Source organism: Saccoglossus kowalevskii, chromosome 2 (assembly GCF_978046115.1).
Source record: "Saccoglossus kowalevskii chromosome 2, keSacKowa6.1, whole genome shotgun sequence".
In the NCBI taxonomy this organism is placed as follows: domain Eukaryota; kingdom Metazoa; phylum Hemichordata; class Enteropneusta; family Harrimaniidae; genus Saccoglossus; species Saccoglossus kowalevskii.
The window spans coordinates 5,227,037-5,299,125 of NC_140642.1; the positions used below are offsets into that span (position 1 = coordinate 5,227,037).

Consider the following 72,089-nt stretch of genomic DNA (forward strand, 5'->3'; position numbering starts at 1 on the left):
GCCAGGGAGAAAGGAGATATTGCCCTGCTCAGTTATCTTAAAACTTGTTATTACATGAACAGTTTCTAGTACCAAAAGATTCAGGTGAGCTAAGACCAGTAGTTGGTTTGTCACCCTTAAACTCATCTTTCGATCTAAAGTCTACTGCAAGAGCTATTATGGAGAAAAAATATAACTTTCAAAAAGTTATGAAAAATTCAAAGAATCTTATAATTTTGAAAAATACTTGGATGTGTTGAATTTGAAACAAAGAATTGCAATGACTTTAAAAGATGATGTAATAATAAAAAAGATTGGCAACTATATTTATAACCCATTTCTGAATCAAGAAATGAAAATGCCATTTAATATGTAACACTTGCTTTTTCCCATTAACAACTAACTTTCTTTTTATAGTAGTAGTTGTCAAACTAATCTTTATTGCTATTAACTGATAGAAACAATGTATTTCTAAGGATGCAATAAAGTTATTATTACTGGTATTTTTAGTAGTGTCAAGGACACATACTAATGCAGCCAGCAAACCAACCTCTGTTGAGGTTTGTGGTAGAAGGAACAGCGTGGTACGCTGAGTAATCTGTTCGCCCTCTGCTCGGCAGCACGAATGTTTACAAGGAGGTGCAAGGTAATGGTAATTTTAACTTCGCACACCGGGCATCTTTGTATACCTGTACATAATTGACTGATTTCTCCACCATCAACTAAGGGAGACGAACTCTAGATGGACACTTACAGTGCACTATAGCATTCCCCTTGTTTCAATACTAGCGACAGTTTGGCTCTACCAAACAACACACAAATGACACTCATCTGGTGTCTACTAATATACCAGCCAAGGCAACGGCAAACACATCATTCATATCCCTCTATGCTTCAGCTGGTAGACTTTCTTTACCATGCTGCAAATATGGAAAAGATGTCGTATCTAAAGTGGGAAACATCAAGTCTGCAATCAACATTGCTTGTCAGCAAGTGCCAGCGCCCTCAATTAGCCAACAAAACATTATACTCTTTTTAACGATTATTATTTTTGCATGTATACCGATCATAAAAAATAATAATGTAAACTTGTCACATGAACCCGAAACCAATTAATCAACAAATGTTACAAATAAAATTTGTTATACAGTAAAAATCACAAATTAGAAAGAATGATTCAGGACATTTGACAATTTTAAAAAAGATTACACTGCTATGAACCGAACTTTATTAGTACCTGTGTACCTGTATACTATATATATTAATATATAACATAGAATTAGTATGGCCAAACCTAGGACTAGCAATCATTGTATATTCAAAGAGGCAGATATACATTTGTTCACATCCCAAAACACCAATCATGAACAGGATTTGTAAACAGTGTGATAGTAACCTTGTGAAAGATGAAATACATTTTCTGAGGGAATGTTCTAAATACAACATTTTTCGTCAAGACATACTTTCCAAAATTAACTAAGTTCCCATCACATTTGATTAAAAATGCTGACAAATTAATATACCTGACTCTACTGCGCATGCTAGTGTAATTAGCGCATTTGCATAAAATGGTACACACTGATAGAAACATGTATTATAAAATTCATGAAAACTTAATTTATAATCACAGCTATGGTGAGGACCCCTTGTCTGGTGATTCTAATAATGAATCATCAGACACTGGAAATGAAAATTTCCAGCCAAGTTACTGGAACAGAAATTTTCTTGGCGATTAGCAAATCACCACTGGAGAAAGAAATATTTATGTAGGAGTACTGCTGGATTAAAACACACAGATTTATTGTAGTGTGATGTTAATATATAATATTGTGTTTACAATACCAATAGCCTCTGTTTGTTTACATGTATTTTAACAGACTGTAATTAATATGCAAATGTAACTTACAAATTGAATCTTTAAAATGTAATTATCTTAAACCACGATTATCCAGTGTAAGAGAAATTAAGGCCGCCAGTACTAGTTAATAATAATATTTGATTCGGCAGTGGTGTGGCTAGCACCTTTCTACTATTACTATAAAGGTACTACCAGTTACTTATGGTTCTCCTTTCTCATTTCCCTTACGGTTACTCTTTTTTAGTAACCGTGTTTCACTCAATGTTTGGCTACAAAGCAGACCTTTCTTCCCCACTCAACCTCCCCTTCACAGTATTTTTCGCTTTATTTGTTATAATTTCTGTTTTTAGTGTAGGTTTTATAGTAAGATTGTAGAATTTTTTCACAGAGTTGTATTTACCCCAAGCTAGCGGAAACTTTTGTTGGTATGGTGGCTGTGCTGACATGAAACCACAAACCTACCTATTTAAGGTAGCGAGACTATTATTTGTGTTGAAAATTACGATTTTCACATTTATTTATCAATTGACGAAATGCACTATAAACTTTCATATGATAAAGTCAACATAACATAGAATGTCATGTAAGTTGGTTAAAATGTATATTTTCTGAAGGGAAGCAAGGCAGCCTCAGTAGTGTTTTCCAAAATCAACAATACAGGTTTAATCTGTGTGCCTATAAGTTTCAAAGATAAACTCAAGACAAAGCAATGTTAAGATGTGTTATCAGTAGCTATCTGACACACAATGAATGTTTCCAAACATTTGAGTGGTTTGTCTCCGCCCCTGTTTGTTTCACAGATTAGTCATTTGCATATTAATGTGTCAGACGCAAGGTCACACAGCCACTGAAAAAAAATCATTGATTTTGGTGTTTTCATATGCCGAATTTATCCAATTATAGCTATCCCATTCCTTTATTTTTTTGGTTTCTAATAGCCTTACACATTTGGATGCCCCTACACATGGTAAAACAGACCTTGATGGGAAAACAAATTGATTGTGCCGATAAACAAGCTTGAAAATCTTTGCTGTTACTACATGGACGTTTTCTAGGAGTTTATGTTTTTCAAAATACAAGGTCTTTAACAAAAAATAACGTATACTTATTGTCGTCGGATTAACACCAAATTTTCACAGCTTTAAGGTGACAATGAGAGGAACTTGAATGTGTCCAGACAAACTATTTCATCGATTATTTACAAACGAGTTGTGGTTTGAGTTGGGGGCAATGTGACTAAAACAGTAATTGAAATTCAGCACACTATTTTTTAAAACGCGTTGCTTGAATAAAACTGACCAGACACATTCAATTTACCAGACTATTGAACAACTAGGAAAAGTGAAAAAAATACTTCTTATCGCCAGCGTAAATGCGTAATTATTTTTTTTACAGAAAAAGTAATTTTTCACCTTTGATTGAGTAACGCGTCGTAGAATGCAGATACGGGCATGCAAAATACACTTGTGAAAAGCTTGAAGTCTGGCGATTCTAAAAATATATACTTTCCCGGGTCTATTTGTAGTCATTTAGTCACAATTAGAAAATGAAAACAAGTATGCAAATAATAGTCTCGCTACCTTAACAAGTCATTGGTAATGACATAGTCCCCGTTGGAATTTACAGTGAATAATTGGCTGGTCTAGTATCAACAGAAATTAGATGTATTAAATTATTCTTTCAAAATCAGAAATTAAACAGGTGTGCTAATCATACATTTTTTGTATCAAAACTGAATTTCCTTTGTCTGGGCTCATGTACAGAGATACAATGTATAGTAGTACGGTAAAAAAGCAATATTACAGGCAGTCTTTGACCCGATTGTAAAACTAAATGTCGTGGACATGTATCCTAACGCGTGGACATGTAATCTAAAACGTGCAATGTATGTACCACATTTTCACAAAAACTGACAAAGCATGCATAAGTTACCACATTTTCAAAAAACAAAATGGCTGCCAGTCGGCAATCTAAAGCTGGCAGTCCCTGATAGCCAAACTTTTATGTTGGTATTGTGTGCATTTTTAGAGGTTTATTGTTTAAGTTAGTTTTGAATCATATATCTCATTTCATTCAACATCACACTGATTCAAGAGAGAAATACACTGAAGATGGTTTGGTGAATATGATTCTTCTTCTCATTAACATATTTATACTGTGTGGTGGGCAAGTCTTCCAACAAGCTTTGGATAAGAATCTCCTCGATACTTTTGCAAATGTGTGATGAATTTGTTTTTGTGTATCTGTTAATCGACTTAATTAGTTGATTACGAGTGAATGGCTGTGTTATGTCTGTCATCGTTTCGGCCTATTTGAGGTTCTGGACGGAACTCGACTCAGTGATTTGGAACTAATTACGAGATAACCGTCGCTATTCGGACTACTATTTCTGACAGTTAGTATTCGCAGATATTAATGTAGTGAACGATTAATCAAAAGATATGACGTGTTCAGTACTTAGTGTGATTGGCTTTATGATTGAAGGTTACGCCTTAGAGTCTTTTAACTGCTTTGTAATTGGTTAAGGTTTTGAAAATGAATAAAGTTGTTTTAGTTGGTCTTGGCGAGTACACGAGGACAGACGCAGTCCAGTCTTGGAGAATCTTGGGACGATTCTTGATGCAGTCTAGAGAGAGTCTTGAGTCAGCCTTGCAATAGTCTTGGGAATTTTTTCCCAGGGAGCTGTGTCTTATAGAGTGCTCGAGTTTAAACGTATGTTGTTGTGTGCGTCTAGGCCCGTAGTTTGGGGGGGGAGGTTCAGTCGAACCCCCTAAATTTTTGAAGTGAATAGATTTATGATCGTAGATTAGAACATAATAAAACAAACAGTATTAATTAAAGTATTTATCATCGTTTAAGGTAGCGAGACTATTATTTGTGTTGAAAATTACGATTTTCACATTTATTTATTAATTGATGAAATGCACTATAAACTTTCATGTGATAAAGTCAACATAACATAGAATGTCATGTAAGTTGTTTAAAATCTAGATTTTCTGAAGGGAAGCAAGGCAGCCTCGGTAGTGTTTTCCAAAATCAACAACACAGGTTTAATCTGTGTGCCTATAAGTTTCAAAGATAAACTCAAGACAAAGCAATGTTAGGATGTGTTATCAGTAGCTATCTGACACACAATGAGTGTTTCCAAACATTTGAGTGGTTTGTCTCCGCCCCTGTTTGTTTCACAGATTAGTCATTTGCATATGAATGTTTCAGACACAAGGTCACACAGCCACTGAAAAAAATCATTGATTTTGGTGTTTTCATATGCCGAATTTATCCAATTATAGCTATCCCATTCCTTTATTTTTTTGGTTTCCAATAGCCTTACACATTTGGATGTCCCTACACATGTTAAAGCAGACCTTGATGGGAAAACAAATTGATTGTGCCGATAAACAAGCTTGAAAATCAAGGTCTTTAACAAAAAATAACGTATACTTATTGTCGTCGGATTAACACCAAATTTTCACAGCTTTGAGGTGACAGTGAGAGGAACTTGAATGTGTCCAGACAAACTATTTCATCGATTATTTACCAACGAGTTGTGGTTTGAGTTGGACGCAATGCGACTAAAACAGTAATTGAAATTCAGCACACTGTTTATTAAAACGCGTTGCTTGCATAAAACTGACCAGACACATTCAATTTACCAGACTATTGAACAACTAGAAAACGTGAAAAAAATACTTCTTATCGCCAGCATAAATGCGTAATTATTTTTTTTACACAAAAAGTAATTTTTCACCTTTGATTAAGTAACGGGTCATAGAATGCAGATACTGGCATGGCAAACACACCTTTGTAAAGCTTGAAGTCTGGCGATTCTAAAAATATATACTTTCCTGGGTCTATTTGTAGTCATTTGGTCACAATTGAAAACAAGTATGCAAATAATAGTCCCGCTACCTTAAATCACTTGACTATCAGACTCAGCCGAAATTGTATTATAGTAATTACGGGCTTTAAATGTCAATCGTGAAGTTACGCCGTCTCAGCTCAACAGCAGCAAATAAAAAAAATGTTATAAACGGGCAAGCTTTTATTCGGTGATTCCGAGATGGTGTAATGAAGATCGCGTTCAAGCAGCTGATGTTAAATATTAAAACAACATTGAAACAATAATGTAATGGTAGTCACTCAGTAAAGGATGTAGTGGTTCTGAATAGGGCCGTTTGTCTTGTGCTAGTGTTCGCTCAGTTACTAAAGTGTGGAGATCGAACGGGATAGACACGAAAACACGACACTGTACTTTCCTAGTTTGGTTCAATAGTTTTGTATTCTTCAAGTTCATGATGGCACATATACTGTTTTGTTCTAAGTGTATCAGCCTAATGTAGTCAACTTATTGTAAGTACGTGTAGCCTGTGTTATTGGACAATAGTGTATAGCTACGGGTTGAACAGATCATTAAAAAATGATTTAAAAAAGATTTATCATCACGAGTTGTATAGGTCGAAGAGCTTCCCGCAGCCAACAATTTACCCCACAGTGTTGCTTAAGCACTGAAACTGTGCAATGAATCATATTTTTCAAACACGTTTTTTTTTTGTGATGTCTTAGAAAATTTACTATATTTTAGTGGGTTCATAAACAAGAGAAGTAGTCATTGAAGTCTATTGAGACCGCTGCTAAACTACCACTATATGCATATTATTTTACCGCCCTTTAAAAACAGATTTACAGTGAACCAACAAATTTACATACTGTAACTTGGTAGTATGCCATTGGTTAGTGCATTTAATTTGTTTGATGCAATCATTGTGCCAGCTATTCTTATGGTAGCGATATGGGTGTACACAAATTCGGAAACCGAGAGGGTACAGACAACATTTTGCAGATATCTACTTAGCGTTGATTGTTGTGCAAACAATATGGACGAATGTGGAAGGCTGCCATTATGCTGTGGTTTTTTCAAGCGTTGTATCTCATATTGGTTGAAATTACTTGAAGTAAAAAATAGCTGGAACCCCAAAACATGTTATATCATGCTTAAATGATTAGACAAGATTGGCAAACTTACTTGGGAAACAAGTTGGAGATACTGCAAATGTCTTAGAGATATTTACTCAAAGAACAAAAAAATTTTGTCAGCAAGAATGGCATGCCTCAATTTCACAATCATAAAGGCTGTGTACTTTCGAAAAAATTATAACCTGGGAGATTTATTGGCAAGCAATTATAGACTAAAATATATACTGACGAGTTTTCGCTGTTTTGGCCATAAACATAATGTTGAATTAAGCAGACACACAAAAATACAGTTTGATCAATAATTTTGTAGTTTTCGCAGTGATACGTTTGAATTTAGCATGGTAGAGAATGAAATTCACTTTGTTTTTATATGTCCATTATATAATGATCTAAGGGCTGATCTTTTGTCAATGACCCTATGCAATTATGGAAATACTGACAGTCTGGGCTTACTTCGTCGCTACACAAACTGACACACCATATATCAACTAGCTCTGTATCTTTTAAAAGTTTTCAAGTGATGAGATGAATATGAATCCAGCTTAACTTAGTACCATATGTTTACATGGATGTTGTATTGTTTTTAAAACGTGCTATGCACTTTTCTACCCATTACATTTTGTATGATGGGCTGAGGACCTTTACAGAAATAAAATTACATAATACAAAATTGACTAATACTAAAATGAATAATTGTAGACAGATTTGGATATGAAATCGAGTCACTTTTATGTGCGCTAACATCTGCGAAGAGCTAAAACCCTCGTGAGTAGCATTCTACCTTAAAATGCGTAGACAATAATCCTAAGATACGTACAGTCTTGTCTTTTCTGTGTACAACATTTTGCCGCGGTGGATCAAGGGTGTGGGTGTGTTTGTCTGTGGGTGGAGAATGGCTCAGGGCCCCTTCTCTAAAATAGCAAAGTAGTTCGAAGATGTTATGTAAAATAACTTACCAACGTAACACAAAGTAAACCAATTGAATTTAAAACCGAGAATATGAAAATGTATGTATAACAGAGCTCAAAGACACTTTTTGAATATTATAAAATTCATACGTTTCACATCAAATATATTATTGTTGTTTTGTTTCGAACCCCCAATTCAAAAGTGCTGGCTACGGGCCTGTCGTCTATTTGACTGTAAAGTTTAAGTGACTTTCCCGATCCCGTACCTCAAGGGGACACGATAGAGAGACGAGACGAGATTTCCCCCTGACACGTGTGGAGAACCCGGGGAGAAGATTTTCCCCGTGATATATACATGTAACTAGAATTCATTAGACCAGTAAAGTTGGCTGAATCTGAGTGTTGTTATATATAAGAATATAGAGTATTGAAATTAATGGTAGCATTGAAAATGTGTATCTCGTTTTACAAAGAATGGTGTACCTTTCTCAGATTTGTTCATTTCGTGATGATATCTTCAATTCTCTAATTTTGATGAATATTTTTGTAAATTTTGGTAAAAAGTGATATTTTCGGCTTCTTTTTAAAAACGGCAAGTCCGATTGGTTTGATATTACATATATCGGTACTACATGTAGATCTCTCTCGGATTTATTCATTTTGTGATGATATCTTAAATTTCCTAATTTTTGTGAATATTTTTGTGATTTTTGGAAAAAAGTGATATTTTCGACTTTTTGTTGAAAACCATATGTCTGATTGCTTTGATACTATACATATTGTTCATTTTTAATGATATCTTCAGGCCTTTAAATTAATTGAAATGTGCCTTGCTAACAGCGGAGCTATCTCAGCCGACAGACTGCTTGTTAATACGTGTACTATCCTCACACTTAGAAGAGAGAGTCACAATTGTTTATGCACCATACAAGGGGGTCGACAAAGGTCATATATTTTTATGTACGCGACTTTCAAAAAACACCAGCCTTTGTACTTTCTGACCAGTCTATTATACGGCAAGACTCAGTCAAAACAAAATGCGCAAGATATGGGTCTCATACAAACCAAGACGGTGACTTTGACTCTTGCGCAGATCAACGAGTACAAATTGAGACGTTAAGTATGTTATTAGGTGATTGAAATCCTGAAGGTATTGAAGGAATCATAGGCAGTAAATAGTGCAACTCGCGCCCAGCTCGAACCTCATACTTGTGACTTCTATTAGAATATATAGAATAGAATAATGCCTTATGAAATCTGACATTTCAGTTTTGGTAATTGCTGTATTAAAGCTTTTTAAAATAAACATACAATACAATAATATATTTCAAATAAACTACAACTAAATCACACTGAAAATATAGAACAACAATACAATTAATTGATTTTCACCTTTACTTTTCTTATTTTGTAGGCTTTCTGTATGTAATTTAATAACCCGTGTAGACATTGTTTGTTAGTAGTGTTCAAAATGTATATAAATTTATCTTTGTTGTTGTAAGTTTTGAAATTTGGATTGGGAAATAGACTATATATATCTTGTCTATTTTCTGTATAGAGATCACACTCAGTGATGAAATGGATTTCATCCTCAATCACATTACATTTGTCACATTTCCTGTCCTGAATTTTTGTTTTTGGTTTTGTGTGTCTACCCACTTCTATGTACAGTTGCTAATGCTAATTGCAGCTAATTCTAAATTTGTTCATTGTTTAAATCGTTTGCCTATCAGTTAACTGTTGTAAATAATATTCCTGTTTAATGTCGTTTTTGAATAAACAGTAAGTCCTCAGTTTAGATTCTGTTCTTTGCATGTCTATGTTCCATTTGTTAATGTAGTACTTTGCTGCCATTTTGTTGAAGTTTTGTTTTGTAATATCCATATGAATTTGATGCTCATTCACTATTTTGTTGAGTCTTGTTAGCCAGTAATCATTTTCTTTGTTTGTTTCCATTTCCTTCATAGCATTGAAAGCTATGTTGTCTTTCGTCAATGTAGTTAAATGTTTGTACATAGTTATTGCCTTATAGTATAGGAAGTGTAACAATGGTAGTCTACCAGTATCCATTCTTACTACAATATTGCTTGATCTGTTATTCACATTTAGAATGTTCCTACAGAATCTGAGATGGGCTTTTTCAGTTTCTGTCTTGTCCCAGTTTTTGTTCGTACATACTCGCCATATTTCAACCCCATATGTTAATATTGGTATTTGTGTGGTCTCAAACAATTTTGTTCTAATAGTAATATTGTTTCTATTATAGATAGGTGCTTGTGCCCTTTCTGCTCTCCTTGCTTTATTTGCTAGTGTTGACATTGTTAAGTCCATAGACCAATTACTATTAAAATTATCACCCAGATAGGTGAAGTTTGTTGTTTTCTCAATTATATCATTTCCTTTTCCAGCTTGAATGTCGGGGTTACTTTATCTTCAAGTTTGACTGCACATTTCTTGTTCAGATACATATGTTTTATGACATTGTAGACATTGCCATTGATATTGTTGGTTTGCATTTTATACATTAGACCAGTGTTCCACACAGTATCGAAGTATTTCCTGAGGTCAATAAGACTGCAGTAAAGTTTCCTTTTCTGTGCTTGATATTTTTTTTTTTTATCAGTTGTACGATGTTTTTTCTGAAACCACCTTGGTTTGGGTGAATGATGTTGTTCTCATCTAGAAACTGGGTTAGTCTATTATTGATGATGTAATTAAATAGTTTTTCAATGCTGCTACATAATGATATTCCCCTATAGTTATTGGTGTCATGCTTATCACCTTGTTTTAGATTAGATGAGCGCATTGGATTGTGGGAAAACCTATGTTTATCAACACAAATGTCGCACATGCGCAGCGCGACAACCACCGCACAACACAACTCGATTTTGAAGGCTCCAGCCAGCTCATATTTTTTAAACTGGAAAAAACAGACGAACAGAATGAAAAATAAAATCTATAAAAAATACCAGGTTGCTCTTTCAAATTTCCCCAAAGCCTTACCTATATTCTACCAATATCTGCAGAATAAATCAAGAAAACTAGACAAACTGACTCTATTTGCGAATACTTAACGGTTGGCACAATTGGAGGCTTGGAACCAATCACAAGACTGGTTATGAACCAGTTGAGCAAGGCTAACCTCGATGTGGTTCGTAACCAGTCTTATGATTGGTTGTTGACAAATGCTGAACCAGCCACGCCTCCAACTGTGCCGTGCGTTCGGTCAAACCGTGGTTGTATACGTCGCTATGAGTCCCATATCGAACAGGACGCGGCATGACGACTACCGCCCTTGCGAGATCTCACACAAAGCGCAAAATGGGACTCAATCGATTTTGGCTAGATTCCAGGAAACGCAGTCACAACCCTGGATTTTTATACAGTTTCTTGTTTATTTGTATGGAAGTGTATATATTCGCTGAACTGTGCGTCAGATCACGTGACCCGGCTGGGCTTGCGCGTAGAGGCGGGGACCAGCCAAAGTGTATATATAAATGGCGAAAGCCGGGTTACCGCGAAATAAATAAAACACGTGAAGCATACAAAACTGTTTCAAATCGTAATACAAAGGGACTAAACCATTGTTGGTAAATCGAGTTACTCGTAAACTTCGTGATATGGGGAAATCCAGCCTTGTGTACATGTCTGTTGTCCCGTTAACACACTGTGTCGGGTGGCGTAGCACAGGGCTTCGGGGAAATCCCGCAAATCACGTGAGGCACAGTAATTTCCACGCGCCCTAAATATAGAATCGTTGTCATGAATTCCTCGAATAAAACAGTCTTTACGGGTACGGGGACCATTGCGTGACCGATTGCAGTCAATTACTGTACGGGTACGGGGACCATTGCGTGACCGATTGCAGTCAAATTGCCTGATTTTCTCAAGGTGACAATATCATGGAGTTCCGTGCTCACAACCAGACCGTTCTGTATAACTGCGAAGAAGGCGACTTACTGGAGTTCGAGAGAGGAATGTACTCGCACTGGGGAGTCTTCATCGGTGATGGTAATGTAGTTCATTTGACGGGACAAAATGACGGGATAAAAGACGACATTGGCAACCCGACACATTTATTCTCTGTGTGGGGGAAGCAATTCAGCAAAGCAGAGGTCAAGTGTGACGATTTCTGGGACATAGTTTCCGACTGCAAAGCGAAGATCAATAACAAAGACAGCAACGGTCGCACTGCATTATCTAAAAGCAAAATAGTTGAGAATGCACTCAGTAAATTGGGAAAGATTGGCTATAACGTTCTGTGGTATAACTGCGAGCACTTTGCTCATTGGTGTCGATATGGCGAGGAGAAAAGTGACCAGGTATGCCCACTTAGTCCTAATAATGTGTGTAAATACCAAATACCCTGTAGGAAGTTGTGAAATCTGATTAAATAATATCTTAGTTTTGGCTTTATTTTATTTTATTTTGATCTATTATATATTTGTTGATAGTTTGTTTTATAAAGTTTTGGTAATTGTGAATGCCAAACAAGGCGATAGTTAAAAAACACGCCGTACAATACATCTGATTTTAATCAGATTGGAAATTGTGTTGTGTTTTAAAATGTAACCTTTTTATATTCACAGGTAGATGGATTTCTGACTTACATGGCACTTGGTATTGGTGCTGCCGCTGTGTGCATGTTTGCTGCTGACCGTGCCACAAAGTCGTCCAAACAGAAGCAATGATTATAGTGAGTCACCTTGCGATGGAGATACAGCTGGCGATAGAGAGGGGTCTATTGACGCTTTGTTATGCATTTACGAATGTTGGCGCTCTCGGTGACAACTACGATTTTACTCCTATTTTACTATTCTAGTTATTATATGGACATGGATATCAGTGGCGGATCCAGCAAAATGTATTGGGGTGGGGTGGGGTGGGGGGTCCAAGCTACGCTTAAGATATACGGACCATAAATCTCAGAGAAGCTATGCGTAATCCATATGATACGAATCGTCATGCGTTGGGGGGGGGATGCCCCCTGCCCCCCTCTGGATCCGCCACTGATGGATATTATTTTCCCCCATCCTCGATAAATGGAAAACTTACATTTTCAACAATATCGAAACCATGGGCATCGAATGAATGTAATTCAAATAGTAAATAAACTTGTTAGTTGTAAGCTGGGCACTGAACACTACATAGCCTCTTGTTTTACGTTTATGTGAATACAAACATCACAATAGTAGTAGCAACTCGATTCTGTAACGCTATTTTTAATGAATTGTTTCCGGCTCCGTTTTACTGTGTGTGTGAGTGGATTCATTCGCCAACTGATGGATATGTAGTACTCTGGCGATTGTTAATGGCAATATCGAATAAAAACGCGTTGTAGGGTTGTCAAACACTTTATTTTACTCCCGCTTCACTTCAATCAAGTACACGACGTACATTTACTTACAATGGCTTGCATTTCACAGACTTGTCATAGCTCACTATTCACCTAAAACTGTAACAAATATGAATAGAAAAAAACAAACAATGTATTGCAGTGAGAATGAAAAATACTGCTGGACTGAACAAGCGACTATGCGGTCAGTAGAGCTCCGCTCTAATTTACAGAGGGCTGTGGCAGTTACTGTAGAATACTTTATTTCTGCTTGGAATTAATTTTCGATGAAGGAATGATTCAGTGAAAATAAAATCCAGCGAACATACCCTCTTTCCTATATTTTACATCACATTGTCAAAAATCAGTGAAAGTAAATTCATACAAAGAACAAAATGTCTTTTTAGCAAAAATTAATTTCAGCTAAAATAAAGCATTTTACAGTACTAGATGATTAGGAGAAGTTAAATCTATGACAGTTTAGTAATTGTGGCAATGGTCACTCAGTCTGAAAGGGCATATCCCGTAGGAGGAAACGTATGTATGTATGTAATACATGGATGAAATTGATGATATGGGTGTACAGGAAATTGAAGTTGTTGTCACTATTACCAGAATACATGTTTGCATTATTTGGTTACTGTACATGTGACTGAATTGAAAATGACAAAGTAAGACAATGTGACCTTGACCTTTCCTTGAAAGATCTTGACAGAGGGGTGACCTCCTGACACCAATACACATGAACCTGACCCGGCCTTGAAGATTGTGGGGAGGTGTTTAGGTCCTCCACCCTCATTGTTCAGTATCACCCATATCCATGCTAACAATGGATGGACGACGACAACAACTCATGTGGTCAATTCATGAGCTCCGCTCAGTCATCTTCATTACTATTTATTCAATATTTAGAAAATTCAAACACTGATTCTCTGATTCTGCCTGCTATATGCAGACGATTTACTTTTGTAATCTAAATAAACAATGCTTTAAACTGATTAAAAATATATTGTGAAAAGTGGCAAATGGACATCATATCAAAAACCAAAATTATTATGTTGAACTTGAAACAGTTTCTAATTATTCCTACCTGGGAATTAAGTAGTTCAGGCAAACTCCATAAAGCACAAAATTATTTAGCAAATAGAGCGTTGAAAGCATGTTTTAAAGTAAAACAACTTTTACACAGTGACATAAATATCCCCGTTAAAACATATCTAAAAATGTTTAAACCAGTTTTACTGTATTCCACTCAGATCTGGCCAAGTGACAATATTAAACCAAAACAAAATATTTTCAACAACAATAATCCAGCAGAAAAAAATCACATTACAATTTGAGAATTTCTCTTAAAAGTAAATTGCAAAGCATCTAGTATAGCATGCTTGATGGAGTTGGGTCGCTACCCTCTCATTGTTACTAGTACAATTCAGATGGTAAAAATTTTGGATAAAAATATCACAGAAGCCAGAATACACTCTTCTAAATGAGGCGTATAGACTAGGTATTGAACTAGACAAAACTGGCACTTCAAACTGAATGTCAAGCATCAAACAAACTTTAAACTTAGTGAACATGGATGACATCTGGAAAATCCACCCTTCTGAAACGAATAACCAACATATTACCACATTCAAACAGAACATAAAACAGGTATTTCAAAATAACTGTTATAAATTTCCATTCAATGACAAAAAAGGAGGCAACCATAGAAACAAACTACGCACTTATAGATGCAACAAAAAGAAAATTTAACTTGAAAGTTATCTTGAAATAGTAAAAAAATCCATTCTATAGATAAGCATTGACAAAATTAAGTATAAGTGCACATACATACAAATTGAGAAGGGCAGATATACAAACCACGCTTTACAAGAAAATGACAAATTTGCCAGAATAAAGAAATTGAGGATGAAAAACATTTCCTCACGACGTGCTCACACTATGATGGATTAAGAAAAGACTGCCTGAACATATTTCTTGCAACACCGACCAATCAAAACAAAGAAAATAAACTAATAAATATACTTAAAACAAAAGACAAAAATATGTTAATGAATTTAGGCAAATTTGTAACTTCATTAAATCAAAATTACCAGCTGCCTCGTAATTTAAAAAACACATATATAATTAAAACGTTGAGCATTCTTCACATAATCGAAGAGTCCAAATCTTGACAATAATTATTCCATACCTCTGTGCCTGGGTCGACTCTTAAATAATGTATTAATAACAAAGTTACAGCATCTGCCGGCTGACACCCCTGAAAGGATCCCAAGGATATCAAAAGTTGTCAACAGAGGGCGCTACACTGTAAACTAAAAACTTTGGAATAAAGCCTTCACGAGTACCGATATATTCGAACTGTTTCCAAGAATAAACACGTATGATACGTATGTTTAAGCTGTATCGTTGCCCGTAGTATATTAGCAACCTTGTCAATTTATTCGTTTTTTTAAACTAGCAGCTTATGATGAGAGGCTTTTGCAGTGAGTGACTTTCGCAGTAACTTTTAATTTCATCGAGCAGAGAATTAATGTTTTAAATGTCTTTAACAACTGGTGCTAATCTGAAATAAAGAAATGTATATATATATATCAATTATTACTAACGAGATTTGCATTGTCATCAATCATCATCAATCATCGTGGTTGTGGCTTGTCATTTCATTTGGCAGAGTGGTTGTGGACAAAGTACATGACAGGATTGTGTAGTAGAGTATAATAATAATAATAATATGATATAATAATAAGTATTGTGATTACATTAAATCAATAACAGAAAGTTATTTTACAGCAAATAATATTGCAACATGATATAACATGCATATTAATTATAATTAATTACTATGCTGTGCACACATTATCTCAGGATGAGGAGTCATGTCAAGCGACAACATAGTTTGAGATAGGTTTATTAACATCATAGGCAAGGCAAAGACATTTCAAGTCAGTATTTAACATTAGCTTCAAGTTTCTTTCTTTCAATCTTCATTGGTAAGCATATACACTTCGTGAGCATTTAGCAAATTCTCTAAAATGCATATAAATTAGCATATAGTAAGAGTCGATGTCATGTCTTTAGCATCGACATTGGAACTATTGTATTGCACTGTCGTAGATGGGGGATTCTGTAAGTCTGAAATCCGAAAAAAATGTTTACCTTTATTTAATTTTGGGAAGGGGGTTTTATCAAAAATTAATAATTACATCATAAAGTCGGGAAATCGAGTTTGAATTTGATTTTCAGTTAATGTTACTTATAACTTAACTTATAAATTTCAATTATTCCGAAATGTAACATATTCTACCCATTTTGTCACCTACCCTAACATTCAAAAGTATGGTTATGTAGCGCAGTGTCAGTCGGTTGTTTGTGTTGTTGAATTTCCTATACGACTTTTGTTTAATGATCTATTGTTTACTATGTGATTTCCACTTCAGTGAATGATTAATTTAAATTGATTTGAATACATTTGATAGATTTATCAACAGCGCAAATCAACCCTGAATCATTAAGGAAATAGAGATTCATGGAACACGAGAGATTTGTTATACCCTATTACATTTCAGGAATAATTTTTCATAAACAATAATGCCTACTTAATAAGAATTGTACATTGCACTAGATTGCATGCTATGTATTCTAGAATGAAACAGGGGGTTTTAGTGATTCGTCGGGTCGTATTAGATGTATTCTAGAAAACCACAATTATAAATTTTGTGCAACCATACCACAGCTGTTTTGTAACTATAATAAGAATGAGCACTTGAAAACTAGCATTAATTTCCCTGGGAGAAATTATATGTGTGTGTGTTGGTTTACATGCATAACGATGAATATATTGTGATCACGTGAACCACGTGATCTAACTTATTGTCTTCCTCAGGAGCCATTCCCTAAATGAATACATTCAATGTGTTTGCCACTCCGACAAAAACAAATTAATATGATACCTGTATGAATAACATTCTGGTCTGTACTGACGTGTTGTTATTTTCTTGATGGTTAAATTCCTGTATCTTTCTGTATTTGGCGCCTGGGATATCACACTCTTCTACCTCTACTAGTATATATGACGAACCTGCAAACATTTTTATAATTGCATTCCTGAGATAAAATGAATTCTCATAATGTTTAGAATGGAATCAGTTAAAGATGCATTATGGGTGAGAATGTGGTGAATAATAATGTTTAGTATAGTTGTTTGATAAATATATTAGACTATGATTTACATTTTGATATTTGGTCTACAGTATGCAGTATTGAATACAAATATTGAAAAGATATATGCATTTGTACATGTTGCATATTTAATGTTATCAACTAAACAAATCTCGATTGTTCAAAACCTGGGGGCGCTGTCACGTTGCTTTCTAGGCATGCAGTCTGACCTTTTTCAGATCATATCATATTATAACATCTAATATCACTTGATATCCGACGTCCATCATATTTGACGTCCATGATATCCGATTGTCAACATCAATCTCAAACAGCCTAGGATTTATTTTAGCAGAAAACAACACATACAGTTCACATTGGTTATTATCAAAGCGCCTACTACTATAGTGGGGGAGGGCGGGGGGGGGGGGGCAAAGAAGGAAATCTAGTACAGGTTACAGGAAATAAAAAAAGGCATTTTACGTTTTTCAGAAAATAAAATGAAAGTTTCATTTCCTGTAAAAAATAGGTTTTACGATTTATAGGTAAAGCAAATTTCTAATTACATTTTACATTTTTATAATATATTTGATAATTTGTGTTTAAGAAACAAAATTGGAAATTACGTACGAATTACGACATTTAATGTGGAAAATGCTTTATACGTTTACAAAAAATAAGTTCTTTGTACAAATTACGGGGAAAAAAATAGCTGATTACATTTTGTACCCTACCCATGTATACGAATTTACGTTTCTTATTTGTTTAAATTACATTATTACGAAAGTAAAAACAATAGATTACAGCTTACGAAAATACCCCTTGCCGACCCTCACTATATATACGGTCAGACAATAGCTGGTTGTGTAACGATTTAACTCTCTTGAAAAACATAAAATCAATGAACTCAATATCTTCACCACTCAGCGTGGATAAACAATTCTACCTTAGGTAATCAAGCAATTTGTAAATTTTTGCATGTCATGTCATGAATAGCTTATACACAAGTTATGAAGTAACTTTTTCAGTTCTGGCTGTCACGTGCATCCACATACATTTGACCACTATGAACCCTTCCACGCACTGTGTGGAAATCAATACAAATAATCAGATGTCATTAGTAAAGTGTTTTCTCTTTCGAGAGACGTTAACAATTTCAATACTATCTGTGAGCAAATGGTTCTGAACTCCTGATATATATGCCGAGCATTGTCTTTGTATGAAAACCGCGTTATATGCTTATCTATGCGTAAATCTAGAATAATAAAATGAGTAGCTATATAGTCAAGTCACTGTGTGGCGGGTATGCTAATAGAACACACTATGTTGTTGCTGTAAATGGGTCGCTCATAAAATTGTTAAAATCTTATACCGCATTTTACAGGCTTGAGAATAATAACATAAAAGGACTGTTGAATGTTTTTGTGCGATATATATTGAATATATTTAGTTGACGGAAATAAAGTTATTATTCTTGTTGTTGTTGTTGTGCATCTATTTTGGTTAGAACATTCGAGACTCCCCCACGTATGTCAAAGCCTTTAAATGCTAAACCCTGTCGTCAACAAATTTTGCAAATATATCATATTATTTTCTGCATTAGTCTTAAATCATACATTCCCTATGATTCTATTCCGATGTTAACATATATTAGTTATAAGGTTTTAATTAATGCTTTTTTACAAATACTTAACTCTATAAAAACTACTCATTACAAAATGCATCTACCCTCTATTACACTTTTTGTCAGTCATTTTTTTATTACAAAGCGCATCACGGCTTATTGCAAAATGTGTAAGTAATTACAAAACGTGCCTGTACACACGTTGATATTCCACTAATACTCAACATTGCGCATAATGTTTTCAATAACTTTTACACTTCAAGTTACCTAATTAGTATTCATTTCGAGAAATCAATGAGCAGTTTGAAATTTACGTAATACAATCACGCGTGGAGCTCACTCCTGCAAGAAACTAGTAGCGTCTCAGAGTAGCACCAAACCTAGACTGGCCCAGTCGTGGCAATTTTATTGTTTTACAACGAGTTTGTAGAATCTTCCGCGTTGACGAGAAATTACAATAGTAGTCGCGTCAGACCACGGCTAGTCTACACCAAACCACAGGCGCCCTCACGTGCCAACCCCCGGTTCCTATCAACCAATTGTTTTTTATTCTCAGCGTTTTTCTCTGGAAATCAATGAGAGAGGACTAACTTATGGCAACTGTTACATCAGTGTGTGAAGGTGTGTCTGGGTAACTATTTATTAGTCACTCCCGAGCTTCCTGAGAAAAGACAAAATGCTTGTTCCCATTAATTTTGTAGTATTTCACATGATTACGTATACATATTTTTATTTTTGAAACATGTTCATTATTTGTAGAAATACACTCACACGACCATGAAAGTCTGATCGTCCGGTCACTTTAGATGCTGTTTATTTATATCTACTGACTATTTTTATCAACCGGAAACAACATTTTCGAAAGAACCGACAACAATAATGCGTCTCCATTATTGGCAGCCATTGTTGGATCAGTCGTATAATTATCATGCTATTAGCAGGCCTGTGTATATTATGGAAGGAATAAAATAATTGTTCTAACCATGTTTGACACATATGGTTAGATCAACGCGTGCTCATTAATATCCGAAAATGATAAATGGATTTGTAGACATGAGTGGTGTGGGCGTGCCTCAACATATTGAAACATATTGAACTTCAGTCAGCCAACTTCATAGTGTACTTCTACTTTACCCAATTAAAGTTTCGTTTCCAAAAGGATGGATATTTATTTTCACCGATATGTTGTATCTTCAACATACTAGGTAGTGGGATTAGACATGTAACAGCTTTATCGTAATAAGGTTTCTTAAATGCAACCAGTTCTCGGGTTTTACGATCTGTTTTGTATATTTGAGTACATGTAACTTCTTCTTTTATAATATACAGATCACAATTCAATATTATCGCATAATGATTTACCAGTAATTTTACAATAACCTTCTTTATATTAAATGAACTCGCATATAATTAGAGAGATGTAAATGATAATGAATCACGTTGACGAGGAATTCGTTAGTATTTTAGCGTCAGGGGGTAATTTGGACGTGGAATTTAATCATTTCTTGTGGGTGCAGATATCAATATATACAGACTGTCACAAATGTTGTTACACGGGCAAATGACAAACAAGTCAGAATACACTAAGTATACATTTCAAAACTGTACTATTTGTTTCTAACCACAAACATAATAGCCGATATATAAAAAGGACGTAGTTTCATTTTTTTGAAAAACGCAAAGGAATCACCCTCAAACTCAATATGCAATGTTTATGAAAGGTATTTAATAATCTCCATAAATACTAATTCACAGCCAGCAAATGAAATTGAAAGTAAATGCGACAGATAATGCATAATAGTATTCAGTTAGCATGCGGTCGGTGCGATCTCACCAGCAAATAGTCATTAAATTACATTGTCGTTGTAGTAACTTCAGGAAAGTCGACGATCACTACTTGATGCCATGGGGTTATTTCAAAGCAAAGAATGTTCAAGCCCTTTTGAGGTAACGCTTAGCAACAAATGGAATTCCAGGTTTGACGAATGTAAAGATCATTTCGTCGCCGATTACCTCTCTCTTTTCCACTGCTTCACCTTCGTTGACTCCCCTGATGGCCATCTTGTCGCCTTCTACTTTAGCAATAGCCACTCTTGTCTTGCCGAAAGGCCCTATTTCTTCAGTAAATGGTTCATCTGGTTTGAACTTCTGTACGACAGTTTTGTTCTTGGGACCTGTGAAAGACATCAGGTAGTAGTCGCCATCTCTGGTGCACTCCACTGTTATCGGCACATCAATCATTTGGTCTACTTTCTCTGGTCATGGTCCCTGCAGTAATTTGGTACTTTTAGTCGGTTCCGGTGGCATTGGTCGACTCACCAGTTGGCAACTGTGACAACTTTTACAAAATTTCTCAGCTTGTTTGTCGATTCCGGGCCACCACACTTTGGTCCGTAACGTCTGTTTCATGCCCACGATTCCTAAATGTCCCTCGTGCACTAGTGTCAATACACGTTGACGCAGTTTTCGCGGTATGACAAGTCTGGTACCACGGATTACCAGTTTTCCCGATTACGCATAATCCAGAAGACGCTAGTATATACAGCTTGCAGCGATTATCTTCCCACTGACCGAATTCGATACAATGTCTTAGTGCGACTAGCTCTTCATCATCTGCTGACGCTTCCTTGACTTCTTGGGTTGTCTTTGTGTTTGGTGTAGCAGATACAGCAACAAATTTGACGTAGTCGTTGGTTGGCGAGTGTATTCGAACTGACGGTTGATTTTCTGATGAAATAAGTCGCGACAGGGGGTCTGTGATATTTGCCTTGCCAGGTATGTATTTCACCTTGAACTCGTACGGTTGCAGTCTCAGAACCCAACGTTCGATCCTAGCACATGGTTTAGACTTTGTCGAATAGATTACTTCAAGTGGTTTGTGATCGGTACATATTACAAACTCAGTTCCATATAAATATGTATGAAACCGTTCACAAGCCCATACTATGGCTAATGCTTCCTTTTCGATTTGTGAATACCGACGTTCAACATCTGTCGTGCTTTTACTCGCATAGCTGATGACTCTGTATACCTAGTCCAACTGGGCTGGCATCTGCTATGATTTGCGTGTCCGCGTCAAAGTATCCAAGGATTTCAGCACTCGCGAGTCGTTGTTTGAGCTCATTGAACGATGCTTTCTGTTGTTCGCCGAATTCAAATGGTACACCTTTCTTCGTCAACTGCCGTAGCGGGTCAGCTATTGTTGCGAAGTCAGGAATAAACCTAGCATTGTAGTTGGCTAGCCCGAGAAACTACGAACTTTGGTTGCAGTTTCGGGTTCGCGTGCATTGAGTACTGCGTTTACTTTCGCGTCGGTTGGTGTGATTCCGCGTTTAGTTAGTAATAACCCCATGAAGGTTAATTGTGACATGTAAAACTCACACTTTGCTTTGTTTAATGTCAGATTTTTCTCTCTCAGTCTCTCGAGGACTTGCGCTAGTCGTTTATCATGCTCGGCTTCATTTTTCGCATGCAGGATTATGTCGTCGGATATGTTGGCAACACCTCACATCCGTGTAGTACTTGTTGTATTACGTGTTGATATACTTTGGGTGCTGCATTGATCCCGAACATAAGACGCTTATATCGGTATAGTCCGCAATGTGTAACAAAAGTAGTAATACTGCGCGATTCAGGGTCAAGCTCAAGTTGGTGGTAACCCCATCTGAGGTCAAGCTTGCTGAATATAGTACTTTGGTTTACCTCATGTAGAACTTCTTCTACCGTTGGTATCAGGTGGCGTTCGCGAATAATTGCTTGGTGCGCCTGACGCATGTCCATACATAGCCGGATTTCCCCATTTGGTTTGGGTACAACGACAACCGGACTCACCCACGGTGTTGGGCCATCAACTGGTTCGACGATGTCCATGTCAATTAATTCGTCAATCTTAGCCTTGACTTTGTCACGCATGCTGAACGGTGTACGACGCACTGGTTGAGCTACCGGGCTCACTTCAGGGTCAATATGTAGTTTGATTTGGTAATCTTTCAGCTTACCGACGCCGGTGAAAACATCACTATATTTATCGGTTATTACTGATTCACTCCTAATGGCCTTAACATTCGCGCCTAGTTTCAAGACTCCTAGTTTGACTGCAGTCTTTTTTCCGAGCAAGGGTTCTCCCTCCCCATTGATGACTATGAATTCAGTTTCAATTTGCGTCTGAAATTCGTGTTATTGCAGTGAAGCTCCCTTTTATTTCTAGCGGTTTACTGCATCCATATGCGTACAATTTCTTGGTTGAGCTTTTTGTAAAGTCAATAAATTTTATTTTCAGCTTTTTTAGCTTTTCCCATAGATCAATATCAATTATGTTGCTGCTGGCTCCAGAGTCGATTACCATATTAATTGGAATACCCCCTACCATCACTTTGATTTTCTCAATGTCGCATCTCTGTTGGACTGCAAATGTATATTCATCCCCAGACTCATCAGCGCTGGCGTAATTTATGGATGGTTTATTTCTCCTTTTCCCTCTCCATTTGGGTTTAGGGTTGGTTGTTTTTGTTTTACACTGTGCTGCGAAGTGGCCTGGTTTACTGCACTTAGAGCAGATTTTCCCTCTGGCCGGGCACTCGGGATCTCAACCATAATGTCCCACTTTCCTGCACCGGTAACATGTAGCAGCGGATTTTGCACTGGAGTTGTTTTCCTTATGAAACTTTTTTCTCCCTGTGTTTTTCTCTTGTAAACGGTGAATGGGAAATTCGTTACTCTTAGTAGCCATAACCTCAAGTTGAATTTCGACAGCCTCATATGCAGCAGAAATTTCTACTACCTCCTTCAGTGTCAGTTTCTGCCCCTTCTCTAACAGTTTTCTACGTAAACCTGTTGATCAGCAGTTTTCAACCACTTGATCACGTATTTGTTTGTCAGACTGGGCCCCATAATCGCAATCTTTCACAACTTGTTTCAGCCTGGTCACAAATTGGGCAAGACTTCCACTTTCATGTTGTTTCATGGCTCGGAAAATGTGGTTCTGGTAGGTAGTGTTTACTTGGGTTTTGAAATAATTGTTCAAAGCCTCCTCTGCCTTCTCATATTCATTGGCACTACCAGTATCGTCCAGTGTTTCAAATATTGTTTGTACATCCTCACCAGCTGAATGGAGTAGCAATGCTCTTCTCTGTTGTTTGTTGATCTCTTCACCAGCAGTGATAATCAGTCCCTTGCTATCAGCGTACATGGTGAAACTTTTCACCCATCTTTTCCATCATGTGCCAACACTGTTTGGGTCTCCATTTGGGTCGAATGGTTTCACTCCCGTGATGTCACCAATACTGATTCCAGCCATTTCTTATTTTAACAGAATGTTCCGTGATGATTACTTTTGATCTTCGTCGCCAGTTGTAGAGTGTCTGATACTCGATAGTGCAGGATGACACTGGATAATAATTCACAAACACACAGAATCTAATCTAGTCAGCCATGATGGATTTTTAATAATCAAGCACGCCCTCTACTGGCCATGTATATTAATTACAGGTCAAAGGTCATATGACATAACAGGACACTACAATGTATTCCTGTATGTATGATGCATGTGCCAAATATGAATGAAAAGGGTCCAAAAGCCTTGGAGGTATGATAGTATATATGGTCAAAAAGCAAGATGGCGGCCTGCAGTCTGCCATCTTTGATACGAAAAAAATCAACTACACATGTATCTTAACATGTATATATCAAATTTGTACAAAAACTGACAAAGCATCCCTATGATACCACATTTTTAAACAACAAAATGGCTACCAGTCAGCCATCTTGTATTGAATCAGTAAACCACTGAATGTGCATATGAAGCACATGCAAAGAATGAACACGGTTCTGAAATATGACCCCGGAAGGATGGATGGAAGAGACTTTAATTTGTGTGACATTATTTAGTTGTTAGGTAGCTGTGTAGCTGTGCCTGCACTTGACAGTTCATCAACCCATTATTATGATTTTGATGGTTCGATTGTAAAGAAATTCTGTTTGATATGGGACTCATAGCGACGTATACAACGCACGTAAAATACATTGTTAGATTACACGAAATTCAAACTGCTTTAGATATCACACCAGCAGATTCTCACGTTCTGTCCAAAGATGTTCAAGTACCTAAAAGTTGGATTTTTTTTATGTTGATGGTGCCTGCCTTCATGTCTGCATCACATGGCACATTATTAGTGCATTATTCATGCTTTGGAGTCGCTTCTAGCTAAGTTGGCACAGTTTATCCCCATTGAATCAACTTACTCGTATTGCCGAATACAAGAGTAGAAACTGTACAGTGGCGGCGGCACCGTGGGGGCGGTCGCCCCCACGAAAAATAAGATGAAACGCTCATCCATATTTGTCACTAAAATCCACCGCAAATTTGTTCCCCAAAATGCAGGAAATAGCGTTTCAGAGGGTCTAGACTTAAAAATTTTGCAGGGGAACCCCTGTACCCCCCAAAAAAGGTTGCGCTTTTGGCCCTCAAAAAAAGCTGCTGCTGCCCCTACTGTACTTCCAGGGAATCTCTGATTTGAGGGAACAGTGTAATCGTAACATATTCAGAGAACTCGCTACATCTTCTGTCAATCCAATGACTGATCATGATCTCAAGTTCCTGTACATATCATCCTTGCCAGGGAGAAAGGAGATATTGCCCTGCTCAGTTATCTTAAAACTTGTTATTACATGAACAGTTTCTAGTACCAAAAGATTCAGGTGAGCTAAGACCAGTAGTTGGTTTGTCACCCTTAAACTCATCTTTCGATCTAAAGTCTACTGCAAGAGCTATTATGGAGAAAAAATATAACTGAAAAAACAAAACTGAGAAGTTATGAAAAATTCAAAGAATCTTATAATTTTGAAAAATACTTGGATGTGTTGAATTTGAAACAAAGAATTTCAATGACTTTAAAAGATGATGTAATAATAAAAAAGATTGGCAACTATATTTATAACCCATTTCTGAATCAAGAAATGAAAATGCCATTTAATATGTAACACTTGCTTTTTCCCATTAACAACTAACTTTCTTTTTATAGTAGTAGTTGTCAAACTAATCTTTATTGCTATTAACTGATAGAAACAATGTATTTCTAAGGATGCAATAAAGTTATTATTACCGGTATTTTTAGTAGTGTCAAGGACACATACTAATGCAGCCAGCAAACCAACCTCTGTTGAGGTTTGTGGTAGAAGGAACAGCGTGGTACGCTGAGTAATCTGTTCGCCCTCTGCTTGGCAGCACGAATGTTTACAAGGAGGTGCAAGGTAATGGTAATTTTAACTTCGCACACCGGGCATCTTTGTATACCTGTACATAATTGACTGATTTCTCCACCATCAACTAAGGGAGACGAACTCTAGATGGACACTTACAGTGCACTATAGCATTCCCCTTGTTTCAATACTAGCGACAGTTTGGCTCTACCAAACAACACACAAATGACACTCATCTGGTGTCTACTAATATACCAGCCAAGGCAACGGCAAACACATCATTCATATCCCTCTATGCTTCAGCTGGTAGACTTTCTTTACCATGCTGCAAATATGGATAAGATGTCGTATCTAAAGTGGGAAACATCAAGTCTGCAATCAACATTGCTTGTCAGCAAGTGCCAGCGCCCTCAATTAGCCAACAAAACATTATACTCTTTTTAACGATTATTATTTTTGCATGTATACCGATCATAAAAAATAATAATGTAAACTTGTCACATGAACCCGAAACCAATTAATCAACAAATGTTACAAATAAAATTTGTTATACAGTAAAAATCACAAATTAGAAAGAATGATTCAGGACATTTGACAATTTTAAAAAAGATTACACTGCTATGAACCGAACTTTATTAGTACCTGTGTACCTGTATACTATATATATTAATATATAACATAGAATTAGTATGGCCAAACCTAGGACTAGCAATCATTGTATATTCAAAGAAGCAGATATACATTTGTTCACATCCCAAAACACCAATCATGAACAGGATTTGTAAACAGTGTGATAGTAACCTTGTGAAAGATGAAATACATTTTCTGAGGGAATGTTCTAAATACAACATTTTTCGTCAAGACATACTTTCCAAAATTAACTAAGTTCCCATCACATTTGATTAAAAATGCTGACAAATTAATATACCTGACTCTACTGCGCATGCTAGTGTAATTAGCGCATTTGCATAAAATGCTACACACTGATAGAAACATGTATTATAAAATTCATGAAAACTTAATTTATAATCACAGCTATGGTGAGGACCCCTTGTCTGGTGATTCTAATAATGAATCATCAGACACTGGAAATGAAAATTTCCAGCCAAGTTACTGGAACAGAAATTTTCTTGGCGATTAGCAAATCACCACTGGAGAAAGAAATATTTATGTAGGAGTACTGCTGGATTAAAACACACAGATTTATTGTAGTGTGATGTTAATATATAATATTGTGTTTACAATACCAATAGCCTCTGTTTGTTTACATGTATTTTAACAGACTGTAATTAATATGCAAATGTAACTTACAAATTGGATCTTTAAAATGTAATTATCTTAAACCACGATTATCCAGTGTAAGAGAAATTAAGGCCGCCAGTACTAGTTAATAATAATATTTGATTCGGCAGTGGTGTGGCTAGCACCTTTCTACTATTACTATAAAGGTACTACCAGTTACTTATGGTTCTCCTTTCTCATTTCCCTTACGGTTACTTTTTTTTAGTAACCGTGTTTCACTCAATGTTTGGCTACAAAGCAGACCTTTCTTCCCCACTCAACCTCCCCTTCACAGTATTTTTCGCTTTATTTGTTATAATTTCTGTTTTTTAGTGTAGGTTTTATAGTAAGATTGTAGAATTTTTTCACAGAGTTGTATTTACCCTAAGCTAGCGGAAACTTTTGTTGGTATGGTGGCTGTGCTGGCATGAAACCACAAACCTACCTATTTAAGGTAGCGAGACTATTATTTGTGTTGAAAATTACGATTTTCACATTTATTTATCAATTGATGAAATGCACTATAAACTTTCATATGATAAAGTCAACATAACATAGAATGTCATGTAAGTTGGTTAAAATGTATATTTTCTGAAGGGAAGCAAGGCAGCCTCAGTAGTGTTTTCCAAAATCAACAATACAGGTTTAATCTGTGTGCCTATAAGTTTCAAAGATAAACTCAAGACAAAGCATTGTTAAGATGTGTTATCAGTAGCTATCTGACACACAATGAATGTTTCCAAACATTTGAGTGGTTTGTCTCCGCCCCTGTTTGTTTCACAGATTAGTCATTTGCATATTAATGTGTCAGACGCAAGGTCACACAGCCACTGAAAAAAAAATCATTGATTTTGGTGTTTTCATATGCCGAATTTATCCAATTATAGCTATCCCATTCCTTTATTTTTTTGGTTTCTAATAGCCTTACACATTTGGATGCCCCTACACATGGTAAAACAGACCTTGATGGGAAAACAAATTGATTGTGCCGATAAACAAGCTTGAAAATCTTTGCTGTTACTACATGGACGTTTTCTAGGAGTTTATGTTTTTCAAAATACAAGGTCTTTAACAAAAAATAACGTATACTTATTGTCGTCGGATTAACACCAAATTTTCACAGCTTTAAGGTGACAATGAGAGGAACTTGAATGTGTCCAGACAAACTATTTCATCGATTATTTACAAACGAGTTGTGGTTTGAGTTGGGGGCAATGTGACTAAAACAGTAATTGAAATTCAGCACACTATTTTTTAAAACGCGTTGCTTGAATAAAACTGACCAGACACATTCAATTTACCAGACTATTGAACAACTAGGAAAAGTGAAAAAAATACTTCTTATCGCCAGCGTAAATGCGTAATTATTTTTTTTACAGAAAAAGTAATTTTTCACCTTTGTTTGAGTAACGCGTCGTAGAATGCAGATACGGGCATGCAAAATACACTTGTGAAAAGCTTGAAGTCTGGCCATTCTAAAAATATATACTTTCCCGGGTCTATTTGTAGTCATTTAGTCACAATTAGAAAATGAAAACAAGTATGCAAATAATAGTCTCGCTACCTTAATAAGTCATTGGTAATGACATAGTCCCCGTTGGAATTTACAGTGAATAATTGGCTGGTCTAGTATCAACAGAAATTAGATGTATTAAATTATTCTTTCAAAATCAGAAATTAAACAGGTGTGCTATTCATACATTTTTTGTATCAAAACTGAATTTCCTTTGTCTGGGCTCATGTACAGAGATACAATGTATAGTAGTACGGTAAAAAAGCAATATTACAGGCAGTCTTTGACCCGATTGTAAAACTAAATGTCGTGGACATGTATCCTAACGCGTGGACATGTAATCTAAAACGTGCAATGTATGTACCACATTTTCACAAAAACTGACAAAGCATGCATAAGTTACCACATTTTCAAAAAACAAAATGGCTGCCAGTCGGCAATCTAAAGCTGGCAGTCCCTGATAGCCAAACTTTTATGTTGGTATTGTGTGCATTTTTAGAGGTTTATTGTTTAAGTTAGTTTTGAATCATATATCTCATTTCATTCAACATCACACTGATTCAAGAGAGAAATACACTGAAGATGGTTTGGTGAATATGATTCTTCTTCTCATTAACATATTTATACTGTGTGGTGGGCAAGTCTTCCAACAAGCTTTGGATAAAAATCTCCTCGATACTTTTGCAAATGTGTGATGAATTTGTTTTTGTGTATCTGTTAATCGACTTAATTAGTTGATTACGAGTGAATGGCTGTGTTATGTCTGTCATCGTTTCGGCCTATTTGAGGTTCTGGACGGAACTCGACTCAGTGATTTGGAACTAATTACGAGATAACCGTCGCTATTCGGACTACTATTTCTGACAGTTAGTATTCGCAGTTATTAATGTAGTGAACGATTAATCAAAAGATATGACGTGTTCAGTACTTAGTGTGATTGGCTTTATGATTGAAGGTTACGCCTTAGAGTCTTTTAACTGCTTTGTAATTGGTTAAGGTTTTGAAAATGAATAAAGTTGTTTTAGTTGGTCTTGGCGAGTACACGAGGACAGACGCAGTCCAGTCTTGGAGAATCTTGGGACGATTCTTGATGCAGTCTAGAGAGAGTCTTGAGTCAGCCTTGCAATAGTCTTGGGAATTTTTTCCCAGGGAGCTGTGTCTTATAGAGTGCTCGAGTTTAAACGTATGTTGTTGTGTGCGTCTAGGCCCGTAGTTTGGGGGGGGGGTTCAGTCGAACCCCCTAAATTTTTGAAGTGAATAGATTTATGATCGTAGATTAGAACATAATAAAACAAACAGTATTAATTAAAGTATTTATCATCGTTTAAGGTAGCGAGACTATTATTTGTGTTGAAAATTACGATTTTCACATTTATTTATTAATTGATGAAATGCACTATAAACTTTCATGTGATAAAGTCAACATAACATAGAATGTCATGTAAGTTGTTTAAAATCTAGATTTTCTGAAGGGAAGCAAGGCAGCCTCGGTCGTGTTTTCCAAAATCAACAACACAGGTTTAATCTGTGTGCCTATAAGTTTCAAAGATAAACTCAAGACAAAGCAATGTTAGGATGTGTTATCAGTAGCTATCTGACACACAATGAGTGTTTCCAAACATTTGAGTGGTTTGTCTCCGCCCCTGTTTGTTTCACAGATTAGTCATTTGCATATGAATGTTTCAGACACAAGGTCACACAGCCACTGAAAAAAAATCATTGATTTTGGTGTTTTCATATGCCGAATTTATCCAATTATAGCTATCCCATTCCTTTATTTTTTTGGTTTCCAATAGCCTTACACATTTGGATGTCCCTACACATGTTAAAGCAGACCTTGATGGGAAAACAAATTGATTGTGCCGATAAACAAGCTTGAAAATCTTTGCTGTTACTTCATGGACGTTTTCTAGGAGTTTATGTTTGTTTTCAAAATACAAGGTCTTTAACAAAAAATAACGTATACTTATTGTCGTCGGATTAACACCAAATTTTCACAGCTTTGAGGTGACAGTGAGAGGAACTTGAATGTGTCCAGACAAACTATTTCATCGATTATTTACCAACGAGTTGTGGTTTGAGTTGGACGCAATGCGACTAAAACAGTAATTGAAATTCAGCACACTGTTTATTAAAACGCGTTGCTTGCATAAAACTGACCAGACACATTCAATTTACCAGACTATTGAACAACTAGAAAACGTGAAAAAAATACTTCTTATCGCCAGCATAATTGCGTAATTATTTTTTTACAGAAAAAGTAATTTTTCACCTTTGATTAAGTAACGGGTCATAGAATGCAGATACTGGCATGGCAAACACACCTTTGTAAAGCTTGAAGTTTGGCGATTCTAAAAATATATACTTTCCTGGGTCTATTTGTAGTCATTTGGTCACAATTGAAAACAAGTATGCAAATAATAGTCCCGCTACCTTAAATCACTTGACTATCAGACTCAGCCGAAATTGTATTATAGTAATCACGGGCTTTAAATGTCAATCGTGAAGTTACGCCGTCTCAGCTCAACAGCAGCAAATAAAAAAAATGTTATAAACGGGCAAGCTTTTATTCGGTGATTCCGAGATGGTGTAATGAAGATCGCGTTCAAGCAGCTGATGTTAAATATTAAAACAACATTGAAACAATAATGTAATGGTAGTCACTCAGTAAAGGATGTAGTGGTTCTGAATAGGGCCGTTTGTCTTGTGCTAGTGTTCGCTCAGTTACTAAAGTGTGGAGATCGAACGGGATAGACACGAAAACACGACACTGTACTTTCCTAGTTTGGTTCAATAGTTTTGTATTCTTCAAGTTCATGATGGCACATATACTGTTTTGTTCTAAGTGTATCAGCCTAATGTAGTCAACTTATTGTAAGTACGTGTAGCCTGTGTTATTGGACAATAGTGTATAGCTACGGGTTGAACAGATCATTAAAAAATGATTTAAAAAAGATTTATCATCACGAGTTGTATAGGTCGAAGAGCTTCCTGCAGCCAACAATTTACCCCACAGTGTTGCTTAAGCACTGAAACTGTGCAATGAATCATATTTTTCAAACACGTTTTTTTTTGTGATGTCTTAGAAAATTTACTATATTTTAGTGGGTTCATAAACAAGAGAAGTAGTCATTGAAGTCTATTGAGACCGCTGCTAAACTACCACTATATGCATATTATTTTACCGCCCTTTAAAAACAGATTTACAGTGAACCAACAAATTTACATACTGTAACTTGGTAGTATGTCATTGGTTAGTGCATTTAATTTGTTTGATGCAATCATTGTGCCAGCTATTCTTATGGTAGCGATATGGGTGTACACAAATTCGGAAACCGAGAGGGTACAGACAACATTTTGCAGATATCTACTTAGCGTTGATTGTTGTGCAAACAATATGGACGAATGTGGAAGGCTGCCATTATGCTGTGGTTATTTCAAGCGTTGTATCTCATATTGGTTGAAATTACTTGAAGTAAAAAATAGCTGGAACCCCAAAACATGTTATATCATGCTTAAATGATTAGACAAGATTGGCAAACTTACTTGGGAAACAAGTTGGAGATACTGCAAATGTCTTAGAGATATTTACTCAAAGAACAAAAAAATTTTGTCAGCAAGAATGGCATGCCTCAATTTCACAATCATAAAGGCTGTGTACTTTCGAAAAAATTATAACCTGGGAGATTTATTGGCAAGCAATTATAGACTAAAATATATACTGACGAGTTTTCGCTGTTTTGGCCATAAACATAATGTTGAATTAAGCAGACACACAAAAATACAGTTTGATCAATAATTTTGTAGTTTTCGCAGTGATACGTTTGAATTTAGCATGGTAGAGAATGAAATTCACTTTGTTTTTATATGTCCATTATATAATGATCTAAGGGCTGATCTTTTGTCAATGACCCTATGCAATTATGGAAATACTGACAGTCTGGGCTTACTTCGTCGCTACACAAACTGACACACCATATATCAACTAGCTCTGTATCTTTTAAAAGTTTTCAAGTGATGAGATGAATATGAATCCAGCTTAACTTAGTACCATATGTTTACATGGATGTTGTATTGTTTTTAAAACGTGCTATGCACTTTTCTACCCATTACATTTTGTATGATGGGCTGAGGACCTTTACAGAAATAAAATTACATAATACAAAATTGACTAATACTAATGAATAATTGTAGACAGATTTGGATATGAAATCGAGTCACTTTTATGTGCGCTAACATCTGCGAAGAGCGAAAACCCTCGTGAGTAGCATTCTACCTTAAAATGCATAGACAATAATCCTAAGATACGTACAGTCTTGTCTTTTCTGTGTACAACATTTTGCCGCGGTGGATCAAGGGTGTGGGTGTGTTTGTCTGTGGGTGGAGAATGGCTCAGGGCCCCTTCTCTAAAATAGCAAAGTAGTTCGAAGATGTTATGTAAAATAACTTACCAACGTAACACAAAGTAAACCAATTGAATTTAAAACCGAGAATATGAAAATGTATGTAACAGAGCTCAAAGACACTTTTTGAATATTATAAAATTCATACGTTTCACATCAAATATATTATTGTTGTTTCGAACCCCCAATTCAAAAGTGCTGGCTACGGGCCTGTCGTCTATTTGACTGTAAAGTTTAAGTGACTTTCCCGATCCCGTACCTCAAGGGGACGCGATAGAGAGACGAGACGAGATTTCCCCCTGACACGTGTGGAGAACCCAGGGAGAAGATTTTCCCCGTGATATATACATGTAACTAGAATTCATTAGACCAGTAAAGTTGGCTGAATCTGAGTGTTGTTATATATAAGAATATAGAGTATTGAAATTAATGGTAGCATTGAAAATGTGTATCTCGTTTTACAAAGAATGGTGTACCTTTCTCAGATTTGTTCATTTCGTGATGATATCTTCAATTCTCTAATTTTGATGAATATTTTTGTAAATTTTGGTAAAAAGTGATATTTTCGGCTTCTTGTTTAAAACGGCAAGTCCGATTGGTTTGATATTACATATATCGGTACTACATGTAGATCTCTCTCGGATTTATTCATTTTGTGATGATATCTTAAATTTCCTAATTTTGGTGAATATTTTTGTGATTTTTGGAAAAAAGTGATATTTTCGACTTTTTGTTGAAAACCATATGTCTGATTGCTTTGATACTATACATATTGTTCATTTTTAATGATATCTTCAGGCCTTTAAATTAATTGAAATGTGCCTTGCTAACAGCGGAGCTATCTCAGCCGACAGACTGCTTGTTAATACGTGTACTATCCTCACACTTAGAAGAGAGAGTCACAATTGTTTATGCACCATACAAGGGGGACGACAAAGGTCATATATTTTTATGTACGCGACTTTCAAAAAACACCACCCTTTGTACTTTCTGACCAGTCTATTATACGGCAAGACTCAGTCAAAACAAAATGCGCGAGATATGGGTCTCATACAAACCAAGACGGTGACTTTGACTCTTGCGCAGATCAACGAGTACAAATTGAGACGTTAAGTATGTTATTAGGTGATTGAAATCCTGAAGGTATTGAAGGAATCATAGGCAGTAAATAGTGCAACTTGCGCCCAGCTCGAACCTCATACTTGTGACTTCTATTAGAATATATAGAATAGAATAATGCCTTATGAAATCTGACATTTCAGTTTTGGTAATTGCTGTATTAAAGCTTTTTAAAATAAACATACAATACAATAATATATTTCAAATAAACTACAACTAAATCACACTGAAAATATAGAACAACAATACAATTAATTGATTTTCACCTTTACTTTTCTTATTTTGTAGGCTTTCTGTATGTAATTTAATAACCCGTGTAGACATTGTTTGTTAGTAGTGTTCAAAATGTATATAAATTTATCTTTGTTGTTGTAATTTTTGAAATTTGGATTGGGAAATAGACTATATATATCTTGTCTATTTTCTGTATAGAGATCACACTCAGTGATGAAATGGATTTCATCCTCAATCACATTACATTTGTCACATTTCCTGTCCTGAATTTTTGTTTTTGGTTTTGTGTGTCTACCCACTTCTATGTACAGTTGCTAATGCTAATTGCAGCTAATTCTAAATTTGCTCATTGTTTAAACCGTTTGCCTATCAGTTAACTGTTGTAAATAATATTCCTGTTTAATGTCGTTTTTGAATAAACAGTAAGTCCTCAGTTTAGATTCTGTTCTTTGCATGTCTATGTTCCATTTGTTAATGTAGTACTTTGCTGCCATTTTGTTGAAGTTTTGTTTTGTAATATCCATATGAATTTGATGCTCATTCACTATTTTGTTGAGTCTTGTTAGCCAGTAATCATTTTCTTTGTTTGTTTCCATTTCCTTCATAGCATTGAAAGCTATGTTGTCTTTCGTCAATGTAGTTAAATGTTTGTACATAGTTATTGCCTTATAGTATAGGAAGTGTAACAATGGTAGTCTACCAGTATCCATTCTTACTACAATATTGCTTGATCTGTTATTCACATTTAGAATGTTCCTACAGAATCTGAGATGGGCTTTTTCAGTTTCTGTCTTGTCCCAGTTTTTGTTCGTACATACTCGCCATATTTCAACCCCATATGTTAATATTGGTATTTGTGTGGTCTCAAACAATTTTGTTCTAATAGTAATATTGTTTCTATTATAGATAGGTGCTTGTGCCCTTTCTGCTCTCCTTGCTTTATTTGCTAGTGTTGACATTGTTAAGTCCATAGACCCATTACTATTAAAATTATCACCCAGATAGGTGAAGTTTGTTGTTTTCTCAATTATATCATTTCCTTTTCCAGCTTGAATGTCGGGGTTACTTTATCTTCAAGTTTGACTGCACATTTCTTGTTCAGATACATATGTTTTATGACATTGTAGACATTGCCATTGATATTGTTGGTTTGCATTTTATACATTAGACCAGTGTTCCACACAGTATCGAAGTATTTCCTGAGGTCAATAAGACTGCAGTAAAGTTTCCTTTTCTGTGCTTGATATTTTTTTTTTATCAGTTGTACGATGTTTTTTCTGAAACCACCTTGGTTTGGGTGAATGATGTTGTTCTCATCTAGAAATTGGGTTAGTCTATTATTGATGATGTAATTAAATAGTTTTTCAATGCTGCTACATAATGATATTCCCCTATAGTTATTGGTGTCATGCTTATCACCTTGTTTTAGATAAGATGAGCGCATTGGATTGTGGGAAAACCTATGTTTATCAACACAAATGTCGCACATGCGCAGCGCGACAACCACCGCACAACACAACTCGATTTTGAAGGCTCCAGCCAGCTCATATTTTTTAAACTGGAAAAAACAGACGAACAGAATGAAAAATAAAATCTATAAAAAATACCAGGTTGCTCTTTCAAATTTCCCCAAAGCCTTACCTATATTCTACCAATATCTGCAGAATAAATCAAGAAAACTTGACAAACTGACTCTATTTGCGAATACTTAATGGTTGGCACAATTGGAGGCTTGGAACCAATCACAAGACTGGTTATGAACCAGTTGAGCAAGGCTAACCTCGATGTGGTTCGTAACCAGTCTTATGATTGGTTGTTGACAAATGCTGAACCAGCCACGCCTCCAACTGTGCCGTGCGTTCGGTCAAACCGTGGTTGTATACGTCGCTATGAGTCCCATATCGAACAGGACGCGGCATGACGATTACCGCCCTTGCGAGATCTCACACAAAGCGCAAAATGGGACTCAATCGATTTTGGCTAGATTCCAGGAAACGCAGTCACAACCCTGGATTTTTATACAGTTTCTTGTTTATTTGTATGGAAGTGTATATATTCGCTGAACTGTGCGTCAGATCACGTGACCCGGCTGGGCTTGCGCGTAGAGGCGGGGACCAGCCAAAGTGTATATATAAATGGCGAAAGCCGGGTTACCGCGAAATAAATAAAACACGTGAAGCATACAAAACTGTTTCAAATCGTAATACAAAGGGACTAAACCATTGTTGGTAAATCGAGTTACTCGTAAACTTCGTGATATGGGGAAATCCAGCCTTGTGTACATGTCTGTTGTCCCGTTAACACACTGTGTCGGGTGGCGTAGCACAGGGCTTCGGGGGAAATCCCGCAAATCACGTGAGGCACAGTAATTTCCACGCGCCCTAAATATAGAATCGTTGTCATGAATTCCTCGAATAAAACAGTCTTTACGGGTACGGGGACCATTGCGTGACCGATTGCAGTCAATTACTGTACGGGTACGGGGACAATTGCGTGACCGATTGCAGTCAAATTGCCTGATTTTCTCAAGGTGACAATATCATGGAGTTCCGTGCTCACAACCAGACCGTTCTGTATAACTGCGAAGAAGGCGACTTACTGGAGTTCGAGAGAGGAATGTACTCGCACTGGGGAGTCTTCATCGGTGATGGTAATGTAGTTCATTTGACGGGACAGAATGACGGGATAAAAGACGACATTGGCAACCCGACACATTTATTCTCTGTGTGGGGGAAGCAATTCAGCAAAGCAGAGGTCAAGTGTGACGATTTCTGGGACATAGTTTCCCACTGCAAAGCGAAGATCAATAACAAAGACAGCAACGGTCGCACTGCATTATCTAAAAGCAAAATAGTTGAGAATGCACTCAGTAAATTGGGAAAGATTGGCTATAACGTTCTGTGGTATAACTGCGAGCACTTTGCTCATTGGTGTCGATATGGCGAGGAGAAAAGTGACCAGGTATGCCCACTTAGTCCTAATAATGTGTGTAAATACCAAATACCCTGTAGGAAGTTGTGAAATCTGATTAAATAATATCTTAGTTTTGGCTTTATTTTATTTTATTTTATTTTATTTTATTTTGATCTATTATATATTTGTTGATAGTTTTTTTTATAAAGTTTTGGTAATTGTGAATGCCAAACAAGGCGATAGTTAATAATATACCGAATCACAAGTACGTAATAAAAAACATAAAAAATACAACATAATTTTAAAAAATAGTATAAGTAATATATATATATATATGTATATGTATGTATATATATATATATATATATAATAAAATACACGCCGTACAATACATCTGATTTTAATCAGATTGGAAATTGTGTTGTGTTTTAAAATGTAACCTTTTTATATTCACAGGTAGATGGATTTCTGACTTACATGGCACTTGGTATTGGTGCTGCCGCTGTGTGCATGTTTGCTGCTGACCGTGCCACAAAGTCGTCCAAACAGAAGCAATGATTATAGTGAGTCACCTTGCGATGGAGATACAGCTGGCGATAGAGAGGGGTCTATTGACGCTTTGTTATGCATTTACGAATGTTGGCGCTCTCGGTGACAACTACGATTTTACTCCTATTTTACTATTCTAGTTATTATATGGACATGGATATCAGTGGCGGATCCAGCAAAATGTATTGGGGTGGGGGTGGGGGTGGGGTGGGGGGTCCAAGTTACGCTTAAGATATACGGACCATAAATCTCAGAGAAGCTATGCGTAATCCATATGATGCGAATCGTCATGCGTTGGGGGGGATGCCCCCTGCCCCCCTCTGGATCCGCCACTGATGGATATTATTTTCCCCCATCCTCGATAAATGGAAAACTTACATTTTCAACAATATCGAAACCATGGGCATCGAATGAATGTAATTCAAATAGTAAATAAACTTGTTAGTTGTAAGCTGGGCACTGAACACTACATAGCCTCTTGTTTTACGTTTATGTGAATACAAACATCACAATAGTAGTAGCAACTCGATTCTGTAACGCTATTTTTAATGAATTGTTTCCGGCTCCGTTTTACTGTGTGTGTGAGTGGATTCATTCGCCAACTGATGGATATGTAGTACTCTGGCGATTGTTAATGGCAATATCGAATAAAAACGCGTTGTAGGGTTGTCAAACACTTTATTTTACTCCCGCTTCACTTCAATCAAGTACACGACGTACATTTACTTACAATGGCTTGCATTTCACAGACTTGTCATAGCTCACTATTCACCTAAAACTGTAACAAATATGAATAGAAAAAAACAAACAATGTATTGCAGTGAGAATGAAAAATACTGCTGGACTGAACAAGCGACTATGCGGTCAGTAGAGCTCCGCTCTAATTTACAGAGGGCTGTGGCAGTTACTGTAGAATACTTTATTTCTGCTTGGAATTAATTTTCGATGAAGGAATGATTCAGTGAAAATAAAATCCAGCGAACATACCCTCTTTCCTATATTTTACATCACATTGTCAAAAATCAGTGAAAGTAAATTCATACAAAGAACAAAATGTCTTTTTAGCAAAAATTAATTTCAGCTAAAATAAAGCATTTTACAGTACTAGATGATTAGGAGAAGTTAAATCTATGACAGTTTAGTAATTGTGGCAATGGTCACTCAGTCTGAAAGGGCATATCCCGTAGGAGGAAACGTATGTATGTATGTAATACATGGATGAAATTGATGATATGGGTGTACAGGAAATTGAAGTTGTTGTCACTATTACCAGAATACATGTTTGCATTATTTGGTTACTGTACATGTGACTGAATTGAAAATGACAAAGTAAGACAATGTGACCTTGACCTTTCCTTGAAAGATCTTGACAGAGGGGTGACCTCCTGACACCAATACACATGAACCTGACCCGGCCTTGAAGATTGTGGGGAGGTGTTTAGGTCCTCCACCCTCATTGTTCAGTATCACCCATATCCATGCTAACAATGGATGGACGACGACAACAACTCATGTGGTCAATTCATGAGCTCCGCTCAGTCATCTTCATTACTATTTATTCAATATTTAGAAAATTCAAACACTGATTCTCTGATTCTGCCTGCTATATGCAGACGATTTACTTTTGTAATCTAAATAAACAATGCTTTAAACTGATTAAAAATATATTGTGAAAAGTGGCAAATGGACATCATATCAAAAACCAAAATTATTATGTTGAACTTGAAACAGTTTCTAATTATTCCTACCTGGGAATTAAGTAGTTCAGGCAAACTCCATAAAGCACAAAATTATTTAGCAAATAGAGCGTTGAAAGCATGTTTTAAAGTAAAACAACTTTTACACAGTGACATAAATATCCCCGTTAAAACATATCTAAAAATGTTTAAACCAGTTTTACTGTATTCCACTCAGATCTGGCCAAGTGACAATATTAAACCAAAACAAAATATTTTCAACAACAATAATCCAGCAGAAAAAAATCACATTACAATTTGAGAATTTCTCTTAAAAGTAAATTGCAAAGCATCTAGTATAGCATGCTTGATGGAGTTGGGTCGCTACCCTCTCATTGTTACTAGTACAATTCAGATGGTAAAAATTTTGGATAAAAATATCACAGAAGCCAGAATACACTCTTCTAAATGAGGCGTATAGACTAGGTATTGAACTAGACAAAACTGGCACTTCAAACTGAATGTCAAGCATCAAACAAACTTTAAACTTAGTGAACATGGATGACATCTGGAAAATCCACCCTTCTGAAACGAATAACCAACATATTACCACATTCAAACAGAACATAAAACAGGTATTTCAAAATAACTGTTATAAATTTCCATTCAATGACAAAAAAGGAGGCAACCATAGAAACAAACTACGCACTTATAGATGCAACAAAAAGAAAATTTAACTTGAAAGTTATCTTGAAATAGTAAAAAAATCCATTCTATAGATAAGCATTGACAAAATTAAGTATAAGTGCACATACATACAAATTGAGAAGGGCAGATATACAAACCACGCTTTACAAGAAAATGACAAATTTGCCAGAATGAAGAAATTGAGGATGAAAAACATTTCCTCACGACGTGCTCACACTATGATGGATTAAGAAAAGACTGCCTGAACATATTTCTTGCAACACCGACCAATCAAAACAAAGAAAATAAACTAATAAATATACTTAAAACAAAAGACAAAAATATGTTAATGAATTTAGGCAAATTTGTAACTTCATTAAATCAAAATTACCAGCTGCCTCGTAATTTAAAAAACACATATATAATTAAAACGTTGAGCATTCTTCACATAATCGAAGAGTCCAAATCTTGACAATAATTATTCCATACCTCTGTGCCTGGGTCGACTCTTAAATAATGTATTAATAACAAAGTTACAGCATCTGCCGGCTGACACCCCTGAAAGGATCCCAAGGATATCAAAAGTTGTCAACAGAGGGCGCTACACTGTAAACTAAAAACTTTGGAATAAAGCCTTCACGAGTACCGATATATTCGAACTGTTTCCAAGAATAAACACGTATGATACGTATGTTTAAGCTGTATCGTTGCCCGTAGTATATTAGCAACCTTGTCAATTTATTCGTTTTTTTAAACTAGCAGCTTATGATGAGAGGCTTTTGCAGTGAGTGACTTTCGCAGTAACTTTTAATTTCATCGAGCAGAGAATTAATGTTTTAAATGTCTTTAACAACTGGTGCTAATCTGAAATAAAGAAATGTATATATATATATCAATTATTACTAACGAGATTTGCATTGTCATCAATCATCATCAATCATCGTCATTTCACTTGGCAGAGTGGTTGTGGCTTGTCATTTCACTTGGCAGAGTGGTTGTGGACAAAGTACATGACAGGATTATGTAGTAGAGTATAATAATAATAATAATAATAATAATATGATATAATAATAAGTATTGTGATTACATTAAATCAATAACAGAAAGTTATTTTACAGCAAATAATATTGCAACATGATATAACATGCATATTAATTATAATTAATTACTATGCTGTGCACACATTATCTCAGGATGAGGAGTCATGTCAAGCGACAACATAGTTTGAGATAGGTTTATTAACATCATAGGCAAGGCAAAGACATTTCAAGTCAGTATTTAACATTAGCTTCAAGTTTCTTTCTTTCAATCTTCATTGGTAAGCATATACACTTCGTGAGCATTTAGCAAATTCTCTAAAATGCATATAAATTAGCATATAGTAAGAGTCGATGTCATGTCTTTAGCATCGACATTGGAACTATTGTATTGCACTGTCGTAGATGGGGGATTCTGTAAGTCTGAAATCCGAAAAAAATGTTTACCTTTATTTAATTTTGGGAAGGGGGTTTTATCAAAAATTAATAATTACATCATAAAGTCGGGAAATCGAGTTTGAATTTGATTTTCAGTTAATGTTACTTATAACTTAACTTATAAATTTCAATTATTCCGAAATGTAACATATTCTACCCATTTTGTCACCTACCCTAACATTCAAAAGTATGGTTATGTAGCGCAGTGTCAGTCGGTTGTTTGTGTTGTTGAATTTCCTATACGACTTTTGTTTAATGATCTATTGTTTACTATGTGATTTCCACTTCAGTGAATGATTAATTTAAATTGATTTGAATACATTTGATAGATTTATCAACAGCGCAAATCAACCCTGAATCATTAAGGAAATAGAGATTCATGGAACACGAGAGATTTGTTATACCCTATTACATTTCAGGAATAATTTTTCATAAACAATAATGCCTACTTAATAAGAATTGTACATTGCACTAGATTGCATGCTATGTATTCTAGAATGAAACAGGGGGTTTTAGTGATTCGTCGGGTCGTATTAGATGTATTCTAGAAAACCACAATTATCAATTTTGTGCAACCATACCACAGCTGTTTTGTAACTATAATAAGAATGAGCACTTGAAAACTAGCATTAATTTCCCTGGGAGAAATTATATGTGTGTGTGTTGGTTTACATGCATAACGATGAATATATTGTGATCACGTGAACCACGTGATCTAACTCATTGTCTTCCTCAGGAGCCATTCCCTAAATGAATACATTCAATGTGTTTGCCACTCCGACAAAAACAAATTAATATGATACCTGTATGAATAACATTCTGGTCTGTACTGACGTGTTGTTATTTTCTTGATGGTTAAATTCCTGTATCTTTCTGTATTTGGCGCCTGGGATATCACACTCTTCTACCTCTACTAGTATATATGACGAACCTGCAAACATTTTTATAATTGCATTCCTGAGATAAAATGAATTCTCATAATGTTTAGAATGGAATCAGTTAAAGATGCATTATGGGTGAGAATGTGGTGAATAATAATGTTTAGTATAGTTGTTTGATAAATATATTAGACTATGATTTACATTTTGATATTTGGTCTACAGTATGCAGTATTGAATACAAATATTGAAAAGATATATGCATTTGTACATGTTGCATATTTAATGTTATCAACTAAACAAATCTCGATTGTTCAAAACCTGGGGGCGCTGTCACGTTGCTTTCTAGGCATGCAGTCTGACCTTTTTCAGATCATATCATATTATAACATCTAATATCACTTGATATCCGACGTCCATCATATTTGACGTCCATGATATCCGATTGTCAACATCAATCTCAAACAGCCTAGGATTTATTTTAGCAGAAAACAACACATACAGTTCACATTGGTTATTATCAAAGCGCCTACTACTATAGTGGGGGAGGGCGGGGGGGGGGGGGCAAAGAAGGAAATCTAGTACAGGTTACAGGAAATAAAAAAAGGCATTTTACGTTTTTCAGAAAATAAAATGAAAGTTTCATTTCCTGTAAAAAATAGGTTTTACGATTTATAGGTAAAGCAAATTTCTAATTACATTTTACATTTTTATAATATATTTGATAATTTGTGTTTAAGAAACAAAATTGGAAATTACGTACGAATTACGACATTTAATGTGGAAAATGCTTTATACGTTTACAAAAAATAAGTTCTTTGTACAAATTACGGGGAAAAAAATAGCTGATTACATTTTGTACCCTACCCATGTATACGAATTTACGTTTCTTATTTGTTTAAATTACATTATTACGAAAGTAAAAACAATAGATTACAGCTTACGAAAATACCCCTTGCCGACCCTCACTATATATACGGTCAGACAATAGCTGGTTGTGTAACGATTTAACTCTCTTGAAAAACATAAAATCAATGAACTCAATATCTTCACCACTCAGCGTGGATAAACAATTCTACCTTAGGTAATCAAGCAATTTGTAAATTTTTGCATGTCATGTCATGAATAGCTTATACACAAGTTATGAAGTAACTTTTTCAGTTCTGGCTGTCACGTGCATCCACATACATTTGACCACTATGAACCCTTCCACGCACTGTGTGGAAATCAATACAAATAATCAGATGTCATTAGTAAAGTGTTTTCTCTTTCGAGAGACGTTAACAATTTCAATACTATCTGTGAGCAAATGGTTCTGAACTCCTGATATATATGCCGAGCATTGTCTTTGTATGAAAACCGCGTTATATGCTTATCTATGCGTAAATCTAGAATAATAAAATGAGTAGCTATATAGTCAAGTCACTGTGTGGCGGGTATGCTAATAGAACACACTATGTTGTTGTTGTAAATGGGTCGCTCATAAAATTGTTAAAATCTTATACCGCATTTTACAGGCTTGAGAATAATAACATAAAAGGACTGTTGAATGTTTTTGTGCGATATATATTGAATATATTTAGTTGACGGAAATAAAGTTATTATTCTTGTTGTTGTTGTTGTGCATCTATTTTGGTTAGAACATTCGAGACTCCCCCACGTATGTCAAAGCCTTTAAATGCTAAACCCTGTCGTCAACAAATTTTGCAAATATATCATATTATTTTCTGCATTAGTCTTAAATCATACATTCCCTATGATTCTATTCCGATGTTAACATATATTAGTTATAAGGTTTTAATTAATGCTTTTTTACAAATACTTAACTCTATAAAAACTACTCATTACAAAATGCATCTACCCTCTATTACACTTTTTGTCAGTCATTTTTTTATTACAAAGCGCATCACGGCTTATTGCAAAATGTGTAAGTAATTACAAAACGTGCCTGTACACACGTTGATATTCCACTAATACTCAACATTGCGCATAATGTTTTCAATAACTTTTACACTTCAAGTTACCTAATTAGTATTCATTTCGAGAAATCAATGAGCAGTTTGAAATTTACGTAATACAATCACGCGTGGAGCTCACTCCTGCAAGAAACTAGTAGCGTCTCAGAGTAGCACCAAACCTAGACTGGCCCAGTCGTGGCAATTTTATTGTTTTACAACGAGTTTGTAGAATCTTCCGCGTTGACGAGAAATTACAATAGTAGTCGCGTCAGACCACGGCTAGTCTACACCAAACCACAGGCGCCCTCACGTGCCAACCCCCGGTTCCTATCAACCAATTGTTTTTTATTCTCAGCGTTTTTCTCTGGAAATCAATGAGAGAGGACTAACTTATGGCAACTGTTACATCAGTGTGTGAAGGTGTGTCTGGGTAACTATTTATTAGTCACTCCCGAGCTTCCTGAGAAAAGACAAAATGCTTGTTCCCATTAATTTTGTAGTATTTCACATGATTACGTATACATATTTTTATTTTTGAAACATGTTCATTATTTGTAGAAATACACTCACACGACCATGAAAGTCTGATCGTCCGGTCACTTTAGATGCTGTTTATTTATATCTACTGACTATTTTTATCAACCGGAAACAACATTTTCGAAAGAACCGACAACAATAATGCGTCTCCATTATTGGCAGCCATTGTTGGATCAGTCGTATAATTATCATGCTATTAGCAGGCCTGTGTATATTATGGAAGGAATAAAATAATTGTTCTAACCATGTTTGACACATATGGTTAGATCAACGCGTGCTCATTAATATCCGAAAATGATAAATGGATTTGTAGACATGAGTGGTGTGGGCGTGCCTCAACATATTGAAACATATTGAACTTCAGTCAGCCAACTTCATAGTGTACTTCTACTTTACCCAATTAAAGTTTCGTTTCCAAAAGGATGGATATTTATTTTCACCGATATGTTGTATCTTCAACATACTAGGTAGTGGGATTAGACATGTAACAGCTTTATCGTAATAAGGTTTCTTAAATGCAACCAGTTCTCGGGTTTTACGATCTGTTTTGTATATTTGAGTACATGTAACTTCTTCTTTTATAATATACAGATCACAATTCAATATTATCGCATAATGATTTACCAGTAATTTTACAATAACCTTCTTTATATTAAATGAACTCGCATATAATTAGAGAGATGTAAATGATAATGAATCACGTTGACGAGGAATTCGTTAGTATTTTAGCGTCAGGGGGTAATTTGGACGTGGAATTTAATCATTTCTTGTGGGTGCAGATATCAATATATACAGACTGTCACAAATGTTGTTACACGGGCAAATGACAAACAAGTCAGAATACACTAAGTATACATTTCAAAACTGTACTATTTGTTTCTAACCACAAACATAATAGCCGATATATAAAAAGGACGTAGTTTCATTTTTTTGAAAAACGCAAAGGAATCACCCTCAAACTCAATATGCAATGTTTATGAAAGGTATTTAATAATCTCCATAAATACTAATTCACAGCCAGCAAATGAAATTGAAAGTAAATGCGACAGATAATGCATAATAGTATTCAGTTAGCATGCGGTCGGTGCGATCTCACCAGCAAATAGTCATTAAATTACATTGTCGTTGTAGTAACTTCAGGAAAGTCGACGATCACTACTTGATGCCATGGGGTTATTTCAAAGCAAAGAATGTTCAAGCCCTTTTGAGGTAACGCTTAGCAACAAATGGAATTCCAGGTTTGACGAATGTAAAGATCATTTCGTCGCCGATTACCTCTCTCTTTTCCACTGCTTCACCTTCGTTGACTCCCCTGATGGCCATCTTGTCGCCTTCTACTTTAGCAATAGCCACTCTTGTCTTGCCGAAAGGCCCTATTTCTTCAGTAAATGGTTCATCTGGTTTGAACTTCTGTACGACAGTTTTGTTCTTGGGACCTGTGAAAGACATCAGGTAGTAGTCGCCATCTCTGGTGCACTCCACTGTTATCGGCACATCAATCATTTGGTCTACTTTCTCTGGTCATGGTCCCTGCAGTAATTTGGTACTTTTAGTCGGTTCCGGTGGCATTGGTCGACTCACCAGTTGGCAACTGTGACAACTTTTACAAAATTTCTCAGCTTGTTTGTCGATTCCGGGCCACCACACTTTGGTCCGTAACGTCTGTTTCATGCCCACGATTCCTAAATGTCCCTCGTGCACTAGTGTCAATACACGTTGACGCAGTTTTCGCGGTATGACAAGTCTGGTACCACGGATTACCAGTTTTCCCGATTACGCATAATCCAGAAGACGCTAGTATATACAGCTTGCAGCGATTATCTTCCCACTGACCGAATTCGATACAATGTCTTAGTGCGACTAGCTCTTCATCATCTGCTGACGCTTCCTTGACTTCTTGGGTTGTCTTTGTGTTTGGTGTAGCAGATACAGCAACAAATTTGACGTAGTCGTTGGTTGGCGAGTGTATTCGAACTGACGGTTGATTTTCTGATGAAATAAGTCGCGACAGGGGGTCTGTGATATTTGCCTTGCCAGGTATGTATTTCACCTTGAACTCGTACGGTTGCAGTCTCAGAACCCAACGTTCGATCCTAGCACATGGTTTAGACTTTGTCGAATAGATTACTTCAAGTGGTTTGTGATCGGTACATATTACAAACTCAGTTCCATATAAATATGTATGAAACCGTTCACAAGCCCATACTATGGCTAATGCTTCCTTTTCGATTTGTGAATACCGACGTTCAACATCTGTCGTGCTTTTACTCGCATAGCTGATGACTCTGTATACCTAGTCCAACTGGGCTGGCATCTGCTATGATTTGCGTGTCCGCGTCAAAGTATCCAAGGATTTCAGCACTCGCGAGTCGTTGTTTGAGCTCATTGAACGATGCTTTCTGTTGTTCGCCGAATTCAAATGGTACACCTTTCTTCGTCAACTGCCGTAGCGGGTCAGCTATTGTTGCGAAGTCAGGAATAAACCTAGCATTGTAGTTGGCTAGCCCGAGAAACTACGAACTTCGGTTGCAGTTTCGGGTTCGCGTACATTGAGTACTGCGTTTACTTTCGCGTCGGTTGGTGTGATTCCGCGTTTAGTTAGTAATAACCCCATGAAGGTTAATTGTGACATGTAAAACTCACACTTTGCTTTGTTTAATGTCAGATTTTTCTCTCTCAGTCTCTCGAGGACTTGCGCTAGTCGTTTATCATGCTCGGCTTCATTTTTCGCATGCAGGATTATGTCGTCGGATATGTTGGCAACACCTCACATCCGTGTAGTACTTGTTGTATTACGTGTTGATATACTTTGGGTGCTGCATTGATCCCGAACATAAGACGCTTATATCGGTATAGTCCGCAATGTGTAACAAAAGTAGTAATACTGCGCGATTCAGGGTCAAGCTCAAGTTGGTGGTAACCCCATCTGAGGTCAAGCTTGCTGAATATAGTACTTTGGTTTACCTCATGTAGAACTTCTTCTACCGTTGGTATCAGGTGGCGTTCGCGAATAATTGCTTGGTGCGCCTGACGCATGTCCATACATAGCCGGATTTCCCCATTTGGTTTGGGTACAACGACAACCGGACTCACCCACGGTGTTGGGCCATCAACTGGTTCGACGATGTCCATGTCAATTAATTCGTCAATCTTAGCCTTGACTTTGTCACGCATGCTGAACGGTGTACGACGCACTGGTTGAGCTACCGGGCTCACTTCAGGGTCAATATGTAGTTTGATTTGGTAATCTTTCAGCTTACCGACGCCGGTGAAAACATCACTATATTTATCGGTTATTACTGATTCACTCCTAATGGCCTTAACATTCGCGCCTAGTTTCAAGACTCCTAGTTTGACTGCAGTCTTTTTTCCGAGCAAGGGTTCTCCCTCCCCATTGATGACTATGAATTCAGTTTCAATTTGCGTCTGAAATTCGTGTTATTGCAGTGAAGCTCCCTTTTATTTCTAGCGGTTTACTGCATCCATATGCGTACAATTTCTTGGTTGAGCTTTTTGTAAAGTCAATAAATTTTATTTTCAGCTTTTTTAGCTTTTCCCATAGATCAATATCAATTATGTTGCTGCTGGCTCCAGAGTCGATTACCATATTAATTGGAATACCCCCTACCATCACTTTGATTTTCTCAATGTCGCATCTCTGTTGGACTGCAAATGTATATTCATCCCCAGACTCATCAGCGCTGACGTAATTTATGGATGGTTTATTTCTCCTTTTCCCTCTCCATTTGGGTTTAGGGTTGGTTGTTTTTGTTTTACACTGTGCTGCGAAGTGGCCTGGTTTACTGCACTTAGAGCAGATTTTCCCTCTGGCCGGGCACTCGGGATCTCAACCATAATGTCCCACTTTCCTGCACCGGTAACATGTAGCAGCGGATTTTGCACTGGAGTTGTTTTCCTTATGAAACGTTTTTCTCCCTGTGTTTTTCTCTTGTAAACGGTGAATGGGAAATTCGTTACTCTTAGTAGCCATAACCTCAAGTTGAATTTCGACAGCCTCATATGCAGCAGAAATTTCTACTACCTCCTTCAGTGTCAGTTTCTGCCCCTTCTCTAACAGTTTTCTACGTAAACCTGTTGATCAGCAGTTTTCAACCACTTGATCACGTATTTGTTTGTCAGACTGGGCCCCATAATCGCAATCTTTCACAACTTGTTTCAGCCTGGTCACAAATTGGGCAAGACTTCCACTTTCATGTTGTTTCATGGCTCGGAAAATGTGGTTCTGGTAGGTAGTGTTTACTTGGGTTTTGAAATAATTGTTCAAAGCCTCCTCTGCCTTCTCATATTCATTGGCACTACCAGTATCGTCCAGTGTTTCAAATATTGTTTGTACATCCTCACCAGCTGAATGGAGTAGCAATGCTCTTCTCTGTTGTTTGTTGATCTCTTCACCAGCAGTGATAATCAGTCCCTTGCTATCAGCGTACATGGTGAAACTTTTCACCCATCTTTTCCATCATGTGCCAACACTGTTTGGGTCTCCATTTGGGTCGAATGGTTTCACTCCCGTGATGTCACCAATACTGATTCCAGCCATTTCTTATTTTAACAGAATGTTCCGTGATGATTACTTTTGATCTTCGTCGCCAGTTGTAGAGTGTCTGATACTCGATAGTGCAGGATGACACTGGATAATAATTCACAAACACACAGAATCTAATCTAGTCAGCCATGATGGATTTTTAATAATCAAGCACGCCCTCTACTGGCCATGTATATTAATTACAGGTCAAAGGTCATATGACATAACAGGACACTACAATGTATTCCTGTATGTATGATGCATGTGCCAAATATGAATGAAAAGGGTCCAAAAGCCTTGGAGGTATGATAGTATATATGGTCAAAAAGCAAGATGGCGGCCTGCAGTCTGCCATCTTTGATACGAAAAAAATCAACTACACATGTATCTTAACATGTATATATCAAATTTGTACAAAAACTGACAAAGCATCCCTATGATACCACATTTTTAAACAACAAAATGGCTACCAGTCAGCCATCTTGTATTGAATCAGTAAACCACTGAATGTGCATATGAAGCACATGCAAAGAATGAACACGGTTCTGAAATATGACCCCGGAAGGATGGATGGAAGAGACTTTAATTTGTGTGACATTATTTAGTTGTTAGGTAGCTGTGTAGCTGTGCCTGCACTTGACAGTTCATCAACCCATTATTATGATTTTGATGGTTCGATTGTAAAGAAATTCTGTTTGATATGGGACTCATAGCGACGTATACAACGCACGTAAAATACATTGTTAGATTACACGAAATTCAAACTGCTTTAGATATCACACCAGCAGATTCTCACGTTCTGTCCAAAGATGTTCAAGTACCTAAAAGTTGGATTTTTTTTATGTTGATGGTGCCTGCCTTCATGTCTGCATCACATGGCACATTATTAGTGCATTATTCATGCTTTGGAGTCGCTTCTAGCTAAGTTGGCACAGTTTATCCCCATTGAATCAACTTACTCGTATTGCCGAATACAAGAGTAGAAACTGTACAGTGGCGGCGGCACCGTGGGGGCGGTCGCCCCCACGAAAAATAAGATGAAACGCTCATCCATATTTGTCACTAAAATCCACCGCAAATTTGTTCCCCAAAATGCAGGAAATAGCGTTTCAGAGGGTCTAGACTTAAAAATTTTGCAGGGGAACCCCTGTACCCCCCAAAAAAGGTTGCGCTTTTGGCCCTCAAAAAAAGCTGCTGCTGCCCCTACTGTACTTCCAGGGAATCTCTGATTTGAGGGAACAGTGTAATCGTAACATATTCAGAGAACTCGCTACATCTTCTGTCAATCCAATGACTGATCATGATCTCAAGTTCCTGTACATATCATCCTTGCCAGGGAGAAAGGAGATATTGCCCTGCTCAGTTATCTTAAAACTTGTTATTACATGAACAGTTTCTAGTACCAAAAGATTCAGGTGAGCTAAGACCAGTAGTTGGTTTGTCACCCTTAAACTCATCTTTCGATCTAAAGTCTACTGCAAGAGCTATTATGGAGAAAAAATATAACTGAAAAAACAAAACTGAGAAGTTATGAAAAATTCAAAGAATCTTATAATTTTGAAAAATACTTGGATGTGTTGAATTTGAAACAAAGAATTTCAATGACTTTAAAAGATGATGTAATAATAAAAAAGATTGGCAACTATATTTATAACCCATTTCTGAATCAAGAAATGAAAATGCCATTTAATATGTAACACTTGCTTTTTCCCATTAACAACTAACTTTCTTTTTATAGTAGTAGTTGTCAAACTAATCTTTATTGCTATTAACTGATAGAAACAATGTATTTCTAAGGATGCAATAAAGTTATTATTACCGGTATTTTTAGTAGTGTCAAGGACACATACTAATGCAGCCAGCAAACCAACCTCTGTTGAGGTTTGTGGTAGAAGGAACAGCGTGGTACGCTGAGTAATCTGTTCGCCCTCTGCTCGGCAGCACGAATGTTTACAAGGAGGTGCAAGGTAATGGTAATTTTAACTTCGCACACCGGGCATCTTTGTATACCTGTACATAATTGACTGATTTCTCCACCATCAACTAAGGGAGACGAACTCTAGATGGACACTTACAGTGCACTATAGCATTCCCCTTGTTTCAATACTAGCGACAGTTTGGCTCTACCAAACAACACACAAATGACACTCATCTGGTGTCTACTAATATACCAGCCAAGGCAACGGCAAACACATCATTCATATCCCTCTATGCTTCAGCTGGTAGACTTTCTTTACCATGCTGCAAATATGGATAAGATGTCGTATCTAAAGTGGGAAACATCAAGTCTGCAATCAACATTGCTTGTCAGCAAGTGCCAGCGCCCTCAATTAGCCAACAAAACATTATACTCTTTTTAACGATTATTATTTTTGCATGTATACCGATCATAAAAAATAATAATGTAAACTTGTCACATGAACCCGAAACCAATTAATCAACAAATGTTACAAATAAAATTTGTTATACAGTAAAAATCACAAATTAGAAAGAATGATTCAGGACATTTGACAATTTTAAAAAAGATTACACTGCTATGAACCGAACTTTATTAGTACCTGTGTACCTGTATACTATATATATTAATATATAACATAGAATTAGTATGGCCAAACCTAGGACTAGCAATCATTGTATATTCAAAGAAGCAGATATACATTTGTTCACATCCCAAAACACCAATCATGAACAGGATTTGTAAACAGTGTGATAGTAACCTTGTGAAAGATGAAATACATTTTCTGAGGGAATGTTCTAAATACAACATTTTTCGTCAAGACATACTTTCCAAAATTAACTAAGTTCCCATCACATTTGATTAAAAATGCTGACAAATTAATATACCTGACTCTACTGCGCATGCTAGTGTAATTAGCGCATTTGCATAAAATGCTACACACTGATAGAAACATGTATTATAAAATTCATGAAAACTTAATTTATAATCACAGCTATGGTGAGGACCCCTTGTCTGGTGATTCTAATAATGAATCATCAGACACTGGAAATGAAAATTTCCAGCCAAGTTACTGGAACAGAAATTTTCTTGGCGATTAGCAAATCACCACTGGAGAAAGAAATATTTATGTAGGAGTACTGCTGGATTAAAACACACAGATTTATTGTAGTGTGATGTTAATATATAATATTGTGTTTACAATACCAATAGCCCCTGTTTGTTTACATGTATTTTAACAGACTGTAATTAATATGCAAATGTAACTTACAAATTGGATCTTTAAAATGTAATTATCTTAAACCACGATTATCCAGTGTAAGAGAAATTAAGGCCGCCAGTACTAGTTAATAATAATATTTGATTCGGCAGTGGTGTGGCTAGCACCTTTCTACTATTACTATAAAGGTACTACCAGTTACTTATGGTTCTCCTTTCTCATTTCCCTTACGGTTACTTTTTTTTAGTAACCGTGTTTCACTCAATGTTTGGCTACAAAGCAGACCTTTCTTCCCCACTCAACCTCCCCTTCACAGTATTTTTCGCTTTATTTGTTATAATTTCTGTTTTTTAGTGTAGGTTTTATAGTAAGATTGTAGAATTTTTTCACAGAGTTGTATTTACCCCAAGCTAGCGGAAACTTTTGTTGGTATGGTGGCTGTGCTGACATGAAACCACAAACCTACCTATTTAAGGTAGCGAGACTATTATTTGTGTTGAAAATTACGATTTTCACATTTATTTATCAATTGATGAAATGCACTATAAACTTTCATATGATAAAGTCAACATAACATAGAATGTCATGTAAGTTGGTTAAAATGTATATTTTCTGAAGGGAAGCAAGGCAGCCTCAGTAGTGTTTTCCAAAATCAACAATACAGGTTTAATCTGTGTGCCTATAAGTTTCAAAGATAAACTCAAGACAAAGCAATGTTAAGATGTGTTATCAGTAGCTATCTGACACACAATGAATGTTTCCAAACATTTGAGTGGTTTGTCTCCGCCCCTGTTTGTTTCACAGATTAGTCATTTGCATATTAATGTGTCAGACGCAAGGTCACACAGCCACTGAAAAAAAAATCATTGATTTTGGTGTTTTCATATGCCGAATTTATCCAATTATAGCTATCCCATTCCTTTATTTTTTTGGTTTCTAATAGCCTTACACATTTTGGATGCCCCTACACATGGTAAAACAGACCTTGATGGGAAAACAAATTGATTGTGCCGATAAACAAGCTTGAAAATCTTTGCTGTTACTACATGGACGTTTTCTAGGAGTTTATGTTTTTCAAAATACAAGGTCTTTAACAAAAAATAACGTATACTTATTGTCGTCGGATTAACACCAAATTTTCACAGCTTTAAGGTGACAATGAGAGGAACTTGAATGTGTCCAGACAAACTATTTCATCGATTATTTACAAACGAGTTGTGGTTTGAGTTGGGGGCAATGTGACTAAAACAGTAATTGAAATTCAGCACACTATTTTTTAAAACGCGTTGCTTGAATAAAACTGACCAGACACATTCAATTTACCAGACTATTGAACAACTAGGAAAAGTGAAAAAAATACTTCTTATCGCCAGCGTAAATGCGTAATTATTTTTTTTACAGAAAAAGTAATTTTTCACCTTTGTTTGAGTAACGCGTCGTAGAATGCAGATACGGGCATGCAAAATACACTTGTGAAAAGCTTGAAGTCTGGCGATTCTAAAAATATATACTTTCCCGGGTCTATTTGTAGTCATTTAGTCACAATTAGAAAATGAAAACAAGTATGCAAATAATAGTCTCGCTACCTTAACAAGTCATTGGTAATGACATAGTCCCCGTTGGAATTTACAGTGAATAATTGGCTGGTCTAGTATCAACAGAAATTAGATGTATTAAATTATTCTTTCAAAATCAGAAATTAAACAGGTGTGCTATTCATACATTTTTTGTATCAAATCTGAATTTCCTTTGTCTGGGCTCATGTACAGAGATACAATGTATAGTAGTACGGTAAAAAAGCAATATTACAGGCAGTCTTTGACCCGATTGTAAAACTAAATGTCGTGGACATGTATCCTAACGCGTGGACATGTAATCTAAAACGTGCAATGTATGTACCACATTTTCACAAAAACTGACAAAGCATGCATAAGTTACCACATTTTCAAAAAACAAAATGGCTGCCAGTCGGCAATCTAAAGCTGGCAGTCCCTGATAGCCAAACTTTTATGTTGGTATTGTGTGCATTTTTAGAGGTTTATTGTTTAAGTTAGTTTTGAATCATATATCTCATTTCATTCAACATCACACTGATTCAAGAGAGAAATACACTGAAGATGGTTTGGTGAATATGATTCTTCTTCTCATTAACATATTTATACTGTGTGGTGGGCAAGTCTTCCAACAAGCTTTGGATAAAAATCTCCTCGATACTTTTGCAAATGTGTGATGAATTTGTTTTTGTGTATCTGTTAATCGACTTAATTAGTTGATTACGAGTGAATGGCTGTGTTATGTCTGTCATCGTTTCGGCCTATTTGAGGTTCTGGACGGAACTCGACTCAGTGATTTGGAACTAATTACGAGATAACCGTCGCTATTCGGACTACTATTTCTGACAGTTAGTATTCGCAGTTATTAATGTAGTGAACGATTAATCAAAAGATATGACGTGTTCAGTACTTAGTGTGATTGGCTTTATGATTGAAGGTTACGCCTTAGAGTCTTTTAACTGCTTTGTAATTGGTTAAGGTTTTGAAAATGAATAAAGTTGTTTTAGTTGGTCTTGGCGAGTACACGAGGACAGACGCAGTCCAGTCTTGGAGAATCTTGGGACGATTCTTGATGCAGTCTAGAGAGAGTCTTGAGTCAGCCTTGCAATAGTCTTGGGAATTTTTTCCCAGGGAGCTGTGTCTTATAGAGTGCTCGAGTTTAAACGTATGTTGTTGTGTGCGTCTAGGCCCGTAGTTTGGGGGGGGGGGAGGTTCAGTCGAACCCCCTAAATTTTTGAAGTGAATAGATTTATGATCGTAGATTAGAACATAATAAAACAAACAGTATTAATTAAAGTATTTATCATCGTTTAAGGTAGCGAGACTATTATTTGTGTTGAAAATTACGATTTTCACATTTATTTATTAATTGATGAAATGCACTATAAACTTTCATGTGATAAAGTCAACATAACATAGAATGTCATGTAAGTTGTTTAAAATCTAAATTTTCTGAAGGGAAGCAAGGCAGCCTCGGTCGTGTTTTCCAAAATCAACAACACAGGTTTAATCTGTGTGCCTATAAGTTTCAAAGATAAACTCAAGACAAAGCAATGTTAGGATGTGTTATCAGTAGCTATCTGACACACAATGAGTGTTTCCAAACATTTGAGTGGTTTGTCTCCGCCCCTGTTTGTTTCACAGATTAGTCATTTGCATATGAATGTTTCAGACACAAGGTCACACAGCCACTGAAAAAAAATCATTGATTTTGGTGTTTTCATATGCCGAATTTATCCAATTATAGCTATTCCATTCCTTTATTTTTTTTGGTTTCCAATAGCCTTACACATTTGGATGTCCCTACACATGTTAAAGCAGACCTTGATGGGAAAACAAATTGATTGTGCCGATAAACAAGCTTGAAAATCTTTGCTGTTACTTCATGGACGTTTTCTAGGAGTTTATGTTTTCAAAATACAAGGTCTTTAACAAAAAATAACGTATACTTATTGTCGTCGGATTAACACCAAATTTTCACAGCTTTGAGGTGACAGTGAGAGGAACTTGAATGTGTCCAGACAAACTATTTCATCGATTATTTACCAACGAGTTGTGGTTTGAGTTGGACGCAATGCGACTAAAACAGTAATTGAAATTCAGCACACTATTTTTTAAAACGCGTTGCTTGAATAAAACTGACCAGACACATTCAATTTACCAGACTATTGAACAACTAGGAAAAGTGAAAAAAATACTTCTTATCGCCAGCGTAAATGCGTAATTATTTTTTTTACAGAAAAAGTAATTTTTCACCTTTGTTTGAGTAACGCGTCGTAGAATGCAGATACGGGCATGCAAAATACACTTGTGAAAAGCTTGAAGTCTGGCCATTCTAAAAATATATACTTTCCCGGGTCTATTTGTAGTCATTTAGTCACAATTAGAAAATGAAAACAAGTATGCAAATAATAGTCTCGCTACCTTAATAAGTCATTGGTAATGACATAGTCCCCGTTGGAATTTACAGTGAATAATTGGCTGGTCTAGTATCAACAGAAATTAGATGTATTAAATTATTCTTTCAAAATCAGAAATTAAACAGGTGTGCTATTCATACATTTTTTAAATGTATGAATAGCACACCTTAAAACGCGTTGCTTGCATAAAACTGACCAGACACATTCAATTTACCAGACTATTGAACAACTAGAAAACGTGAAAAAAATACTTCTTATCGCCAGCATAATTGCGTAATTATTTTTTTACAGAAAAAGTAATTTTTCACCTTTGATTAAGTAACGGGTCATAGAATGCAGATACTGGCATGGCAAACACACCTTTGTAAAGCTTGAAGTCTGGCGATTCTAAAAATATATACTTTCCTGGGTCTATTTGTAGTCATTTGGTCACAATTGAAAACAAGTATGCAAATAATAGTCCCGCTACCTTAAATCACTTGACTATCAGACTCAGCCGAAATTGTATTATAGTAATCACGGGCTTTAAATGTCAATCGTGAAGTTACGCCGTCTCAGCTCAACAGCAGCAAATAAAAAAAATGTTATAAACGGGCAAGCTTTTATTCGGTGATTCCGAGATGGTGTAATGAAGATCGCGTTCAAGCAGCTGATGTTAAATATTAAAACAACATTGAAACAATAATGTAATGGTAGTCACTCAGTAAAGGATGTAGTGGTTCTGAATAGGGCCGTTTGTCTTGTGCTAGTGTTCGCTCAGTTACTAAAGTGTGGAGATCGAACGGGATAGACACGAAAACACGACACTGTACTTTCCTAGTTTGGTTCAATAGTTTTGTATTCTTCAAGTTCATGATGGCACATATACTGTTTTGTTCTAAGTGTATCAGCCTAATGTAGTCAACTTATTGTAAGTACGTGTAGCCTGTGTTATTGGACAATAGTGTATAGCTACGGGTTGAACAGATCATTAAAAAATGATTTAAAAAAGATTTATCATCACGAGTTGTATAGGTCGAAGAGCTTCCTGCAGCCAACAATTTACCCCACAGTGTTGCTTAAGCACTGAAACTGCAATGAATCATATTTTTCAAACACGTTTTTTTTGTGATGTCTTAGAAAATTTACTATATTTTAGTGGGTTCATAAACAAGAGAAGTAGTCATTGAAGTCTATTGAGACCGCTGCTAAACTACCACTATATGCATATTATTTTACCGCCCTTTAAAAACAGATTTACAGTGAACCAACAAATTTACATACTGTAACTTGGTAGTATGCCATTGGTTAGTGCATTTAATTTGTTTGATGCAATCATTGTGCCAGCTATTCTTATGGTAGCGATATGGGTGTACACAAATTCGGAAACCGAGAGGGTACAGACAACATTTTGCAGATATCTACTTAGCGTTGATTGTTGTGCAAACAATATGGACGAATGTGGAAGGCTGCCATTATGCTGTGGTTATTTCAAGCGTTGTATCTCATATTGGTTGAAATTACTTGAAGTAAAAAATAGCTGGAACCCCAAAACATGTTATATCATGCTTAAATGATTAGACAAGATTGGCAAACTTACTTGGGAAACAAGTTGGAGATACTGCAAATGTCTTAGAGATATTTACTCAAAGAACAAAAAAATTTTGTCAGCAAGAATGGCATGCCTCAATTTCACAATCATAAAGGCTGTGTACTTTTGAAAAAATTATAACCTGGGAGATTTATTGGCAAGCAATTATAGACTAAAATATATACTGACGAGTTTTCGCTGTTTTGGCCATAAACATAATGTTGAATTAAGCAGACACACAAAAATACAGTTTGATCAATAATTTTGTAGTTTTCGCAGTGATACGTTTGAATTTAGCATGGTAGAGAATGAAATTCACTTTGTTTTTATATGTCCATTATATAATGATCTAAGGGCTGATCTTTTGTCAATGACCCTATGCAATTATGGAAATACTGACAGTCTGGGCTTACTTCGTCGCTACACAAACTGACACACCATATATCAACTAGCTCTGTATCTTTTAAAAGTTTTCAAGTGATGAGATGAATATGAATCCAGCTTAACTTAGTACCATATGTTTACATGGATGTTGTATTGTTTTTAAAACGTGCTATGCACTTTTCTACCCGTTACATTTTGTATGATGGGCTGAGGACCTTTACAGAAATAAAATTACATAATACAAAATTGACTAATACTAAAATGAATAATTGTAGACAGATTTGGATATGAAATCGAGTCACTTTTATGTGCGCTAACATCTGCGAAGAGCGAAAACCCTCGTGAGTAGCATTCTACCTTAAAATGCATAGACAATAATCCTAAGATACGTACAGTCTTGTCTTTTCTGTGTACAACATTTTGCCGCGGTGGATCAAGGGTGTGGGTGTGTTTGTCTGTGGGTGGAGAATGGCTCAGGGCCCCTTCTCTAAAATAGCAAAGTAGTTCGAAGATGTTATGTAAAATAACTTACCAACGTAACACAAAGTAAACCAATTGAATTTAAAACCGAGAATATGAAAATGTATGTAACAGAGCTCAAAGACACTTTTTGAATATTATAAAATTCATACGTTTCACATCAAATATATTATTGTTGTTTCGAACCCCCAATTCAAAAGTGCTGGCTACGGGCCTGTCGTCTATTTGACTGTAAAGTTTAAGTGACTTTCCCGATCCCGTACCTCAAGGGGACGCGATAGAGAGACGAGACGAGATTTCCCCCTGACACGTGTGGAGAACCCAGGGAGAAGATTTTCCCCGTGATATATACATGTAACTAGAATTCATTAGACCAGTAAAGTTGGCTGAATCTGAGTGTTGTTATATATAAGAATATAGAGTATTGAAATTAATGGTAGCATTGAAAATGTGTATCTCGTTTTACAAAGAATGGTGTACCTTTCTCAGATTTGTTCATTTCGTGATGATATCTTCAATTCTCTAATTTTGATGAATATTTTTGTAAATTTTGGTAAAAAGTGATATTTTCGGCTTCTTGTTTAAAACGGCAAGTCCGATTGGTTTGATATTACATATATCGGTACTACATGTAGATCTCTCTCGGATTTATTCATTTTGTGATGATATCTTAAATTTCCTAATTTTGGTGAATATTTTTGTGATTTTTGGAAAAAAGTGATATTTTCGACTTTTTGTTGAAAACCATATGTCTGATTGCTTTGATACTATACATATTGTTCATTTTTAATGATATCTTCAGGCCTTTAAATTAATTGAAATGTGCCTTGCTAACAGCGGAGCTATCTCAGCCGACAGACTGCTTGTTAATACGTGTACTATCCTCACACTTAGAAGAGAGAGTCACAATTGTTTATGCACCATACAAGGGGGACGACAAAGGTCATATATTTTTATGTACGCGACTTTCAAAAAACACCACCCTTTGTACTTTCTGACCAGTCTATTATACGGCAAGACTCAGTCAAAACAAAATGCGCGAGATATGGGTCTCATACAAACCAAGACGGTGACTTTGACTCTTGCGCAGATCAACGAGTACAAATTGAGACGTTAAGTATGTTATTAGGTGATTGAAATCCTGAAGGTATTGAAGGAATCATAGGCAGTAAATAGTGCAACTTGCGCCCAGCTCGAACCTCATACTTGTGACTTCTATTAGAATATATAGAATAGAATAATGCCTTATGAAATCTGACATTTCAGTTTTGGTAATTGCTGTATTAAAGCTTTTTAAAATAAACATACAATACAATAATATATTTCAAATAAACTACAACTAAATCACACTGAAAATATAGAACAACAATACAATTAATTGATTTTCACCTTTACTTTTCTTATTTTGTAGGCTTTCTGTATGTAATTTAATAACCCGTGTAGACATTGTTTGTTAGTAGTGTTCAAAATGTATATAAATTTATCTTTGTTGTTGTAATTTTTGAAATTTGGATTGGGAAATAGACTATATATATCTTGTCTATTTTCTGTATAGAGATCACACTCAGTGATGAAATGGATTTCATCCTCAATCACATTACATTTGTCACATTTCCTGTCCTGAATTTTTGTTTTTGGTTTTGTGTGTCTACCCACTTCTATGTACAGTTGCTAATGCTAATTGCAGCTAATTCTAAATTTGCTCATTGTTTAAACCGTTTGCCTATCAGTTAACTGTTGTAAATAATATTCCTGTTTAATGTCGTTTTTGAATAAACAGTAAGTCCTCAGTTTAGATTCTGTTCTTTGCATGTCTATGTTCCATTTGTTAATGTAGTACTTTGCTGCCATTTTGTTGAAGTTTTGTTTTGTAATATCCATATGAATTTGATGCTCATTCACTATTTTGTTGAGTCTTGTTAGCCAGTAATCATTTTCTTTGTTTGTTTCCATTTCCTTCATAGCATTGAAAGCTATGTTGTCTTTCGTCAATGTAGTTAAATGTTTGTACATAGTTATTGCCTTATAGTATAGGAAGTGTAACAATGGTAGTCTACCAGTATCCATTCTTACTACAATATTGCTTGATCTGTTATTCACATTTAGAATGTTCCTACAGAATCTGAGATGGGCTTTTTCAGTTTCTGTCTTGTCCCAGTTTTTGTTCGTACATACTCGCCATATTTCAACCCCATATGTTAATATTGGTATTTGTGTGGTCTCAAACAATTTTGTTCTAATAGTAATATTGTTTCTATTATAGATAGGTGCTTGTGCCCTTTCTGCTCTCCTTGCTTTATTTGCTAGTGTTGACATTGTTAAGTCCATAGACCCATTACTATTAAAATTATCACCCAGATAGGTGAAGTTTGTTGTTTTCTCAATTATATCATTTCCTTTTCCAGCTTGAATGTCGGGGTTACTTTATCTTCAAGTTTGACTGCACATTTCTTGTTCAGATACATATGTTTTATGACATTGTAGACATTGCCATTGATATTGTTGGTTTGCATTTTATACATTAGACCAGTGTTCCACACAGTATCGAAGTATTTCCTGAGGTCAATAAGACTGCAGTAAAGTTTCCTTTTCTGTGCTTGATATTTTTTTTTATCAGTTGTACGATGTTTTTTCTGAAACCACCTTGGTTTGGGTGAATGATGTTGTTCTCATCTAGAAACTGGGTTAGTCTATTATTGATGATGTAATTAAATAGTTTTTCAATGCTGCTACATAATGATATTCCCCTATAGTTATTGGTGTCATGCTTATCACCTTGTTTTAGATAAGATGAGCGCATTGGATTGTGGGAAAACCTATGTTTATCAACACAAATGTCGCACATGCGCAGCGCGACAACCACCGCACAACACAACTCGATTTTGAAGGCTCCAGCCAGCTCATATTTTTTAAACTGGAAAAAACAGACGAACAGAATGAAAAATAAAATCTATAAAAAATACCAGGTTGCTCTTTCAAATTTCCCCAAAGCCTTACCTATATTCTACCAATATCTGCAGAATAAATCAAGAAAACTTGACAAACTGACTCTATTTGCGAATACTTAATGGTTGGCACAATTGGAGGCTTGGAACCAATCACAAGACTGGTTATGAACCAGTTGAGCAAGGCTAACCTCGATGTGGTTCGTAACCAGTCTTATGATTGGTTGTTGACAAATGCTGAACCAGCCACGCCTCCAACTGTGCCGTGCGTTCGGTCAAACCGTGGTTGTATACGTCGCTATGAGTCCCATATCGAACAGGACGCGGCATGACGATTACCGCCCTTGCGAGATCTCACACAAAGCGCAAAATGGGACTCAATCGATTTTGGCTAGATTCCAGGAAACGCAGTCACAACCCTGGATTTTTATACAGTTTCTTGTTTATTTGTATGGAAGTGTATATATTCGCTGAACTGTGCGTCAGATCACGTGACCCGGCTGGGCTTGCGCGTGAAGGCGGGGACCAGCCAAAGTGTATATATAAATGGCGAAAGCCGGGTTACCGCGAAATAAATAAAACACGTGAAGCATACAAAACTGTTTCAAATCGTAATACAAAGGGACTAAACCATTGTTGGTAAATCGAGTTACTCGTAAACTTCGTGATATGGGGAAATCCAGCCTTGTGTACATGTCTGTTGTCCCGTTAACACACTGTGTCGGGTGGCGTAGCACAGGGCTTCGGGGGAAATCCCGCAAATCACGTGAGGCACAGTAATTTCCACGCGCCCTAAATATAGAATCGTTGTCATGAATTCCTCGAATAAAACAGTCTTTACGGGTACGGGGACCATTGCGTGACCGATTGCAGTCAATTACTGTACGGGTACGGGGACCATTGCGTGACCGATTGCAGTCAAATTGCCTGATTTTCTCAAGGTGACAATATCATGGAGTTCCGTGCTCACAACCAGACCGTTCTGTATAACTGCGAAGAAGGCGACTTACTGGAGTTCGAGAGAGGAATGTACTCGCACTGGGGAGTCTTCATCGGTGATGGTAATGTAGTTCATTTGACGGGACAGAATGACGGGATAAAAGACGACATTGGCAACCCGACACATTTATTCTCTGTGTGGGGGAAGCAATTCAGCAAAGCAGAGGTCAAGTGTGACGATTTCTGGGACATAGTTTCCCACTGCAAAGCGAAGATCAATAACAAAGACAGCAACGGTCGCACTGCATTATCTAAAAGCAAAATAGTTGAGAATGCACTCAGTAAATTGGGAAAGATTGGCTATAACGTTCTGTGGTATAACTGCGAGCACTTTGCTCATTGGTGTCGATATGGCGAGGAGAAAAGTGACCAGGTATGCCCACTTAGTCCTAATAATGTGTGTAAATACCAAATACCCTGTAGGAAGTTGTGAAATCTGATTAAATAATATCTTAGTTTTGGCTTTATTTTATTTTATTTTATTTTATTTTATTTTGATCTATTATATATTTGTTGATAGTTTTTTTTATAAAGTTTTGGTAATTGTGAATGCCAAACAAGGCGATAGTTAAAAATATACCGAATCACAAGTACGTAACAAAAAACATAAAAAATACAACATAATTTTAAAAAATAGTATAAGTAATATATATATATATATATATATATATATATATATATATATATATATATATATATATATATATATATATATATATAATAAAATACACGCCGTACAATACATCTGATTTTAATCAGATTGGAAATTGTGTTGTGTTTTAAAATGTAACCTTTTCATATTCACAGGTAGATGGATTTCTGACTTACATGGCACTTGGTATTGGTGCTGCCGCTGTGTGCATGTTTGCTGCTGACCGTGCCACAAAGTCGTCCAAACAGAAGCAATGATTATAGTGAGTCACCTTGCGATGGAGATACAGCTGGCGATAGAGAGGGGTCTATTGACGCTTTGTTATGCATTTACGAATGTTGGCGCTCTCGGTGACAACTACGATTTTACTCCTATTTTACTATTCTAGTTATTATATGGACATGGATATCAGTGGCGGATCCAGCAAAATGTATTGGGGTGGGGGTGGGGGTGGGGTGGGGGGTCCAAGCTACGCTTAAGATATACGGACCATAAATCTCAGAGAAGCTATGCGTAATCCATATGATACGAATCGTCATGCGTTGGGGGGGGGGATGCCCCCTGCCCCCCTCTGGATCCGCCACTGATGGATATTATTTTCCCCCATCCTCGATAAATGGAAAACTTACATTTTCAACAATATCGAAACCATGGGCATCGAATGAATGTAATTCAAATAGTAAATAAACTTGTTAGTTGTAAGCTGAGCACTGAACACTACATAGCCTCTTGTTTTACGTTTATGTGAATACAAACATCACAATAGTAGTAGCAACTCGATTCTGTAACGCTATTTTTAATGAATTGTTTCCGGCTCCGTTTTACTGTGTGTGTGAGTGGATTCATTCGCCAACTGATGGATATGTAGTACTCTGGCGATTGTTAATGGCAATATCGAATAAAAACGCGTTGTAGGGTTGTCAAACACTTTATTTTACTCCCGCTTCACTTCAATCAAGTACACGACGTACATTTACTTACAATGGCTTGCATTTCACAGACTTGTCATAGCTCACTATTCACCTAAAACTGTAACAAATATGAATAGAAAAAAACAAACAATGTATTGCAGTGAGAATGAAAAATACTGCTGGACTGAACAAGCGACTATGCGGTTAGTAGAGCTCCTCTCTAATTTACAGAGGGCTGTGGCAGTTACTGTAGAATACTTTATTTCTGCTTGGAATTAATTTTCGATGAAGGAATGATTCAGTGAAAATAAAATCCAGCGAACATACCCTCTTTCCTATATTTTACATCACATTGTCAAAAATCAGTGAAAGTAAATTCATACAAAGAACAAAATGTCTTTTTAGCGAAAATTAATTTCAGCTAAAATAAAGCATTTTACAGTACTAGATGATTAGGAGAAGTTAAATCTATGACAGTTTAGTAATTGTGGCAATGGTCACTCAGTCTGAAAGGGCATATCCCGTAGGAGGAAACGTATGTATGTATGTAATACATGGATGAAATTGATGATATGGGTGTACAGGAAATTGAAGTTGTTGTCACTATTACCAGAATACATGTTTGCATTATTTGGTTACTGTACATGTGACTGAATTGAAAATGACAAAGTAAGACAATGTGACCTTGACCTTTCCTTGAAAGATCTTGACAGAGGGGTGACCTCCTGACACCAATACACATGAACCTGACCCGGCCTTGAAGATTGTGGGGAGGTGTTTAGGTCCTCCACCCTCATTGTTCAGTATCACCCATATCCATGCTAACAATGGACGGACGACGACAACAACTCATGTGGTCAATTCATGAGCTCCGCTCAGTCATCTTCATTACTATTTATTCAATATTTAGAAAATTCAAACACTGATTCTCTGATTCTGCCTGCTATATGCAGACGATTTACTTTTGTAATCTAAATAAACAATGCTTTAAACTGATTAAAAATATATTGTGAAAAGTGGCAAAAGGACATCATATCAAAAACCAAAATTATTATGTTGAACTTGAAACAGTTTCTAATTATTCCTACCTGGGAATTAAGTAGTTCAGGCAAACTCCATAAAGCACAAAATTATTTAGCAAATAGAGCGTTGAAAGCATGTTTTAAAGTAAAACAACTTTTACACAGTGACATAAATATCCCCGTTAAAACATATCTAAAAATGTTTAAACCAGTTTTACTGTATTCCACTCAGATCTGGCCAAGTGACAATATTAAACCAAAACAAAATATTTTCAACAACAATAATCCAGCAGAAAAAAAAATCACATTACATTTTGCAAATTTCTCTTAAAAGTAAATTGCAAAGCATCTAGTATAGCATGCTTGATGGAGTTGGGTCGCTACCCTCTCATTGTTACTAGTACAATTCAGATGGTAAAATATTGGATAAAAATATCACAGAAGCCAGAATACACTCTTCTAAATGAGGCGTATAGACTAGGTATTGAACTAGACAAAACTGGCACACCAAACTGGATGTCAAGCATCAAACAAACTTTAAACTTAGTGAACATGGATGACATCTGGAAAATCCACCCTTCTGAAACGAATAACCAACATATTACCACATTCAAACAGAACATAAAACAGGTATTTCAAAATAACTGTTATAAATTTCTATTCAATGACAAAAAAGGAGGCAACCATAGAAACAAACTACGCACTTACAGATGCAACAAAAAGAAAATTTAACTTGAAAGTTATCTTGAAATAGTAAAAAAATCCATTCCATAGATAAGCATTGACAAAATTAAGTATAAGTGCACATACATACAAATTGAGAAGGGTGGATATACAAACCACGCTTTACAAGAAAATGACAAATTTGCCAGAATGAAGAAATTGAGGATGAAAAACATTTTCTCTCAACGTGCTCACACTATGATGGATTAAGAAAAGACTGCCTGAACATATTTCTTGCAACACCGACCAATCACAACAAAGAAAAAAACTAATAAATATACTTAAAACAAAAGAAAAAAATATGTTAATGAATTTAGGCAAATTTGTAACTTCATTAAATCAAAATTACCAGCTGCCTCGTAATTTAAAAAACACATATATAATTAAAACGTTGAGCATTCTTCACATCATCGAAGAGTCCAAATCTTGACAATAACTATTCCATACCTCTGTGCCTGGGTCGACTCTTAAATAATGTATTAATAACAAAGTTACAGCATCTGCCGGCTGACACCCCTGAAAGGATCCCAAGGATATCAAAAGTTGTCAACAGAGGGCGCTACTTTGTAAACTAAAAACTTTGGAATAAAGCCTTCACGAGTACCGATATATTCGAACTGTTTCCAAGAATAAACACGTATGATACGTATGTTTAAGCTGTATCGTTGCCCGTAGTATATTAGAAACCTTGTCAATTTATTCGTTTTTTTAAACTAGTAGCTTATGATGAGAGGCTTTTGCAGTGAGTGACTTTCGCAGTAATTTTCAATTTCATCGAGCAGAGAATTAATGTTTTAAATGTCTTTAACAACTGGTGCTAATCTGAAATAAAGAAATGTATATATATATATCAATTATTACTAACGAGATTTGCATTGTCATCAATCATCATCAATCATCGTCATTTCACTTGGCAGAGTGGTTGTGGCTTGTCATTTCACTTGGCAGAGTGGTTGTGGACAAAGTACATGACAGGATTATGTAGTAGAGTATAATAATAATAATAATAATAATAATATGATATAATAATAAGTATTGTGATTACATTAAATCAATAACAGAAAGTTATTTTACAGCAAATAATATTGCAACATGATATAACATGCATATTAATTATAATTAATTACTATGCTGTGCACACATTATCTCAGGATGAGGAGTCATGTCAAGCGACAACATAGTTTGAGATAGGTTTATTAACATCATAGGCAAGGCAAAGACATTTCATTTTATAAATTTCAATTATTCCGAAATGTAACATATTCTAACCATTTTGTCACCTACCCTAACATTCAAAAGTATGATTATGTAGCGCAGTGTCAGTCGGTTGTTTGTGTTGTTGAATTTCCTATACGACTTTTGTTTAATGATCTATTGTTTACTATGTGATATTCACTTCAGTGAATGATTAATTTAAATTGATTTGAATACATTTGATAGATTTATCAACAGCGCAAATCAACCCTGAATCATTAAGGAAATAGAGATTCATGGAACACGAGAGATTTGTTATATCCTATTACATTTCAGGAATGATTTTTCATAAACAATAATGCCTACTTAATAAGAATTGTACATTGCACTAGATTGCATGCTATGTATTCTAGAATGAAACAGGGGGGTTTAGTGATTCGTCGGGTCGTATTAGATGTATTCTAGAAAACCACAATTATCAATTTTGTGCAACCATACCACAGCTGTTTTGTAACTATAATAAGAATGAGCACTTGAAAACTAGCATTAATTTCCCTGGGAGAAATTATATGTGTGTGTTGGTTTACATGCATAACGATGAATATATTGTGATCACGTGAACCACGTGATCTAACTCATTGTCTTTCTCAGGAGCCATTCCCTAAATGAATACATTCAATGTGTTTGCCACTCCGACAAAAACAAATTAATATGATACCTGTATGAATAACATTCTGGTCTGTACTGACGTGTTGTTATTTTCTTGATGGTTAAATTCCTGTATCTTTCTGTATTTGGCGCCTGGGATATCACACTCTTCTACCTCTACTAGTATATATGACGAACCTGCAAACATTTTTATAATTGCATTCCTGAGATAAAATGAATTCTCATAATGTTTAGAATGGAATCAGTTAAAGGTGCATTATGGGTGAGAATGTGGTGAATAATAATGTTTAGTATAGTTGATTGATAAATATATTAGACTATGATTTACATTTTGATATTTGGTCTACAGTATGCAGTATTGAATACAAATATTGAAAAGATATATGCATTTGTACATGTTGCATCTTTAATGTTATCAACTAAACAAATCTCAATTGTTCAAAACCTGGGGGCGCTGTCACGTTGCTTTCTAGGCATGCAGTCTGACCTTTTTCAGATCATATCATATTATAACATCTTGATATCCGACGTCCATCATATTTGACGTCCATGATATCCGATTGTCAACATCAATCTCAAACAGCCTAGGATTTATTTTAGCAGAAAACAACACATACAGTTCACATTGGTTATTATCAAAGCGCCTACTACTATAGTGGGAGAGGGGGGGGCAAAGAAGGAAATCTAGTACAGGTTACAGGAAATAAAAAAAAGGCATTTTACGTGTTTCAGAAAATAAAATGAAAGTTTCATTTCCTGTAAAAAATAGGTTTTACGATTTATAGGTAAAGCAAATTTCTAATTACATTTTACATTTTTATAATATATTTGATAATTTGTGTTTAAGAAACAAAATTGGAAATTACGTACGAATTACGACATTTAATGTGGAAAATGCTTTATACGTTTACAAAAAATAAGTTCTTTGTACAAATTACGGGGAAAAAAATAGCTGATTACATTTTGTACGCTACCCATGTATACGAATTTACGTTTCTTATTTGTTTAAATTACATTATTACGAAAGTAAAAACAATAGATTACAGCTTACGAAAATACCCCTTGCCGACCCTTACTATATATATGGTCAGACAATAGCTGGTTGTGTAACGATTTAACTCTCTTGAAAAACATAAAATCAATGAACTCAATATCTTCACCACTCAGCGTGGATAAACAATTCTACCTTAGGTAATCAAGCAATTTGTAAATATTTGCATGTCAAGTCATGAATAGCTTATACACAAGTTATGAAGTAACTTTTTCAGTTCTGGCTGTCACGTGCAACCACATACATTTGACCACTGTGAACCCTTCCACGCACTGTGTGAAAATCAATACAAATAATCAGATGTCATTAGTAAAGTGTTTTCTCTTTCGAGAGACGTTAACAATTTCAATACTATCTGTGAGCAAATGGTTCTGAACTCCTGATATATATGCCGAGCATTGTTTTTGTATGAAAGCCGCGTTATATGCTTATCTATGCGTAAATCTAGAATAATAAAATGAGTTGCTATATAGTCAAGTCACTGTGTGGCGGGTATGCTAATAGAACACACTATGTTGTTGTTGTAAATGGGTCGCTCATAAAATTGTTAAAATCTTATACCGCATTTTACAGGCTTGAGAATAATAACATAAAAGGACTGTTGAATGTTTTTGTGCGATATATATTGAATATATTTATTTGACGGAAATAAAGTTATTATTCTTGTTGTTGTTGTTGTTGTGCATCTATTTTGGTTAGAACATTCGAGACTCCCCCACGTATGTCAAAGCCTTTAAATGCTAAACCCTGTCGTCAACAAATTTTGCAAATATATCATATTATTTTCTGCATTAGTCTTAAATCATACATTCCCTATGATTCTATTCCGATGTTAACATATATTGGTTATAAGGTTTTAATTAATGCTTTTTACAAATACTTAACTCTATAAAAACTACTCATTACAAAATGCATCTACCCTCTATTACACTTTGTGTCAGTCATTTTTTTTATTACAAAGCGCATCAAGGCTTATTGCAAAATGTGTAAGTAATTACAAAACGTGCCTGTACACACGTTGATATTCCACTAATACTCAACATTGCGCATAATGTTTTCAATAACTTTTACCACTTACAAGTTACCTAATTAGTATTCCTTTCGAGAAATCAATGAGCAGTTTGAAATTTACGTAATACAATCACGCGTGGAGCTCACTCCTGCAAGAAACTAGTAGCGTCTCAGAGTAGCACCAAACCTAGACTGGCCCAGTCGTGGCAATTTTATTGTTTTACAACGAGTTTGTAGAATCTTCCGCGTTGACGAGAAATTACAATAGTAGTCGCGTCAGACCACGGCTAGTCTACACCAAACCACAGGCGCCCTCACGTGCCATCAACCAATTGTTTTTTAGTCTCAGCGTTTTTCTCTGGAAATCAATGAGAGAGGACTAACTTATGGCAACTGTTACATCAGTGTGTGAAGGTGTGTCTGGGTAACTATTTATTAGTCACTCCCGAGCTTCCTGAGAAAAGACAAAATGCTTGTTCCCATTAATTTTGTAGTATTTCACATGATTACGTATACATATTTTTATTTTTGAAACATGTTCATTATTTGTAGAAATACACTCAGACGACCATGAAAGTCTGATCGTCCGGTCACTTTAGATGCTGTTCATTTATATCTACTGACTATTTTTATCAACCGGAAACAACATTTTCGAAAGAACCGACAACAATAATGCGTCTCCATTATTGGCAGCCATTGTTGGATCAGTCGTATAATTATCATGCTATTAGCAGGCCTGTGTATATTATGGAAGGAATAAAATAATTGTTTAACCATGTTTTGACACATATGGTGAGATCAACGCGTGCTCATTAATATCCGAAAATGATAAATGGATTTGTAGACATGAGTGGTGTGGGCGTGCCTCTAACATATTGAACTTCAGTCAGCCAACTTCATAGTGTACTTCTACTTTACCCAATTAAAGTTTCGTTTCCAAAAGGATGGATATTTATTTTCACCGATATGTTGTATCTTCAACATACTAGGTAGTGGGATTAGACATGTAACAGCTTTATCGTAATAAGGTTTCTTAAATGCAACCAGTTCTCGGGTTTTACGATCTGTTTTGTATATTTGAGTACATGTAACTTCTTCTTTTATAATATACAGATCACAATTCAATAATATCGCATAATGATTTACCAGTAATTTTACAATAACCCTCTTTATATTAAATGAACTCGCATATAATTAGAGAGATGTAAATGATAATGAATCACGTTGACGAGGAATTCGTTAGTATTTTAGCGTCAGGGGGTGATTTGGACGTGGAATTTAATCATTTCTTGTGGGTGCAGATATCAATATATACAGACTGTCACAAATGTTGTTACACGGGCAAATGACAAACAAGTCAGAATACACTAAGTATACATTTCAAAACTGTACTATTTGTTTCTAACCACAAACATAATAGCCGATATATAAAAAGGACGTAGTTTCATTTTTTTGAAAAACGCAAAGGAATCACCCTCAAACTCAATATGCAATGTTTATGAAAGGTATTTAATAATCTCCATA

At 35.9% G+C, this 72,089-nt stretch overlaps 3 protein-coding genes across 3 annotated transcripts; all 3 read left to right on the forward strand.

Annotated features, from left to right (window-relative positions):
* Positions 1 to 11,477: 11,477 nt before the first annotated feature.
* LOC146748065 (phospholipase A and acyltransferase 3-like) lies at positions 11,478 to 13,070 on the forward strand. Its single transcript, XM_085508217.1, has 2 exons — positions 11,478 to 12,041; positions 12,309 to 13,070. Exons 1-2 carry the CDS (start codon positions 11,622 to 11,624, stop codon positions 12,408 to 12,410), a joined length of 522 nt encoding a protein of 173 aa, XP_085364343.1. The 5' UTR covers positions 11,478 to 11,621; the 3' UTR covers positions 12,411 to 13,070.
* Positions 13,071 to 37,038: 23,968 nt separating this feature from the next.
* LOC146748066 (phospholipase A and acyltransferase 3-like) lies at positions 37,039 to 38,725 on the forward strand. Its single transcript, XM_085508223.1, has 2 exons — positions 37,039 to 37,550; positions 37,959 to 38,725. The coding sequence occupies exons 1-2, from the start codon at positions 37,131 to 37,133 to the stop codon at positions 38,058 to 38,060; spliced, it is 522 nt and encodes a 173-aa protein (XP_085364349.1). The 5' UTR covers positions 37,039 to 37,130; the 3' UTR covers positions 38,061 to 38,725.
* Positions 38,726 to 63,141: 24,416 nt separating this feature from the next.
* LOC146748067 (phospholipase A and acyltransferase 3-like) lies at positions 63,142 to 64,909 on the forward strand. Its single transcript, XM_085508230.1, has 2 exons — positions 63,142 to 63,705; positions 64,140 to 64,909. The coding sequence occupies exons 1-2, from the start codon at positions 63,286 to 63,288 to the stop codon at positions 64,239 to 64,241; spliced, it is 522 nt and encodes a 173-aa protein (XP_085364356.1). The 5' UTR covers positions 63,142 to 63,285; the 3' UTR covers positions 64,242 to 64,909.
* Positions 64,910 to 72,089: the final 7,180 nt, after the last annotated feature.

Excerpts from the sequence above, each read along its gene's own strand:
- LOC146748065 (XM_085508217.1), top strand. The coding sequence starts at position 11,622 with ATGGAGTTCCGTGCTCACAACCAGACCGTTCTGTATAACTGCGAAGAA. Across the intron at positions 12,042-12,308 it reads GCGAGGAGAAAAGTGACCAG|GTAGATGGATTTCTGACTTA; the intron begins GTATGCCCACTT and ends TTATATTCACAG.
- LOC146748067 (XM_085508230.1), top strand. The coding sequence starts at position 63,286 with ATGGAGTTCCGTGCTCACAACCAGACCGTTCTGTATAACTGCGAAGAA. Across the intron at positions 63,706-64,139 it reads GCGAGGAGAAAAGTGACCAG|GTAGATGGATTTCTGACTTA; the intron begins GTATGCCCACTT and ends TCATATTCACAG.
- LOC146748066 (XM_085508223.1), top strand. The coding sequence starts at position 37,131 with ATGGAGTTCCGTGCTCACAACCAGACCGTTCTGTATAACTGCGAAGAA. Across the intron at positions 37,551-37,958 it reads GCGAGGAGAAAAGTGACCAG|GTAGATGGATTTCTGACTTA; the intron begins GTATGCCCACTT and ends TTATATTCACAG.